Source organism: Eucalyptus grandis, chromosome 10, assembly GCF_016545825.1.
Source record: "Eucalyptus grandis isolate ANBG69807.140 chromosome 10, ASM1654582v1, whole genome shotgun sequence".
Classification (NCBI taxonomy): Eukaryota; Viridiplantae; Streptophyta; class Magnoliopsida; order Myrtales; family Myrtaceae; genus Eucalyptus; species Eucalyptus grandis.
Window position 1 is genome coordinate 2,263,443 of NC_052621.1, and position 60,948 is coordinate 2,324,390.

Genomic DNA, 60,948 nt, shown 5'->3' on the forward strand with positions numbered 1-60,948 from the left:
GAAAATCAGCAATTCTTATTAAATTATCTCGAGAGTTGGACAAATGAGAAAGACATCGTAGTCCACATATTTTTATGTTCTGTCTACCTTACTCTAACTCCATAGTCCACATATATTAAATTATCTCAAACGCTTTCTGTTTTTAGTCTTTCGATTTGACATATGATTTGTTTGTTTCCTCTAGTTTTTGACTTATGGTTTGTACTAATGCTATTTCATAATACTCTCATTATTCTTAGCTTGCAAATTTCGATGCCGAGAAACGAATTGTGATATGGCAAACCAAATTAGAGGCGACGGCAGAAGATGAATTTAAAGTGGGGTGGGGTCAAATATTTCGTACAAGGGACAAAAGATATGGTTAATCCATGTGCTAAAAAGCAATGGCAGCCGCAGTTACGGATATCAGTGTCGACTTTTCATCTTACTTATGCTTCGATCCGTTCCATACCCTTAACAAGTAAATGGCACAAAATCAAAGATGGTAACATGATCATGTCCTTATCGATGGCCCAAGCGGAATCTGGCATGTCCTTTTGGACTTCGAACTGAGGCGTCTGCCTGTCGGGGGCTTGTACTTGACCCTCTTGTGTGGCCTCACGATGAAGATTCAGAGTAGAGTTGTTGTCAAAGAAGAAGGGAAGATGGACTTGCCATTCAACTCAAATCAATGATTTAGGTTTTCCTTCTCCGATCATTTGTCCCGGTTGGTTTTGAATCACGTGACTAATCATATGCCTTGGCACTCTTATAATCGAACTCCTTATTTTGGAATTAGGGAAAATGACACAAATAATTTCTGAATTTTGACCTAATATGCAATGTGGTCCTTATACTTTTAATATGTTCGATGTAATTAATAAACTTTAGTACAATGTGCGACGTCATCTCTGAACTTTTAATTTATTTAATGTGGCATCTAAACTTTTAGTATATATTCAATTTAGTTCATAAATTATATGAAAATGTTCACTATTATCCTTAATCTTAAATTAATGGAACAACAACATTACAAATTTTCATAAAATTCATTTATTACTGATGGTTTTATGTGATGGGCTTAAAGCCCGTCCGCCCATGTTGGGCCTAAAAGCCCGGCCCATAATATTATGGCCCATGGATGGAGGGATACGATGAAGGGGTACGTTTCTATTTTGGAGGTGACGTATATAAGGGAGGAAAGAGAGGGAGAACGCACCTGTTGGCATAACGAACGTACGTTCCTCTCCCTCTCTCCCTCCAAAAGAAAAAGTGCACAAACGGCGACGCCATCTTCCCTCCAAGGCCAATCGACGTCATCAGATCGAACTGTATCGATTTCTCTTCCTCTTATTGGTGTTGGTGTTTAATTTGTGGCTAACAATGTACGCTCGATTCCGTGGTGTGCTTTAGGATCGGTGATACATATGAATTTCCCGGGTTTCATCTTCCGCATTCGTTTTAGGGGTTCGATTTAGTGTCGCATCCGGTTTTTGGGAATCCGACATTCCCAACATTGGTATCAGAGCCCTAGTTCATGTTTTCCCGACCCCTTTCATGATTTTTGATTGATTTTTCGCGGAATTATTCGGCCGAAACCGATCGGGGCGAAAAATCCCAAGACTCGAACACTATTCATCCACTTTTTCGAGTTTCTGTAAGTCAAAATCGATTTTTGAAGGCATAGGGTGAAAGAGCTCGTCGAGATGAGTCCGTCGACGGGTCGACCGCCGCCGGGAAACGCCGCACGCGCCCACATGAGCGGCCAAAGGCCGCTGCGCGTGGGCGCCACGCGCCTGAAGCGCTGGCTCGACCAACACGTGCACCACACGCGCCGGTGGCGAACCGGCACATGCGCGACGCGGTTGGCCGGCAAACCGGCACGCGCCGGTCGACGAACCGACGCATGCTGACGTCACCGTGACGTCACCCAACAGTCGGTAACCGCTGGGATGACGTCATCGATGACATCATCGCCGACGACCGTTGGTCGGCCGGTCACCAACCAGCAACCCAACCCGACCCGACATGCGCGGAAGCCTGGCACGTGCCGCGCATGCGCCGACTGACGTCTGCATGATGTCAGCCCGCGCACGCACACGGGGCACGTGCCGGTCGGTTCGTTCGACCCGGCCCGACCAGGCCAACCAGTCCGACCCGCCGCCCGTCAATCCGACCCGTCGACCCGTTGACATGTTGACCACCGTTGACCATTGACCGACGACCGTTGACCATTGACCAAAAAAAATTGTTTCTTTTTAATTATGTCTGTGTGGGTTAGAGGTAATCCATTTTTTATTCTGCATTTGTTGCATGAATCATGGAAAATTATGTATTTTCCATTTTGTTTATTGTGGATTACAAGTGATCCAGTTTTTTTTGTTTTGCATTTGTTGCAGGAACTATGATGCGTTATGCACGAATACCTGCATTCCCAAGAATGGACGAAGGAAGAGCAAGACTTAAAAGGCTGATGAAAGAGTTAGCTGATTATCGGTGGCATGATAGTGATTTAGTATCACACGTGGTCAGGGTCAATAAGATGATACAGGAAATCATCTGGAATGGTTATCTTATACCGGATTTTGAGAAGGTGCCGGCTATGATGAACACTCTTCCACCTGAATGGAAAACAGTGTTAGATCGGCTATGGGAGTCAACGTGGTCTCGGGTTATAGGAGGCTAGTGGTAGCTTTTGTAAGAGAGTACTATAGGATTGAGTTAACCAAAACTTTAACCCTTAGATTGATCGCCATATGGCGCAGAGTTAATGCGCCTTGGAGGCGACGTGAAAGCTCTCCAAAAGTTTTTTTATGGTTGGCAAATGTGCCTTCAAATTTCTCAGATATTTTGACTAATAGATTAGAAGAGACATTCCCTATTTATTTCTTAGATTAGTTTGAGATGTTTTTGGATGTAAATATCTTTTTCTATGTTGATATTTTCCTCTGTGTATATTACTTAGTGTAATGGATAATTGTATTATGTAAAAGCATTATTATTCTATTGGATGTCAAATTATTTGCTTTCTGTTATTGTTGACTGATGTGGGTAGTTCATAGAAGTTTTTTGTAACTTCATAGAATTTATTTTACATAAGACAAATAATAATTTTAAGTTAGGATTTTTGGAGGATGATTGGAAACATAGTGACCTTTTGATTCTGAAACCTTACTTAAAATTATTCATTGATATGATGGGTCTGTGCAAAGTGGATGCATAAATAATAGGCATTAATTATTCGTGCAAATATGTCTGATGTGTTCAAATCAATGGTTTCAACAACTAAGAACGTAATTGCTGATATGAATAGCAACAATTGTGAAATATTGAATATGGAGATTCAATATATGCTGGAAAAACAAGAAGCACTAGAAGCTCTTGACCATGTTATGGAAGATCTTGAGGATACCGTGCGCCACCTTGAGCTAGTAGAGGACCGCATAATGTCATTTGAGCCAAAATAGATATTTGCAATTCAGGTTCTAGCTCAGAAAGGGCTTTGAGCTCTAAGCGCAAGCGTATTGATTCGTTCAATATGTGGGAATGCAAAGGATCAAGTCTTTATTGCAAGAAATCAAGAGTTAACCAACATAAGAGAGGAAAACGTCCTCAAGTGAAGAAAATGTCAAATGTGAGGTGTTACAATTGTGACAAGAAAGGTCACTATGCTCGCAACTGTTGTGAGCCGAAAAAGGTAAACACCTCTTGAACATTTGAGAACTTTGCTTATGTGTCAAGTTCTGCATTATTGGCTGAATCCAATCCTTTGTGGATGTAGATTCAAGAGCGACAGACCATGTAGCGAAGGATAGAGGATCATTCGTGGAATTACGACGATACCAACTGAAACTAAATGGAACTATGTGGGATATAACTCCAGAGATGAAGTTAAAGGGATTGGCACCTACCAATTGAACATGCGTGGTGGACGGACCTTGTTCCTACATGATGCTCTATATGCTCCGGAGATTCGTCGAAATTAAGTGTTTGTTTTGGTGTTGGTTAAGCTTGATTTTAATATGAACTTCCATAATAAATGTGTAGATTTGTATTTGAATACAAATTACTATACTTGTGGTTATTTTCTGGATGGTTTCATTGTATTAGATATTGACTATGTTAATGCAAATGTTTGTTATTCCCTTCTCACATCTCCTAATTCATATGATAATGATGTGAATGTATGGCATGCTAGAGTTGGTCATATTGGCCAATAACTTATGAATAGACTTGCCAAAAAGGGCTTGTTGGGCAACATTGAAAAAGTCGATTTGCCCATATATGAGCAATGCCTAGTAGGGAAAACGATAAGGAAACCATTTGAAAAATGTAAAAGAGCTGAATTTCCTCTGCATTTAATCCATTCTGACGTTTGTGGTGCAATGAAAGTGAAAGGAATGCATGGGGTTGTTTATTTCATCACTTTTATAGATGATTATACTTGATTCGAATATGTCTATTTGATTTCTCATAAATCTGAAGCATTAAGTTTTTTCAAAGGGTTTATGAACCTGGTAGAAAATCAATTAGACAAGAAAATAAAAATATTAAGATCCGATCGAGGTCGAAAATATTTATCTGATGAGTTCAGAAAATTATGTGGTGAAAAAGGAATAGAAAAACAGTTGTCTATTCCATATACTTCTCAACAAAATGGTGTTGCAGAGAGAAGAAACAGAACCCTACTGGAAATGGTTAGATCCATGATGGCGCATGTTAACTTACATATCACTTTTTGGAGTGATGCGTTGTTAACTGCTGCTTATATACTTAACCGGGTACCTTCCAAATTAGTTACTTCCACTCCATATGAGTTATGGACAGGTAGAAAACCGGACTTAAGTTTTCTTAAGCCATGGGTCTGTGCTGCCTATACTCATGAGTCCTCTCACAAGTTTGGGAAATTGGGTCCTAAAAGAAAGAAGAGTATTTTAATGAAATACTCCGAACACTCGAAAGAGCATGTGTTCATAGGTGAGCAGGAAAGTGGGAGTATAACTGAATTTAAATCACGGGATGTCACATTCTTAGTGGATGAATTTTCTAAGAATGGCAAAATAGGGAAAGATTACTCCCTATTTGAAACCTTGGATCAAGATAATGATATTAGTGGAGTTCGTCCAAGTGGGAGTAATATAAGAAGTGATGAATTGAATTCAACTCATTCTCAATTACAACCACACGATGAGAAAACATCATCATTATCTAATCCAAATAAGAGCATAATGGGGAATGATGTGCTAAGTGTACAATCTCCCATATGGCGAACAAGTCGCCAAAGTATTCCCTGTCGACGTTTTGACATTGAAGGAGAAACTTCTATGATTGCTCCACAAGATGAGGATGAGCCAAGAAATATTAATGATGCTCTAAATTGCCCTAGTAAGGAAAAATGGATTTATGCAATGAAAGAGGAAATGAAGTCAATGAAGTCAAACCAAGTTTGGAACTGGTTGATCTTTCAAAATGACGCAAAGCTATTGGGAACAAGTGGATTCTCAAAATAAAGCGAAAATCTGATGACTCGATAGAAAGGCATAAGGCTCACCTTGTGGTGAAGGGGTATAATCAACAGGAATGAATTGATTATGAAGATACATTTTCTCCTGTAGTGAGATTTACCTCGATTCGCATTATTCTGGTAATAGTGGCTAGTATGGATCTTGAGTTACATCAAATGGATGTAAAGACTGCTTTCATCAATGGAGAATTAGAGGAAGAAATATATATGGAACAACCTGGTGGTTTTATTAAAGAATGCCAAGAAGAAAATGTATGTCGACTTTTGAGATCGATATATGGCCTTAAGCAGTCGTCAAAGGCAATGGTATATACGTTTTCATAATGCCATAATGGCATATGATTTTACAATGATAGATGAGGATCATTGTGTATATATCAAAAGATCTAAAGATCAACTTGTGATCATATCATTATATGTTGATGGTATACTAATTGCCGAAAGCAATATGGAGTTTGTTAATACTATCAAGAGTTGGTTGTCTTCTAACTTTGAGATGAATGATATGGGATTGTAAATCCATAGACACTCCTATTGCAAAAGGTGAATGATTGAGCCATAGACTGTGTCCAAGGACTCCACAAGAGAATGAACAAATGAAACATGTTCCTTATGCTAGTGCTGTTGGGAGCTTGATGTACGCTATGATGTGTACAAGACCACATATGTTTTGCAATTAGAATGGTGAGTAAATACCAATCCAACCTGTGTCCAGCACATTGGAAGGCCGTTAAGAGAATACCGAGGTATCTAAAGGGACTGCTGATTATACGCTGAGTTATTAAGGAAATGATCTGCGACTCTAAGGCTATTCTGATGCTGATTAAGGAGGAGATTTAGATGAAAGAAAATCTACCTCTAGATTTGTTTTTCTTACTGAATAATGGCACAATATGTTGGAGCAGTAAGAAACAAAAGTGTATAGCCTTGTCCACGATGGAAACTGAGTTCGTGGCATTATCAGCAGCAATATAAAAAGATGTTTGGCTTAAGAGATTATTTGATCATTTAGGTGTTATTAGAAGTGCTGCAGATTCATTGTTGGTTAACTGTGATAGCCAAGCAGCTACAGCGTACACCAAAACCAAACAAATAGATACCGAGTATAACTTTGTCAAAAATATGGTTGCACGAAAGGATGTGAACTTACAGTACATATATATGCATAGAATGGTAGCAGATCCTATGACAAAACCAATACCTAGAAACGTGTTTTGTGGCCATATGAAATCTCTAGGATTCCGTAGAGTCTGATGTACTGGATTTTAATTTCCCTGAAGTGTTCACATCTGATGAATTTATGTTTTTTTCATCATTAATGCCTATGAATCTTTGTTTGATCTTTATGCATCTTAATGCTCAGTGCATTACTTTAAGTTGAGAAAGTATGTCGAACAAATATAAGATTAGCCCACTCACACGGGTAATCGCATATATTTACTATGTGATAAATAGATATGAGACTGTTTTTAAGCTTATTATCTAGGTGATAATCGAGAACTCAAGCTTAAAATATGTATGTCGCATTAATTGAGTGTTGCATTAATGCTCAGTGCATTACTTTAAGTTGAGAAAGTATGTCGGACAGATATAAGATTAGCCCACTCACACGGGTAATCGCATATATTTACTATGTGATAAATAGATATGAGACTGTTTTTAAGCTTATTATCTAAGTGATAATCGAGAGCTCAAGCTTAAAATACGTATGTCGCATTAATTGAGTGTTAAGATGATGACATAATACTTACTATGTCCGAAAGTAAAATAACCTACATATTTTACTTTATCTGTCTATGATGCCAGATGTGAATTCTAATGAATTTTGTGAAAGAGTAGATACGTGAACTCAAGTTAGACATTGGGTATATCTGAACTATCATATGTACGGTATTGAATGTGTAGACATACACTCCATGGGAAATGAGTTAATACTGTAATACGTATTTCATACTACGTATGCATGAAACGACCAATAAGAGTGGCAAAAGTTTTGATCTCAACTTTTGTATCGTGTGAGACTCTTGAGGAAAAGAGTTCCTCAATTTTTAGTCCCCTCATGACTCTTACTTATTCTCAAGATTTCTATTTAGTGTTTGCTATCTTAGGATGTTGCTAATGGTCATGAGTTGATTCGATCTAATGGGACATTTCTAGAAAAGCAAGCTGAACTGAAATTGAGAGTTTGAAGGGAAGAGGAAGATCGAATTTGGAGAATCACATTATAGTTTTGTATTCACTGGTTAACCAATTATGACTGTCTTTGGGATAATCATAATTGTGAATACAATATATATATCATTGTTTAAAAGAGATCAAGAGAGATATAAATGTGATCGATCGATCTAGGGTATTGCATACTAAATTTACTCAGAGTGTGATGCCCATTATGAGCTGCTGTATATTCCTAATAGATGTATGGCAACGAGCTCTCAAAGTATGCTGGTCGCACGGATTATTCACCGGTATGAATGTTGAAGAGAGGTAAAGAGAATCATATTCGGTCCACCATGTGCGAGTGGGAGATGATGGTTTTATGTGATGGGCTTAAGGCTCGTCCGCCCATATTGGGCCTAAAAGCCCGGCCCATAATATTAGGGCCCATGGATGGAGGGATACGATGAAGGGGTAAGTTTCTATTTTGGAGGTGATGTATATAAGGGAGGAAAGAGAGGGAGAACACACCTGTTGGCATAACGAACGTACGTTCCTCTCCCTCTCTCCCTCCAAAAGAAAAAGTGCACAAACGGCGACACCATCTTCCCTCCAAGGCCAATCGATGTCATCGGATCGAACTGTATTGGTTTCTCTTCCTCTTATCGGCGTTGGTGTTTAATCTGTGGCTAGCAATGTACGCTCGATTCCGTGGTGTGCTTTAGGATCGGTGATACATGTGAATTTCCCGGGCTTCGTCTTCCGCATTCGTTTTAGGGGTTCGATTTAGTGTCGAATCCGATTTTTGGGAATCCGACATTCCCAACAATTACATTGAACATATACTAAAAGTCTAGATATTACAATGAACCGATTAAAAGTTCGAGAACTAACATCACACATTGAGTCGAAATTCAAAGATTATCTGTGTCATTATCTTTTGAAATTACTACAATTATTGTGTTATAATACTATTAAATCATTTAAGTAGGACATCACGGTATATGTCAACACATGTTTTTGAGTCTGCCGGATGGGACAAATCCCATATAGTGTGCATTTTCACTTGCGATGTTGATATTGCATAATGGTGACAACATCGATGAGTAAGTATTAACTGTAGGAAAAGGAGCGGTCTAGAAGAATCAACGATCGGGACTTCGAAATTATGTCGTTAAATTAGGCAATCATTTTTTTTCCAAACGTTAAGCAGGCGGCCATAATAAGTGAATCGCTCAATATGATTCAAAAGGTTGTTCAAAAGCTGCATTCGTTAAATGAAGCCGAGTAAGATCACGGGCTTCATTTAAATAAGTATATCAACACTTTGTTAGGGCAATAAAAGTGAATGTGGACACGAAGATTCATATTAAAATGACTCGAGAAAGAAGGAAAAAGGAGGAACGACAAGAAGGGGGAACAAATAAAATAAAGTGAAGTAGACACATTATACATAATTAAAAGAAACCAAGATTTCCTTTGGAAGTATATTACATTCGACCTCGAGCACTCAAGAGCTAGAGATATTATAAAGAAAAAGAAAGACATATCCCATGTCAATAAAGAACCAACATCGAGGTTGATTGCTGAAAAAAGGATGCATGTTTTTTGTCTTCTTGTGCGACTTTCCATATGACGACTTCTCCCTTTGTCACCTATTTTCAACTCCCTTTGACACTTGCTTAACCTCCCCAATCACTTCCTCACAATTCCATGTATAAGAGATGAAATTGGTCACGTCAATATGAGCACGTGAACTTGAAAACAAGCTACTGAGATTACCTTTGGCATGTCAACATACAACCGTAGCTAACCCCAATAAGGGAAACGACGACTTGAGATTATTAAGATGATTATTCCACCATTGACGATATATTAGGCTAACCCAATGACTGAACAGATGATTTGAGATGGTAGAATGTCCTATTGATCATTTACCTAGGGTTCTCCAACCGGCTTTAAGCATAGAAGCAATGATCGTTTTCGGGGTTTCCATGGGAGATGCAAACAGGCACTGATCCCAGGTCGCACTTTGGAGTTTTGACACCGGTCAAACATCTTTTACCAACCCATGCAATACTTTTCTGTTTTTTAACCATGGCTGCACGTAATAGCGACAGAACGTTCTGCTTTCAATTTCTCTGTTCTGACTTTTCTCTAACACGTTGATATTTTAAAGTGGAATGATTATTGCCTTAATAATTTCTTTTGACATGCTGACATTTTAACCATATATGTTTCACCAACATCTAATTAAATGGATAGTGGATGCTGCACTGTGTCTTGATTCAAACTAAGTATTTCGTTTCTCACCACCCGTTCTCTTGTTGTCAAATCACTCGAACACCACCATCTCTCTTTTGAAACGTCTTATGATCTCATCCTCTGTGTTTTTCCTGTACTTTGGAAGACTAGTAACATTGTCTGCATTTGAAATCCTAGGGTTCTTCGACTGCTCTCTAATCTCTCACCATTGTGCTCGGCTTGCTGATATAATAATGCAACTCCAATGTCTTGGCTTGTCCAGATGTTTGGGTCAAAATTCAAAAAGCGTACGTACATAATGCTGATAAATAAGTCCATGATAAGCTGACATTTTCCAATGGAGTAGATCGAAAGTTGCTTTGCACATGGTCATGCACATAATATTTCACCCATCCAATAGGAGGATTCTACTGTTCCTTTTCTAAAAATAACATATACTTTTTATACATGGTGGTAAATTTCTAGAGCAGTTTATCAGAAATAGAAACCATTGATCAAAAAAAGTTAGCGGTCATATGATTTTTCATTGGTAACCTTATTCATTTTCTCTTATTAATTTGAAAATTAATTTTGAATTAGCAAATCTCATTTAGGAATATTGCCCTGCCTTATCAGGAATGCGTCTCTCAAAGCATGTATGTGTGGAATTGTAGCAATTTCTTTTTGTATCATCTCTAATTTACCATCTTTTTTATTTGAGTTACCACTTTTTTTGTCTTACTTGCCAACATTTTAAATTTAGCAACTCTTTAAATTATCAATCTCAATTAAAGTGATTACCCATTTTTTTTTCCGATTAAGTTATCGACAAATTTCGCAATTTACCAACTCTTATTTAAGTTAGTTATCAATGTTTATTTGATTATTGAAAATAAATGTCTCTCTTATCTTTGACCAAAAAAGGCTTCTCTTATCATTTACTAATTAGTTTTTATTTACATTTCTTACCAACAAATTAAATGTACTGACTATTATGTGAAAGTATCAAATTCATTGGTGTGACTTACAAATATTTTTTCAGCCACATTACTAACTAGTTTTAGGTGATCAGCTTTCATGTGAACTATTTACCATAGTTCTGAATATAGCAACCAATAGGGGGCGAATTGGTTGACACAAAACCAAGTGTGATTTTTCAAATTCTTTTCGCGCAGGTACAGATTTCGAAACTTTTACAAGTTGTAGATTTTGAATTTTCGGCACAGCTGTGGAAGCACAACGATGAAAGCAACAATCTTTAACCAAATAAATGCGATTAACAGAAGAGATACGTACAAAAGATATCAAGATAGGATTTATTGTGATTCGGCTTTCCCTCCACTTATTCCACTCTTCTAGCTCTTGCAGTCCAATCAGGCTTTATCTACTGGCATCAACCAGTACGACAAATTGCTCTCCTGCAAGAACCTGTTTCTCCTGCAATTCAGCTTCTGCAATACTAGTTCCTATGCCGTTGCCCCCACAGCAGGATTAACCATTTCTTTCTGCCGATGCCCCCACAACGATGCTAGAGTTCTCACGCCACGATTGGCCCCATAGCTCATTTACAGATCCCTTTGTCAAGCACGTTAGGTGAAATCACAATTCAATGTGTTTGCTGAACAAACTACTTCTGCAAACACGTATGATGATAACTCTTGTGTTTCTCTCACTCTCCCAAGTGCATACAAAAGAGTAACGGGTATTCATAGAAGATCTACAAATAAATGTTCAAATAATAATTGCAAGTTTGAGCTCTCAAGAACGAATGTGTATTCACACATTTGTATAAGCAGTGAAGCTTGAATTGATGTTCATTGTATGAATCCCGAGTTTCCTTTCATAATATTGTTTCTAATCCATGAAATCAGCTATCAAAAATATCTTCCAATCTATCTAGCTGACCCGCCTGTGGAGAATCTTCTACATGTGAAAATTTAACTTATGATCTTTGATCAGCAATCGACTCAGTAAATAATGAACATCTTCACGAAAGTTAGACCTGCTACGATAAATGATATATCAAGATTACATCCACGAGCCGGGTCTTGAAAGTTCATATCTCCACTAGCTTGATTTATAGATGGGAACCCTGATATGAAAGGAGCTTGATTTGTTTGAGATGATGGTAGAAACATGAATGGCTCTCCTATGTTGACTTACAAATGCTTCCACACTAGACAAAAAGCTAATCTGGAATCTTTGAGTCGGAATATCTAATCTCTTCTTCTTGTAATTTTCTGTGACCTAAAACTAATCTACTTAGGTACCGACGCAGAACAGCATCGGGCGACGGACGATGAAAAGGATCATCACAACGAATTCTTTAAGAAAAAATAATGAATTTTGCTTCTTTGTTTGTACTACATCAACTGAGCACTTTCTTCCACTGCCTCCCACGTGAATAAAGTATAGCTAGAAGAAGATGTCGGGATCTGCATGTTGACTTGTGACATAGAAAAATGTCCCTGCCTTTTCCTCGAAAGTTCCCTACAATTCAAATGATTTGCAAATCTTGTTCACTATGAAGCTAGAAAAACGAGCTAGGAAAAACTTCTAGCTTGCTTAAGAATTGTTAATAAGGAGGAATGTGAAATTTTAATTTTCATAATATAAAATGCCAAATAAGATATCAGTATCGCCAATTTATTAAATATTTAGTGACCACATTTTAAACGAATAACACATCAATCCAATATATTTATCTCTCAAGACTTAATATGAGTAACAAAGCTATGTTAGTTCGGACGGTGACACGTCGGTATCCGGGTTCACATCGTTAATGGTTGGGTTTAGCGATATATAATCTAGTTAATACCTAAATAGTTTTTCTCATTGTTTTTCTTTATGGACTATGAGTTTTTAGTTTGACAATGTCAAAACCCTACTTTTCTCGGGACCCCACCTAAGGATTTTGTATTTACTTAGCTCGCTTTTGTGGAGATAAGAGGGGAGAGCGGGGGTAGGGGCCATCTTCTTTGTCTTTCGGGAATTGACAGTTCGAGTCCTGAATACATCATCTCCTTGCCATTTTTACTCCCGGGCGGGATTCATGGAAGTAGGGGCCTTTCTCGACGATGCGTACTTCGAAGCTTTTGCTCGAGTGGTGGAGACATGGCACCAATTTCTTGTCTCTCCGATATTGACAGTTCCAGTCTCGAATCCATCCTCTATCTTTGCTATTTATATTTAATGGAGACTGATGGATGTAGGGGCCTTTCCTAATTTGCTCGAATGGGGAGATCGCACCATCTCCTTTCCTTCGCTCGACTTTGTGGGTCGCGGAGTGGAGGAGGACTTTCATTATCAGAGATAGAATAGCACCACCAATGTCTCCTCATGGATAATCTACACATTTTCCCTTCCTCTTTGTGGTGGCACGTTCATTAGCTTAGCCTCTTCTTAATTGCAATTATGGATTTCGAAATCATTTTCGTCCTTGACTGATTGCACGTAATGAGAAACAATCGTCATGCTACGAGATTGGATTTGGAGATAATCATCCAAAAAGTCCTAAACTTATTATACAACAAACAATTCAGTCATTAACATTTCAATTGCGATAATATAATTGTAAACATTTGGAAAATTTGCCAATCTCTAACATTGCCGTCGGTTGTCTAACATGATATGACCGACACTAACGTGGATAATTTTTGAATTATTTTCTTAATTTTCCCTTTATTTCCTTTCTTTTCTTGGCTTTTCTTTTCCTTTTAATTATGACCAATGACCAGCCATAGGTGATGGCTAGTGAGGACAGCCCTCGCCCTTGCCAAATTTGGCCAAGAGGTGGCTATTGAGGGCTGCCTCACAAAATCCAACAAGGCTAGCCCTTGTTGCTTATGGTCAGTCACCAGCCATTGCCGAGACTGGCTAACGGCAAAAGGAAAAGCAAAAAAAGGAAAAAAAAAATAGAAAGATTACTTATGTTAATACATGTTACATTACATAGAATAGATGGTATTAATGCTGACTAGATTACCACATTAATGATTTTCAATTGAAATTAATTGTAAAAACCACATTGATATACTTGAAATGTTTAAGACTACATTTGACCATCATACAATAGATTTAGGCCTCTTTGATTAGTGAGGTCAAGTTTTGTAATTTCGTAAATTGTAACCCACAAGGAAGGTATTTATGCATAAAGACCCCCATAAATTTATGGAAACACACTACTTAATCCTTCGAAATCACAAGTTTTATGGCAGTTTGCACTCATAAAAAGAACTTCTTACCCTGAAATTTTCAGCTAAATTCTCTGCAGTCTCCAAACACCAAGGGCTTCTTCTATGCATGCGTCGACATCGTGTACCAAATATTTTTGGACTATTCAGTTTACTTGGGTACACTAAGATCAGCTCTGAATAATAACTTCATAAATAAATTTTCCCAACCACCACCCACATAGACTACGATTTGCTCTGAAACCACCACCGAACCATTTGCCGCTATTCACACGCGTCGAATTGCATATGCACATATAGACAGACCGTACAAACACTATGGTTATTTATTTACGTACTTTTAGTACTTGACTTCAGAAATTTGTTTTATGCTTTTACCAATTTATATAAGGTAGACCGCCCGTATAAAACAATCTTTATATAAGCAGCCGTGAAATTGGAAATTCTCACCTATTAATGGAATAAACACACCGACACACGCATCGGTGCCTAAAGGCCGCTCATGTAGCCTCGATTTTTACACCATCGGTGCACTATTCGAAAATTATCCATGTGTTTATGTTAGTATGCTAGACAAAAACTAGTTACTGAGTGTTGCGACCCCCTTTTCCATGCATTTGTGGGGAATCAAAACCATCTTTTAGGCGCTTTTTTCTGATTTTTTGGAAAATGTAAATCATTTTGGGATTTTTCTGATTTTTTATAATTATATTATATTAAAAGAAACAAGTACTTGACACGCCAACTGGCCCCGTGTGACTGAACCGGCGTCCCATCCCCTCTTTTCTGTGAAGGCCTACTTAACATTGAAGACGACTATCGCGACCTCTCTCTTCAAAATTTAGGTGTCAACAACGATGTCCCCTCCGTCCGGATTTTTTGTCGGATCTCGTGCTTGAGCGACATCAATGGCGCTCGCGAGAATTTAGGTATCAACATTGAGAGGCTCTTATATTTTAGGATCTGTCTAATTGCTTGCTTGCTTTCTTCTCACATGCTATATCGTTGACACACCTCTGCCCTTGATTTCGCTTGTTTCATGGACAACAAAGTTAGTGAAAGTTGTGCTCTGAACTTTCTCCCCCCTTTCATCGCGGTAATTTCGTAAATTTGTCAACATCGAGTAACGTAAGTGGAATGTGAAAAGGACAGCTGCACCGTTTAATATCAGCTGTGGATCCTGCTGGTAATTATGCGTATGAACAGTTGACCACAGACTAGTTAGTGAGAAGATCAAGTAAAGATACACTTCTTCATATTATATCTCGATATATCATATGCTAAGACACCACGTCATGCCCGAGAATGCTCTCTCTCTTGAGAGGGTGGTCGTGGGTTACATTGCCTGAAGAGGCGGGGGACAAGTTAAGGAAGTGGGTGAGGTTGTTCGGTAGGAGGAACGGCGACGACGACCTGTCGTCATCGGGGACGTCCATCATGCGCGGGAGCTGCATCACCGCCGAGTCTTGCTGCATTTGGAAGCACATGATCTCCGCTTGGGCCACCGCGAGCTGCGTCTGCAGCTGGGACACCTGGTTCTGCAAGTAGGAGATGGCGCCCACGCACCCGTAGACCGGGTCCCGGACCCTCGCGCTCGCTTCATACACCAGGCTGCTCACCGCGTCGGCTCTCTGACAAACCGGAAGCTCCTGCTTTTTTTTGTCACGACGGATCAAAACGGAAATCTTCGTTACATAACGCAAGAATTGATCCGAGACAAGTTAAGGTTCGTTCGAGGTCATGTCAAGCTGTCAACGCCTGCTCATTTTTCATCACCGGCCCAAAACAGAAAGGGGCATGTCGATAGTTGCATGTTGTCAAGTGTTAGTTACAGAAAAGGAGACTTTCCACCCTGACAAATTTCGAAGCTTTTTGTAGTCCTACTGTTTCTGACAGCAGCACATGTCCCTAGATGTCTATGGCAAATACTATTCTGTAGCTGCATAATTGTTCGTTGTCATGTCATGAAACTCACGGCAAAAGCTAAAGAACTCGTGCTCCTAGAGAGCAAAGTGCAACAAGATGATGAGAGAGCGAGAGAGAGAAAGAGAGAGACCTGCAACATCTTGCTAATGTTGCTAGCACCAAAGACCTTGTGAACGATGGCGAACTTGTGGGGGTCGTCGGAAGGGAAGTAAGGAGCGAAGATGCAGTCCTTCGCGCACCGGCGCCTCAGCAACTTGCACGACGCGCACGGCGAGTGCCCGCCCATTTTTTTCCTCTGTTTCCTTATCTCTTCTATTTTCGAAGAAGAAGAAGAAGAAGATGGATAGGTAGGCAGGCAGACAGACAGATCTTGGAGAGTAGTTGTTGCTCCTGAAGATGGAAGGGAGCGAGCTAGTGGTGTGTGGAGAGATCTGCCTCTTTGCTTAGAAGAGGCACACGCGTTGACACACACGGTCTTTGTTAATTCGGGAAGAAGGCAGAGGAAGAGCGACATACATTTATAGAGAAAAGAAATGCCCGAGGCCGAAAAGATTGCATGTGGGAGAGCCTAAACTTCCACAGGTTGATGTTGAAAATGATGTGAGTGAATGACTGCTTGTGGTGCACATGACATCATTATTATATTTTATGCACGAAGTGAGGTCGGACTCGAGAGTACCATAATAATGCCATTCTTTCTTTAGACCTCCTTGAAACCACCAGAAGATCCAAAATAACATTACTCAGCTCGATGTTTCCATTCTCAATTATGATAGATCTAATACACATAGGATGAATCAACTTTTGCAGCATCTTGATCTCGCGTGCCCTTGTTCTCTTTCCCTTCACAACCCCTCAACTTTTTAAACCTTTTTGAAATCGCCGTCAGATTCACAGGAAATTACTCAACTCGATACATCCATATTCGGCTCTCATGCTTATATACACATAGAATGAATTAACTTTCGTATCGCTGCTCCCAACTGTTTTAATCTTCTCGAAATCATCGGAAAATTTACAAGAAATTACCAAACTCGATACATTTATACCTAGTTATAATACCTCTCTCCCCCAACCCAACTCTTCCGTGTGACATCTATCATTTCTTGTGGAGTGATGACGGAAAAAAGACTGGAAAATGTAGAAGGAAAATTTGGCTCTTGGGAGGATTGGAAGAAAAAGGTCTTGTGACAAAACATCATAGGCTTGAACGCGGCCGCATGGCTACGCCAAAAGACAAACCTAAGCCGTCGCCTACGATCTTCCTCGGCCGGGGAACATCGTCGCAAATAGCCGCTGTCCCAGATAATTTTAATTTATTAGGAATGATCTTGTCTTGTTAGGGAAAGAAAGAGAATAGTAAAAAAAAAAAAAAAAAAAAGGAGGAGAAAAAACTCGACTTCGAGTTTGAGGAAAAGAGTCTGAACTGGGAAGTGGCTCCCGGCGCAAGTTCGGCCTCCCTCCGGAGGCTACCCCGACACGTGTCGCCCGTGAACGGCTACCTTTGACTGATGCCTCGGCTAGCGAGAGCTGTGATTGGTTGGTCTTATTTATTTTTTATTTTTTTACTTCTTTTTCTTTTTTTTTCTTTTTTTGCTCCTTTTGTTTCGTTTTCTCGTCTTTTTGTTTTGGCTCCTATTTTGTCCCGTGGTTTCCACGTCCCTCTCCTCAATTCTTCCGTCGGGCATCTTCTATCGGATCGAAGGGCATGTTTGTCTGAGTGAAAAAAACAAAATTACGATTTAATTTTTTGGACTTTCTTGTATTTCATTTTGCAAAAATTATTTACAGTTAAAGAAAGTATACAAATTTAAAATCAAGAAAACAAATTCTCTAACCTTAAAAAGGAGAAAATATTTTCCTGAAAAATAATTTTTCAGAAAATAATTTTTTTTATTATGAAATTTTACCTAAATCAAGTACACTCAAAGTATTAGAAGCTCTAGATCGTTCCTACTTAGTTAATTTCTCGAAAATGGATACTAAACCCATCAAGATGAGGAGTTTCAATCATTGGATTCCACAAAAAAGGAATTTCTAAATGTTTATCTAGAATTTTGCCAACCATGGATTGAAACAGCGTTCTCTAACGGACAAATAAATAGATGTTTATATATAAATGAGGCCTTCGAAAACTATAGAACAAGCTAAATCGGGCCTAGGGTTAAGAAACAAAACGGAAATGAATAATGTTATAAAAGAAGTCTAGGGACAATATAGCAGTGCACAAACACAAGCTTGCTAACCGGCTCTTAAAGATTTCATGACTCAATCCTAATCGAAATTTACAATACAAAGGCTTTTGGCGCATTTTTCGAATATGCTGGATTTTTTTTTCATCCCTTTCCTTACCTTTGGCTAAATAATACACACCTGTGGATATTCAATTAGATATTGATATTAACTTTTTTTCTTAGCAAGATTAGCATTTATAATTCAGGAGATGATAGCTCGTGCTGTTGTCAAAGGGTTTGTCAAAGATTGGATCCCGATATTGCACAAGTTGTATGATTAGTTGGTGATGATGACCATAGTGCAAGTGGATGGGACTTAATATGCATGAAGAGTTCTGAATCTTGCTCTGATGCCATTTATGTCGGACTTCGATTTGGATATTTGGGGGATTGAAATTCCAAGTGGCAAATACCTAAACCCACATTCTAATAGTTTAATTTGGTTCGGATTTTTAGGAAATCTGAACCGTTGACACAATTGAGAAATCCAAACCATTGACACAGTTGAGTTTAAGTAGTGGGCAAGTGATACAAAAGCTTCAATCTACAACCAGCCACTTAATTAAGATAATGCTTTTCTAGCCAAATTATAATGTCTTGATAGATACCAAGAAAAGAAACTGATTAAGGCATTGATTAGACCTGACAGGATGTTTTGAGAACATTTGAAATATAGTATTCAAAACAACGAAAATGTCATACTCACTTCTTCTTTTTTCTTCAAAATTCTTTCTTTTTTTTTTTTAAAGGTTAACAGCTGCATCTTACAAAACCCCCCAGACCTAGCTGGAAACCCTGGGGATTTATGGTCTTTCACATGACTCCAAGCTTGTCTTGTAGTCTTGCAAGAGGAAACAGCATCTTGGGACTTGGGCGTGTGTTTGTCCAAATCAACCTAACTATGTAGTAGCTCTCTTAATCAATCTCCTTTTCTTGTGAAACACTCTCATCTAAACAAAACCAAATCAACCCGTGTTGAGACTGTGGCATCTTTCGAATAATTAAGGTGATATCGTAACTTCTCAATAATCGAGCAAACATAATTTAAGGTACTATGCTGTGTATTGACACCGTATGCATGAACCGAGCAAAATTAGCTTCGTTAATTCTCCCTCCGCAAGTGAGAACAACTGCCTCCGCGCCGATTGAATCGATTTTACAGACCAATCTCAACAAGCAAGCGTTTCTCTTTCGAAATGCCAATCACGAACCATGCGCGGCATGGGTTTGTGTTCGGTCCATTGCTTGAAAGTGACCAATTCGGCCCAATCAATGGTCCAAGGCCTTGCTGAAATGGGCCGGTGCTGATGCTGATCCAGGCCCATTTTAGCTTTAGTGAATGAAGAAGTGGATAGGCAAATCCCCTCTATTTACTATGCATTATTCTATACTCAAAACGGAGATTACAATAAGATAATGCGCGATGAGAGAATAAGCATTGGAACTTCTTACCCTTCTTAGGTAGGTGAATCATGTTTGATCCTAGCATACCTTTCTTTGCCCAAAAAAATGGGTCATCTCACGTGATATAATTTCTATCGATTGTTGTTATATATAAATTCGCCCTTCAATTAGGTGGGAACCAGTCTTGGAATTTCATTGACAATTCATGTACTAAAAAAGAAAGGCAGTTATCTATTTTTCTCATGTGTTGCGATATTTTATGATCAAAGCGTGCTTGATGTGGCCAAACATCGCATTCATAAAAGCATATTTCGATTTTTCGCCATCCAAACAAGTGTACACCATGATTTCATTTTCAGGCTTTTGTCTTTTATTAACCCTTTTTCTCTTAAATAACTTTTCTTCACCGACACAATTTGGCTCTTCTTTAATTTGTCACAACTCAAATCGTTTCGAAACATAGCAAATAATTATATATAAAGTTTTACTTATTTCATGGAATATAAATAATTTTAAATATATATATATAATCCATCGTTTATATCAATTAGAAAAATGAATGAAACATGAAATCTTTTCATCATTCACAAAAATATCAAGTAAAAATTGTTGTCGATAATGAAAACACTTTTGATTTACTAATTATTTCACGTGATTACAAGCAATCACTTTTGAAAAAACGTGTTTTGAATGTATAAGTGATCCTTAGATTTTGAGGGAAAAAAAAAAGAATCTAAATGATTTCTTCTGGTATTCAAAAAAAAAAATCGAAAAAGAGGATAAAAAGTTTGCTCCATCCATTAAAAGAATAAAATGAAAACGAAAAAGAAGAAAAGGCACAACGGAAATGATCTTTTTGATTGGACCACCTATGATTTAGATTTGGCCCCCCAAAAAATTCGGATATTTCTACTAGAAACCGCTCGCTGGCCACGAGCTCGCCACGCGCCCATCCCTGTCACGCAATCCCGTCCGTCCACCTCCCCATCCATCCAACGGCCCAAGACCCCTCTCTTCCCCTATATCTCTATCTTCTCCTCCCCACCAAGAACCACCACAGGCCATTTTCTTTCTCTCGAAGCTCCTGCTTCTCCATTTCTCTCCCCTCGAAAAGCTCCCAGCTTTCGCCGCCTCCACCGTCGATTCTCGGCCCCTTCTGATTCTCCGACCATGCTGCTCCGCGCCGCCCCTGCTTTTTCGCTCCTCGGCCCCGCCGGCGACAGCCTCTCCCCGCCGCCGTCGTCTTCCCCTGCGGGGGCGAATCCGGCGGCGCTTCGGTTCTCGAGCGGCGGGCACGGAGGCTCCCTGGTGGTCTGCGCGAGCAAGGAGTCGAACAGCCGGCCGCTCACCGGCGTCGTGTTCCAGCCCTTCGAGGAGGTGAAGAAGGAGCTCGATCTGGTGCCCACCGTGCCTCAGGCCTCGCTGGCGCGCCACAAGTTCGTGGACGAGTGCGAGGCCGCCATCAATGAACAGATCAAGTATGTTTCTTTTTTAACATATGAACTTGTGGGGGGTTTAATCTGGCTTTTGTTCATGGTGGGTTCTTGTCGTTTCCGACCGTTCGGCCTTGACGCCCTGTTTTTCGTGTGCCGTTTCAGTGTGGAGTACAATGTCTCGTACGTTTACCATTCCATGTATGCCTACTTTGATCGGGATAACGTTGCGCTCAAGGGACTTGCCAAGTAAATCTCTTTCCGCCCTCCAATGATTTAAGCATCTAATTTGGAATTTGACCGCATGGATTCCTTCTGATTCATAATGTGATATTATCATTGATTAGATTTTTCAAGGAGTCGAGCGAGGAAGAGAGAGAGCATGCTGAGAAGCTGATGGAATATCAGGTATTGAGAAGTTTTTAACTTTAAACGCTTCTTTACTTGGTTATGCGGTTTGGATAATGTGGACTTTATGATTGTATGGAATAACATTAGAAAGATTAATTTTTTGGGGTTGCTTTTTCCAATGGTCTAATTGTACAGAACAAGCGAGGTGGAAAGGTAAAGCTGCAATCCATTCTGATGCCCCTTTCCGATTATGATCATGTGGAGAAGGGCGATGCACTTTACGGTGAGTTTGATGGCCCTCTTCCATTTTCGATGGTGTGAACTATGATGTCGGATGATCATCTTGTTTTATAGATTTTTTTTGTGATAATTCTTGATTTTTATGTGTATGCATTTGAACATCATTTTCTCTTGGATTTGCTGCAGTAAAATTTTGTGTATGGATTTGACTTGTGGGAATTGGGCCGTTATTTTTGCAATTTTTCAAGCAAGTCGCAATAAATTCGAAAAAAAGAAGTGGCATTGCCTGCATAGATACCCATTACTTGACAGCATTTATACAATTTGACTTGCTTGCCTTGTGAAATGAAGGGCCACTAATGTATGAGAATCCTCCAACTTCTTTGCCAAATTCATGTAATTTTTTCACTGCGAATGTTAATAGCTAGAAAGCGGCAACTTATAATTAATGCCTAGACATCCCTTCATATGTGCACTTCTTTTCTGAGAAACATACATTGCAACGGGAATGGCTACACATTGATGTAATGCTTATTTTTCCAATGGCAAAGTCTTTTTATCAAATTGTTTTGGTATCCTTGCTCATCGCCTTTAGTTTGCTTCTGGCGCAAATTGATTGCCATATGTACCTGACCAAATTCATTTTTTTGATTCAGCAATGGAGCTCGCATTGTCTCTGGAGAAGCTAAATAATGAAAAGCTTCTGAATTTACACAGTGTACGACCCTTGATTTTGTTGGCATTTTATAAGCTCATAAATCCAGGATGACTTTTGCTTTCAATTGGCTAACAAAAATTTCACCTTCGTGTGTATTTTTCTTTTACAAACAGGTGGCTGAGGGTAACCATGACGTGCAATTGACAGATTTTGTTGAAAGTGAATTCTTGGCTGAGCAGGTGAGAACAAATTTCCAAATTCCCTCCACATCTAAGTTCTGAACGCATTTGTTATTTCAGACAATGGATTTACTAATTTTGCCCCATCTTATGTTTACTGGAAGGTGGAAGCCATCAAAAAGATCTCAGAATATGTTGCTCAACTTAGAAGAGTGGGCAAAGGACACGGTACAATCTCAGATACTGCTTTTTATTTCTCATCAAGTCATTTTGGTCCCCATCTTCTCCTGTCCCAGTTTGACTGATGTTCTCCGAAATTGGGAATTTTCAGGAGTTTGGCACTTCGACCAGATGCTCCTACGTGAGGAAGAAGCAGTGGCATGATGAGGTTGCTTTCTCGATGCAGGCTCGGAAAATGTTGATGCAGGGTCCTTTCGTACTCATCGATCTTCAGTTGACATTTTTGGGTGGTTTTACGAGTCGTATGATGTCTCAGATAGTGCTCGTGTTAAAGACAGTTGCAGTGCAGCTTTTCTTATGAAACAGTTGATCCGAATAAAAGAATTTTTTTGTGGTTCTTTGTCCATCTCTGACAAGATTTTCAGCGTGGATTTAGTACAAGCCTTAAAGACATGATAACGACTTACAAAGACACGTGAGGTTGCGATTTCCCTTTAGATTGGAGGATGCAGAGTGTGGGTTTTCGGTGCTGTTGGGTGTCATTCGTAGCCTTTTCAATTTGAGGGACCATGACATGTTGGTGGCTGGCAGTGTACCTGGAATATCATGGTTCAAGAATCCCGACATGGTTATTCCACATGTCCTTGTTGGGTATTATGCATCATGGGGCCAACGTCGCGTTGCTGTTCTTTGCCTTGTGGCTGTGGATGTTGATCATGTCACCAGATTGCGATTCCGTGGATGAGAGCATAGGATGTCGCTGTTCGTTACCTTCTGCGTCATACTACTTCAGAATTTTTTCACGGTTGCTCTCTAACCAGGCATAATCGACCCGTTTCCTAAAGCCATAGCTCGAGTTGGTCTATCAAAATCGGAATTCCAATCGGAATTCCTAACGTGGATTCTTCGCCTACATAGACACGTAATTTGGAAATGGCTATGGAAGATTTAAACGGAATCTCAAACATTTTGATTTTGTTTTATTTCTTGCATGAATAATTCCTCATAGGAGGTACGATTTATAGTTTTTGTACAAGTAAGGAATTTTATTACAAAAGGAAATACTGATAACGCAAATTGACCCAGTCATGGTAATTGATCCAGCTGCTGATTCTTTTCCATTTTAAGCTTCTTTCCTTGATTAAGTCATCTTCCTTTCAATTTTGATCCTAAAAAACTTCATTCTCTGTCTCTGATTTCATTTTAAGCTTCCTTTGATTCTTACTTCTATCCCGAGAAATCATCATCACTTCAATTTTGGCCTGAAAATCTTCATTCTCTGTGTCAGATTCTTGCTTTTCATTTTGGATATGTATCTTGACCGTGAGATGGTCTTTCCATTCTAAATATATGGTGAAGCAGCAATTGTCCCATGTGCACTGCCATCATCTTCCAGTGAAATAACAGCCAACAGGACTTAAAGAATACTCGCGTTGCTGCTTTTGCGCATTGCATGAACCGCTGGTGAAACGTGCTGATCCCTGATCGCATGCTTCTACTTCTCAAATAACTAGTTTTGCTAACCAGCTTTAACTGGTCGCTGATAATATGAAAGGCCCAAAGGCCACAGCAATTAAGCCTGTCATCTCCGCAAGATAGTTCCTTTTTTAGTCGCGCATTCGCTAAGTCGACCGTTCATGTAGAGAAACTACGTAAGATTGCACAATCGAGCAGATCAGCCGGCCTTTGAGTGAACAGTCGAACGGGCTAATCGCAAGTCGTGCAAACGAAGAGTCACGATGCGCCCAAGAAGCTGAACAAGCAATCGGTCCACTAAAGGCACTCTAAGGAGCCCGGAGATATTGGGCCACCAACGGAAATTTTGTCTATTTATAGGTTTTTTTAGGCGCCATCAGCAAAAAGCCCGTCTAGCTCAGTTGGTAGAGCGCAAGGCTCTTAACCTTGTGGTCGTGGGTTCGAGCCCCACGGTGGGCGGTTCTCCTTTTTCTTTTGCAGCCCGCTTTTTTTTTTTTTTTTTTTTCCCTTTTCCTCCTCTGTTTTTCATGTTTTAGTCAAGAGTAAAAGGAGTTCGGTCTACAATGGCAGCCGGCTGCTGGCACGGTGGTGATGATAGAGGTCAAGAGCATTGATTACGTGCGGGTCTATTTGTCCCTCCTGGAGTACGACGATGTCGAGGGCGTGATCCCACTCTCTGAGCTCTCCTGCCTCCACATCGAGCCCGCCCATGGTCCTCACCATCGACAGTGACAAGGGCTACATTGACCTCAGCAAGCACCACGTCTCCGAGCGGGATGTCCTCGCCCTGCGAGGAGGAGCGGTACGACAAGAGCAAACTCATCCATTCCGTCATGCGCTGCATGGCCGAGACGCTCTACCTTGATCTTGAGGTTAATTTTTCGGGCCTTTCTATTATTTTCTCCCCTTCTTTGAGTTTAGAACTCGGGAAGCCATTGGTAGCATGTTTAACTTATGAATATAATTCTCTTGTGTTTAGCTAGTCGATTGAATTATAATCATCCCGAAAGGCTTTAATTTATATACACAAACCAGACTAAAAGTACGCATTCAACTTATGCAAAACCTAGGGAGGACACGACAGTGCGGAATAACGAACAATGGTCACGACAAGCACCCACGAGAGAACCACGAATTATCTCCGACAAGCTTGCCGTCGGCGGCTTCCGCCCTCCTCAAGTAGCAGATGAATTCATCTGCGTAGTTGTAGCTCTGCTTCGTCTCGGCCGTGCCGGAGAGGACGTCGTGATCCTTCACCTCCATCCAGCCCCTGGAATCCTGCGAGTTGCGAACCGAGCCCGATTGATCCCCGTAGGACCACCTCTCCAACTGCGAGTGCGAGACGTTGGTCACGAGCACGTATGTGTCCTTCTTAGACCCCGGGAGAGTCGAGGTGATCACGCGAAGCGGGTAGCTCCTCTTGACGAAGGTGCGGGCGACCGGGACGCCGGCTTCGTTCTCGGTCGTGACCTCTCTCTTCGCCTTCATCTTCTGCTTCATGAGCTTGTAGGTTCCGTTGCCGGTGAAGCTGATCGAGTTCTTGACTTTGTAGCCCGTCGACACTATCGTGGTGAAGTTCCCGGCGCTCGACTTGACCCACCCGACGAACCGCTCCTTCCTCTTCGCCTTCACCTTGAACGATCCGTCCAGCTGCCGGAACTCCGATTCGCGCTCCACATGGTGCACGGTAGGGGCGATCGCCGCGGACTTGGCTTGAACCCTCTTGGAGCCGTGATCCAGCCACAGGTGCAGGTTCGCGTTGACGAGCCAATACGAGATCCCGTTCGCGACCCCGATCGCGAATTCGTGCGGCTTGCAATCCAAAAGCGTCCCGAGGAAGGGCGTCAGCTCGATGTCGTAGGACGGGAGGATGAACGCGCCGATCGCGACGATGGGCTCCCAGAACAGGGGATTGATGCCGCCGGTGAACACGACCGGGAACGGGACCTCGGAGCCGACCAAGGTCCCGTCGATCATCACCAGGACCTCCCGGTAAGCTCCGTTGCCGCGGCCGGTCGTCAGGTTGTTCTCCCGGAGGTACGAATCGGGAGGGTTGGAGTACCAGAACTCGTCGTTCCCGTGGAACGACACGCACAGCTCGAGCACCGCGCGCACCGTGTTCGCCGGGATGATGATTTTCTTCGATCGCAGGTCCAACCCCCTCTCGATCCAGTACCAAGAGCCTCTATCTCCGTCGTCCGACACGGACAAGATCAGATCGGCCGGCGGCGGATTGTAATCCCACGCCGCCGCTCCGAGAGTAGCTGAATTGACGCTATTTCCACCCAATTCCTCCGATCCGAGCCCCAATTTCGAGATCGAGGAGAGCTGACTCGCCGGAACCCTCGGTCCAGCGCCGCTTCCCACGGAAGAGTAGAACAGGAGAGTGACGTTGACGTGGTAGATTCCGGTGAACTCGTCGTTGACGATGTTCTCCAGCATCATGGAGACCTCGATGCCGGAGCGGGACAGGAGGGAGGAGTAGCGGGTGACGTCCTTGCGGACCTTCCAGAAGACGCCGTCGTCGTTGGGCTCGGCGGTGCTGGTGCGGAGGAGCTCGACGCCGCCGAGCCAGAGGGCGGCGATGCGGTCGTACTGGTCGCCGCGGGAGGAGGCGGAGAGCTCGAGGGCGACGGAGGACCAGGGCGGGGAGGGGCAGAGGGAGGAGGGCGGGGGCGGGGAGTAGGGGGCGGTGAAGGGAGGGGAGCCGAGGGTGTCGGCGAAGGAGTGGGTGACGATGCGGTGGGTGCACGCCGGCGGGAGGAGGGTGTAGGGGAGGGGCCGGGTCAGCTCGACGTACTGCTGCGGCGAGCGGGAGCGGGAGCGGGAGTGGGAGGCCGGCTTGTGGAAGCGGTCCGGGAAGGCCGCGGCGGCCGCGGCGAGGAGGAGGAGGAAGAGGACGGCGGTGGTGGTGGCCGGCGGCATCGTGGTTTGACTTACTTTTCTTTTACGGGACGTCGTCGTCGATTTAGTAAATGGGACGGGACGATGAAGGAAGGTGACTCCGTACGGACAGGCTTCAATAAGAAGGATGAGCTCGAGTTGAGATTTTTGTTGCCATGATGATACAGTGGCGTTTACTTTGTCAACATCTCAAATCAAGATACATCGCTCCCACTCTGATTCCATTTTGCTATTTTCCCGACCACAAGCAACACGTCACAGTCTCTTGCGCCGAAGCACACCACTTCATAGATATTAGTGCACACTCCGTATTGATAAAGACTTTGGACATCTAGAGTCCCTTGAAAAAAAAATGTGGGGTGTTTAGTGCAGAGATCAAGGACACTGATGCAGACCTCACATGGTCAAATCTAAGAAAACTTTGAAGTTATTAGCTGGGAATTCACAAGGAAGGTCAGGGATGCCGGCTGAGGGTCAGGCAATGCTAGGCTGCTAGCTGAGGACTGGGCAACATCGGCCAAGGCTTCATGGAGCCAGCTTTGAGCTTGAGATGGAGAGATCTCAAGATGTAGAGCTAGGTAAAGGGAGGGTGACGGTATGCTAGGTGAATGGAGGGGGGAATACGACCATCCTCTCCGGGGTTGCCAAAGTTGCCTAGGCCGCTCGAGGTCGTGCAACTCTTGGCGTTGCCACACTTGAGTTCTGTTGGCTGGGTCCACCTTCATGTGGGCCCAGCCAGCATTAAATAAAAAAAAAACAAAAGAAAAGAAAAAGAATAAAAAGAAGTGGAGTTGTCGTACGTGGGGTGTGCGTCCAAAGAGAGGAGAGAGAAAAACCAGAAAAGAAAACTGCAGCAAAGGAGAAAGAGAAGAGAGGAAGAGTGCTGCAACTTTGCGGCTTTGATTCGAAGGCCAAATATTGTCGGAATCGGCTCAAATTTCAGTATGTTGTTCGTGAGACCGAGGGCTACGAGTTGATGGTTTTTGTTCGTTGAGAACCGTCTCCAAATTCTCCAGTCGCGGTTAAGGTTTTCTTGCTCCAAACTTGTTTATCTACCTATGTGGTGAGAAGAAGATGATTGTAACGTTGATGTTGAGGCTAATGCGTGCGACTGTGGTAGAGAAAATACTTTGTGTATCCTGCTATTCTTGGTGATTAGTGGATGTTTTGGGCGGTCCGTGGTTTTTCCCGCACGGGTTTTCCACGTTAAATCTTTTGGTGTCGTTATTTGCTTTGTCTACTTATCATTTCGGCATTATATTTGCATTTTGTGAGGCTATATATTGCTGGTTGTTGCTGGGGGTTAAGAAAATTTTAGTTGATTTAGCTTCGGGGGAGAAATTGATCCTGGATTGCATTTGGTCGTGGTGAATTGTTGTACCCGGGTTCTCCCCAACAAGTGGTATCAGAGCACGGTTGAATTTTAGTGTTAAATGGAAGAAACCAGAAGACCATGTTTAAGTTAAATGCCTCGAATTATTCTATTTGGAAGCCTCGGATGGAAGATGTGTTATATTGCAAAGACTTATTTGATCCTATTGAGGGTGATAAAGCCAAAGGAGATAAGGAAGACAAAGAATAGGAGAGAATGAATCGAAAACGCTTGGGTTTATCCGACAATGGATTGATGATAGTGTTTTTCATCATGTTGCTCAAGAAACGAGGCGGACACTTTGTGGAAGAAATTACAAGATCTTTATGAGAGAAAAACTCCACAAAATAAAGCTCTTCTAGTTAAGCGACTTGTGAATTTGAGATACAAGGAGGGGAGTAACATGGCGGAACACTTGAGTGAATTTCAAGATGTTGTAAATCAATTGACAAATCTTGAGATTGATCTTGGTGATGAATTGCAGTCATGCTTATTACTTGGTACTCTTCCTGATAGTTGGGACACATTAGTTGTGGCATTAAATAACTCGGCTCCTTTTGGTGTGCTTTCTATGAGCATGGTTAAAGAAAGCTTGTTCAATGAAGAAACAAGAAGAAAAGGCTTGAATTATGCCTCTACATCGGATGCTCTTGTTATAGAAAACAGGGGGAGAAGTCAATCAAGAAGGTTTCAAAGAAATGATACCCGAGGCAAGTCAAGAGGAAGGTCGAAATCAAGACCGAGGAGGAGTGTTAAGTGTTATGATTGCGGTAAAATGGGACATTATGCAAAAGAGTGTTGGTTGCCAAAGAGAGATAGATTCCATGATAGAAATGGAGATCAAAAGAAAGAAGAGAAACAAGCTACAACGGCGGTTGCATCCGATGGCGATATTGTGTTTGTATGTGATGACGGATATGTGAATTTTACATGCCAAGACTCTATGTGGGTTGTTGATTCCGCGGCTTCTTTTCATGTCACCTCACGGCATGATTACTTTGCTTCTTATCGCAGCGGCGACTTTGGTTGCATAAGGATGGGAAATAATGATGTTTCCAAGGTTATTGGCATAGGAGATGTTTATTTGAAAACCGATGTCGGATGTAATTTGCTTTTGAAAAATGTGAGACATGTTTCGGATATTAGACTTCACTTGATCTCTACGGGTGCCTTGGATGATGATGGTTATTGTAATTCATTCTTTGATGGCAAATGGAAGTTGACTAAAGGTTCCATGGTAGTGGCAAAGGGTAAGAAGACAATCTCTCTCTACACCATGCAAGCTGACTTGATTAAAGAAGAGGTAAATGCAGTGGTGGATTCCTTGGTTGATTTATGGCATATGAGGTTAGGTCATCTTAGCAAGAAATGACTTGATACTCTTGCTAGAAAGAACCTTTTACCTTTGAAAGAGAAAAATCTAAAGGAATGCACTCATTGTCTGACTGGTAAGCAACATAGATTCTCATTTCAGAGTTCCTCTCCACACAGGAAATTAAATGTACTTGATTTAGTTCACACTATATTTGTTGCATGGATGCTAGAACTCTTGGAGGTGCATTATACTTTGTGACATTTATTGATGACTGTTCTAGAAAAGTGTGGGCTATTTCTTTGAAATCTAAAGATCAGGTGCTTGAGGCTTTCAAGCAATTTCATGTCAATGTGGAAAGAGAAACCGGGAAGAAGTCAAATGTGTTCGGGCGACAACAATGGTGAATATAGAGGCCCATTTGAACACTATTGTAGGGATTATGGTATCAAGCTTGAGAAGACTGTTCCAAAAACACCACAAAGATAATGGAGTGGCAGAGAGAATGAACCGGACAATTAATGATCGGATTTGGTGTATGCTTTCTCATGCGAAGTTGCCTAAGTCATTTTGGGGTGAAGCGATGAGAACAACAGTAGACTTGATAAATCTTTCTCCATCGGTTCCTCTTAAGGGGGATGTTCCGCAAAGAGTTTGGAGTGGCAAAGATGTTTCCTACAGCCATCTAAAAGTGTTCGGTTGTCGGGCATTTGTGCATGTTCCAAGAGATGAAAGATCCAAGCTTGATGACAAGTCTAAACAGTGTATCTTCTTAGGTTATGGACATGAAGAGTTTGGCTACGGTTATGGGATCCAGTTGCAAAGAAAGTCATTAGAAGTCGAGATGTGGTGTTTTGTGAGTATCAAACTATTGAAGACATTGACAAGGTGGAGAGACCAAAGAATACAGCTCAACGTTCAGTTAGTTTCAGCCCAAATCCTTCTAATGTTGATAGAAATCATGGAGGAGAAGTGCAAGGAAGTCATGAAGATGGTGAGTCCTCACATAATATTGATTCTTCAGTTGATACAGGTGAAATAGCTGAGGAAAAGCAATCTATCATACCTCAAGTTAGAAGATCTGAAAGAGAGCGTAAGCCTTCTCAAAAATATTTGCCACATGAGTATGTGTTACTCACTGATGCAGGGGAGCCAGAAACTTATGAAGATGCTATATCATGTGAAAGAAAGAATGAGTGGCATGAAGCCATGCAAGAGGAGCTTAAATCCTTGCATGAGAACCACACATTTGAATTGGTGAGGTTGCCTCAGGGTAAGAGAACACTCACAAATAAGTGGGTGTATAAGTTGAAGACGGAAGAAAATAGTTTACAACCACGATACAAGGCTAGACTTGTTGTGAAGGGCTTTCATCAAAAGAATGGCATAGACTTTGAAGAGATTTTTTCACCGGTTGTAAAGATGTCTTCTATTCGAGTTGTTCTTGGGTTGGCCGCCGCTTAAATTTAGAAATTGAACAACTTGATGTAAAGACGGCTTTTCTTCATGGAGACCTAGAAGAGGAGATATATATGGAGCAACCAGAGGGTTTTGAAGTTGAAGGCAAGGAGCACCTTGTATGTAGATTGAAGAAAAGCTTATATGGTCTCAAGCAAGCGCCTAGGCAATGGTATATGAAGTTTGAGTCATTCATGGAAGAACAATGATACGGTAAGACTAATTCCGATTCTTGTGTTTTTATGAAAAGATTCTCAGATAATGATTTTCTTATTCTCCTACTTTATGTGGATGATATGTTGATTGTTGGGCATGATGCCAAGAAAATCAAGAGTTTGAAAAATGAGTTGAATAAAGCTTTTGCAATTAAAGACCTAGGCTCGGCTAAGCAAATCTTAGGCATGAGAATTACTCGTGATAGGAAGAATAAGAAATTGTGGTTATCTCAAGAAAAGTATATTGAGAAGGTGCTTGAAAGATTCAACATGAGCACATGTAAACCGGTGAGTACTCCACTTGCAGGCCATTTCAAGTTGAGTTGTAATGAGTGTCCTTCAAGTGAGAAAGAGAAGGTTGAGATGATGAAAATTCCTTATGCATCAGTCGTGGGTAGTTTGATGTACGCCATGGTTTGTACAAGACCGGATATTGCTCATGCAGTTGGTGTTGTGAGTAGATTTCTCTCTAATCCAGGTAAGGAACATTGGGCCGCTGTTAAATGGATTTTGAGATATCTTAGAGGCACTTCTATACTTTGCTTGTGCTATGGAAATGCAAACCCGAGTTGAGTGGCTTCTCGGATGCGGACTATGCCGGTGATGTTGATTCCCGAAAATCCACATCGGGTTTTATAATAATCTTTGCAGGGGGAGCTGTTTCATGGCAATCGAGATTGCAAAAATGTACCGCTTTGTCTACAACTGAAGCGGAGTATATTGCTATTACCGAAGGAGGTAAAGAACTTTTGTGGATGCAAAAATTCCTACAAGAGTTGGGCTTGAAGCAAGAGAAGTTTGTTCTATATTGCGATAGCATGAGTGCCATCCATCTTAGCAAGAATCCAGTGTTTCATTCAAGATCGAAGCATGTTGATGTGAAGTATCATTGGATCCGAGAAAAGCTAGAAGAGAAGCTCTTCTTACTTGAGAAAGTTCATACCGACAACAATATGTCCGACATGATTACCAAAGCCTTGCCCGTGATGAAGCTTGATACTTGTAGAAGAAAAGCGGGCATGGCGAATCTTCCCACATGAGGTGGAGGGGGAGATTTGTTGGCTGGGTCCACCTTCATGTGGGGCCCAGCCAGCATTAAATAAATAAATAAAATAAAAGAAAAGAAAAAGAATAAAAAGAAGTGGAGTTGTCGTACGTGGGGTGTGCGTCCAAAGAGAGGAGAGAGAAAAACCAGGAAAGAAAACTGCAGCAGAGGAGAAAGAGAAGAGAGGAAGAGTGCTGCAACTTTGCGGCTTTGATTCGAAGGCCAAATATTGTCGAAATCGGCTCAAATTTCAGTATGTTGTTCGTGAGACCGAGGACTACGAGTTGATGGTTTTTGTTCGTCGAGAACCGTCTCCAAATTCTCCAGTCGCGGTTAAGGTTTTCTTTTCGCTCCAAACTCGTTTTATCTACCATGTGGTGAAGAAGATGATTGTAACGTTGATGTTGAGGCTACTCTGTGTGTGGCTAGAGAAGAATACTTTGTGTATCCCGCTATTCTTGGTAATTAGTGGATGTTTTTGGGCGGTCCGTAGTTTTTCCCGCATCGGGTTTTCCACGTTAAATCTTTGGTGTCGTTATTTGCTTTGTCTACTTATCATTTCGGCGTTATATTTGCATTTTGTGAGGCTATATATTGCTGGTTGTTGCTGGGGGTTAAGAAAATTTTAGTTGATTTAGCTACGGGGGAGAAATTGATCCTGGATTGCATTTGGCCGTGGTGAATTGTTGTACCTGGGTTCTCCCCAACAAGTTCCTAATTGACAATAGACATTGACAAAACAAATATCTTTCTCTCTTTCTTTCTTTCCTTCTTTCTTTCTTTTTTTCTTGAATTTCAAAGTTACACTTTGACCCAAACGACATTTGTTATGGGCAAATATCCCTTGACTCAAAGATCATTGGGGAAATGGCTTTCTATCCTCAAAGTTGAATCAAAAGGCAGCCTTGATCCACAACGTAGACATATAAGAAGTTTTAACGGCCTATGTATCCTTAATATTAGAAAAGGAAAAGAAAAATCTTACCATTTTGTTCCGTCCATATTCTTTTAGTATACTTTAGTTGCTTTTATTTGTTTAACTTTCCTCTGTCGCATGACGACATAAAGTTTACCAAAATGATTACGCTTCTTTTCGCAAGAGCTATTCCTTTGCTACTCCATTGATGTAGAAGCAGTACAAACAATTTCTGAAGAAACGGCCCCTCTCCTCAAAAGCATCTCCTCAATCTCTTGGTATCCCAGGATCCTAGCCATATACAGCGGGGTCGTCCCGCTCTCGCTCGCGGCATTCACATTCGCGCCCTCGTCAATCAATGCCTCCGCCGTCTCGATGCTGCCGCACTCCACTGCCAAATGCAAGGGGGTGTGGCCTTCGTTGTCCCGGCACTCGACGTCCGACCCAAAATCGAGGAGCAAGACCACGGCTTCCTTGTGGCCTTTGATGGCCGCCGCGTGGAGCGGTGCGAGACCGTACTGGTCGCAGTAATCCGTGGCCGCGCCGCCGCGCAACAGCGACGATAGTCCCGCCATGTCTCCATGTCTCGCCGCCATTAAAACCGCTTCTCCCTGCCTTTGAACTTCTTGTTCCTACAAAGACGAGACGAGATGGAGTTATAAGATATCGTACGAATATAAGGCAATGAATTAGATTGATTACATTCTCCCACTTATTGAATTGTTTCTTATTATTATAGATTCTATTATTAAATGTGCCAAATATTCAATTTCAAGGTATAAAATAAATGCCAAGTAAATGCAAGCTTTTTTATAGTCCATCATATGAAATAGGCATGTAACACGTTACCATGCAAATTCTACAGTCGGATAATTCTACCTGTTGTCCCTTATCATGATGAACCAATCGAGTGGCTGAACGGCCACGATCATCTTTGGCTATTTCCCCGTTCTGACTAGGCAGATCCAACGGCCCAGACTCCACCAGCGAGTCAACTTGAAGCCCCGCTTCCGCGAGCAAACTGACCATTCTCGCCGAGTTCTCCGACGCCACCGCGGCGCGGAGCAGCGACGCCGCATCCTCGAGCGGCAGCTCGGCGACGATCCCCTTCTGCCGCTTGATCAAGCTCCTCACGGCGCCGACATCCCCGCGGTCCACCGCGTGCCGGAGGAGCAGCCGGCCCCCGAAGGCGACCTTGAGCTTCACGTCCCGAGTCGGCCGCGACGACAGCCACGAGCCGACCGAGTCGGGGGCCGGTCCGGGGCCGAGCTCCGCGGCCCTGACGAGGAAGCGGTCGGCGGGGGAGCGGGGGAAGGAGGAGGGGAGGTGGGACTGCGGCTTGAGGACGATCTGGAGGGCGAGGGAGGACGAGGGAGGGATGATCCCGCTCGGCGGGTTGACGAGGAACTTGTGAGGGGAGGAGGTCTGGACCTTGAAGGCGACGGGGGCGGCGGCGGAGAGGGACGTGAGGAGGACGGTGGCGCGGCACTTGCGGCGGAGCGCGAAGTCGATGACGACCTCGTGGGCCGACACGTCGACCAGGTTGTCTTCTAACATCGACGTCGCACGGAAGAATGGGAAGGGAAGGCGCGATTGAGGAAGGACGGAACGGCGAGGAAGTGCGACACTTGTGCGTTACGAAAGCTGAACGATGAAGGTGTCGGATATGACAATGCGGGGGCCGGCTTGGCGTCCTTTGTGGGGCGGACGGCACGTGAAATTGTCTTGTCTTACTGTGGGGAGGGGAGCCGGGGTGATTCCTGGAATGGCGAATTCTTTTTCTTGTCTTCTTATATTGATTTTTGATGGGTGGAATGTCGATTTTTGATTGGTGCAAATGGATTTCGAAGAGATGATGTGGGACTTAGGGAGATGGAAAGAAGGGCAAAGGTGATTTTTGGCTGGCGAGGAGGGGAATCTGTAAAAGGAGTTGAGCTTAATGCGGGGAAAAGATATGGTAAAGTGTCAATGTGGGTGCTTTTAGGAAACTCGAGTCGATAACGTGCGATACCCTAAATTACCGTTCCATCGAATGCTGCGTTGACAATTGTGGCGTGATTACAACAACTCAAATAATACTTCTCCTTCATGCATCTACTCAAGATATCTGCTTTGGAATTACTTAAATCAAGTCATTTATGACATTCTAGTTTGGTGACATCACCTCTATTATTTAACACTAGTTTCACCTCAATGTCATCATTTTTTAACATTGGTTCGTGTAATTCTTCTGAGTACATCCCTCCTTTGATCATAGGAAACCACTATAGGTATCCAAGTTTTAAAAAGAAAGCTTCAACTCATTATTGCAAAAGAGAGGGAATCCCACATCACTTTCCACTCTTTTGAAGTAAAGGTAATTAAAACTTTGATTGTTCAAGCCTTTTATGCAAGGTAAGCGAAAAACTCTAGGGGTCAAATTAGATTAATTTTCTGACGAATTTACTAATCTCAACTATGCTGTCATTATTTACTTGGGAAATGCAGAGAGATAAGTGTGTTATTACTACTTACATAAGTGATTAATGGAAAAAGCCTGGCAATTGTATTTTCGGTAATGGATTGCATAAGATGATGTTATGTACCAAATGTTGATTTTTGAGAATGGGTATACAAAAAATTATAATGGGTGTGGATTCCATTTTTGTTACAAGGAAGATCATAAGATTATAGTATTGTTATATACACTGTTGATATATGATTGTATGTGGAAAGTATTAGTGGTGACGATGCACCGTGTATCATGATATTCTAGAAGTGTTTAGATGTCTCAAGAGTCGAGATGTCTCTTGTGCTAAAATGCTTCAAGAGTGTAGGGTTACCCACAGAATGTTCGGGATGCTTCAAGAGGTGAAATGTCTTGTGTGTTGGACCTTGAGAGTGTTTGGAATGTTTTGTTAGTTAGATGATTTGTCATAACATGTATCCATGCATATGTATTAATGAAAAACTATGTGATAATCATGCATCGAGTTGAATGAGTTGAGTCTTGTTTTGAGTTGAAGTGAATGATCTTATGCTACATTGTTCAACGGTTTTCATTGGTACTTCATGATAGGAAAGATCTACTCATTCAATTGCCATATTAAATTCATATTATTCTATATATATGTCAGGTTAAGTGATTAGATGACCTATTATTTTAGACTTAAAGAGTTCATTCACTAAGCTTGGGTTCACACTAATAAATTTTTACATATATATAATTGTGTGTGTGTGTTTTCGAAGTTCGGAATTTAGCATCATTTGGGCTCGTGTTTTTGAAGAAGAACATCATAGGACTGGAGCAAAGTGTGAAGCAAAAGTAAGGATATATTTCTATTCATAAGGTTTGATGTACATTAATTGAAGTTAAATTAGTTATTCGTTGGAAAAATGAAGTAAAACTAAATTGTTTATTCAATCGAGGTTTAAATTTTATGGAAATTCAAGTTATGACATAATGCATTTTCTTGCAAAGCTGGTTTACGTGCACCTTGTTCGTTCTTATCTCACTAAATTGATCCTGAAAATTATATTCATGTGACATCGTCATCTCATTGACTTGTAACAACCTTTTCATTTCCCCATTTTGGCATGCTGTGGTTGGGAAGTTCTTGCTCTTATGGCTTTTAATATTGCAAATTATGCTTGTCTCTGGGGTTTTATTCTGAATTAAAATTACACTTTAAAAAGCGCAGAACACAGAATTTATGATGATGTCATATCTATACATACTTATGATTCTTTTATTTGTTTGTATGTGACCGTGTTCTTTCAAGAAGTTTTAGAAAGTAACCTTTCAAAACGGTTTTACCTGTTTGAATTTTGCTAATAGCACGTAAATTACTCTACATCATCATTGTTTTATACATGTAAAAGCCCTATACTTACTCGATTCATTAGGATCGAAAAACGGGTCGGATCTTCACGTCTGTGTCCCGAATTAGAATAAGCGATGAAAGTTCGAGAAAGTATATTCTCTGAACAGACGTGAGATTCAACATCGGAGTTGAGAAAAGAGGTCACGAGACGACACCGCACCCCGCACTCATGAACAGCTCGACTACACATGCGACCAAATTGTAAACTGATCGAAACAGGGAAATCTGCCTCACGTGCTTTGACTCGGTCGCATTAGGACGCCCTCTTTTTTCTCTCTGACAATCCAGCACAGTGATTGTTCTAGGGTTTCGCGAAGCAATTTGGATTAAAAAGAGATCCTATTGCAACAGGGGAAAATCATTATTGTCTACCAAACCGGGTTAGCCAGATCGGGCCGGATTAATCTCCTTGGTTATTATATAAATTTCACCTAGGCTCCGTATATGGATCTCAAGAAATTGATGATTGTGATAGCACAACCTAAATCTGAGTAATGATTTCTCTAATTCCATCATCAGAAAAGGCACCTATTCATTGAAAAATCATGAAATAAAATCGGCTATTATTTTGAATGATTCGAATTATTGCTTGTGTATCATTAAGCCTTTGATTCTCTATTTGAATATTTCATAAACAAAGCGAAAGTTGTAAGTCAAATGTTAAAAGCAAAAATAATGTCAAGCCAATCTTTCAACCATGACAAATTTAATTGATGATCGACCTCCATCTCACTAGTGAATCAATGACCATTGATTTCTCTTTATAACAATTTTTCAAAATTTTGATTTTTTTCTCCTTTTTTTTAGCTCGAAACAAAATAGGATAAAATGGTCATATCTTAATGGCAAAAGTATTCACCCTTTTGTTGTATATTACAATTTTCTCATTATATTATGTATCATTATCAATTGAATCTTCTTTGCAACGAACACTTTAATATAATGACAAAAGGTGCACAACCTACAATATTTTGCTTTATTTAATATTATTGGCTTTGCAATCCCTTGTGTCGGTTGCTAGTAGGATATACAAGATTTCCTTTTGCCAAGTCTAGCTAACACATGTTTCATGATAAGCCCGATCATGGACCTATCCCACCGGACCCACACCGGAGCCAACAAAATTCAAAGGCATGACCGTTGAGCCCTTCCAATTAAGAAATGTTCTTCTTGGCCTAGAGTCCGCCCCTAAGTCACTTGATTGAGTTGTTTCATGAATGAGTCGATGCACACATGCCCTTCTAAATAAGAAATTTCCCTCTTGGCTTATAGACCATCCCTAGGATGCTTGATTGAGTCATTTTACAAAGGGAAAATGACACCAAAAGTCTTCAAATTTTAACCTAATATGAATTTGATCCCTGAAATTTTAATTTATTCAATATAATATATGTTGTTCCTAAACTTTTGGTATATATTCAAATTGGTCCATGAATTATACGGAAATGTTCAAATGTGCTAAACTTTCCCAACAAGGACACATAAATTTCTTGTGATCCTAAGAAATCAGACATTTTAGAATTCGACCATAAAAAAGGAAAAGACTACTTTCTTTTTTCCAATCCAAAACAAAACGGGCCTGACAGGCTCAGGCGAAGAACGTTCAAACCCCACTCCCCGAATTGAAGACCCAGGCCTGGGTGGACGGACGGTTACCCTCGGGAAGTAACCTGGAAAGGAATCTCTAGGCAGCGTCCGCTGGGGGGAGAATATTAATGTTCCAACCCCGCCTTTGTTAAATTCATTTAATCACCCCCTCCTTAATCTCACTTGCCGCAAATTACACTCCCCCTTCTTTATACTTCCCCCTTAGTCCTACCATCACTATCCTCTCCCACTCCTCGCTCCTCCCTCGAGACCCGACCCGAAGAATCGCCACCGCACGCGACATTCATGTGGCCGCCGTCGTGGTTGAGCTCGCCCCGAACCCGGAGGATCGCCACCGCGCCCCGCTCCCCGAGCTGCCGCAGCTTCTCCTGCTCCTCCTTCAAGGACGTCCAGTCCCTCCTCTCCGACGACCAGCCCCCCCCCGGATCCGGGGATCCGGGTCCGCTCCCCGCAGCCCCTCCGTCTTCCACCGGGTCCGGGTCTCCGCCTCCGTCCTCCGCGCCTGGGCCCACGCCCACCGCGGCGGCGGCGGCGGCGGCGTCGGCGACGCCAAGCAGCCCAGCGTCCCCGATCTGACCGTCGTCCTCTACTTCACCAGCCTCCGGGTCGTCCGCAAGACCTTCGAGGACTGCAGGTAGTAAAGAGCTGCTAGTTTTCACTGCTGCGGAATTGCAGCCGCCACTGATTTACACGTTAAATCGGGTTGCTAATGCCAAATTTCATGCTTTTCTAGTAAGATTGAAAGCTGCTCGTTTCGATTTCGGCTTGCATTTATGAAGTAGATCAGTTCGTGAGCTCAAGCTTACCAATTTAGGCGCTCCGTTGTCGAAGCACCGAATGTCGTTCTCGCTACGTGCTGATTAACCTGACCCGTCCGAACTGCAGGGCGGTGCGGTCGATCCTCCGCGGGTTCCGCGTCCGGATCGACGAGCGAGATCTGTCCATGGACGCGTCCTACCTGGGGGAGCTGCAGGGGATCGTGGGGCGCAAGAAGGTGAGCCTCCCCTGCGTCTTCGTCGGCGGGAGGCTCGTGGGGGCTGGAGGAGGTGAGGCAGCTCCACGAGAGCGGCGAGCTCAAGCGGATGATCGCGGGCCTGCCGGCGGCGGCGGCGGCGGCGGCGGCGGCGGCGGGGGTGCGACGCCTGCGGGGGGCTGAGGTTCGGGGTGTGCGAGGAGTGCAGCGGGAGCCACAAGATCTACAGCGAGAAGGCCGGGTTCAGGACCTGCCAAACTTGCAATGCGAACGGCCTCGTCAGGTGCCCCTCCTGCTCGTCCCCGTGCTTGCGAAGCTTCAAGACATAGCCATTAAAGGTTGCATTTTTATCTTTCTTGGTTGTTCCTTTCTTTCTTCTCTGCGTTGCTTTCCAGTGGCTTGAGTTTCTGTAGAGATGAGTGCTTTTTTTGGGTCTTTTCTTTTTATTGGGTAAGAAGGGAAAAAGAGCTTAAGTTGTAATTATTGAAAGCTTTTTTTCGAGATGACGTTTAATAGAGATGGGACTCGTTTGAAGTTTCGGATGAATGGAGAGTCAATCAAATCAAATCAATCGACGTCTGATCTTTTGGTGTTCTGGTCTTTTTTGTTGCAATCGTGTGTCCGAAATGGTAAAGTGAGTTGAGTTGGCTCGGTCAGTGGTGACCAAGAAGCAAAGTGCGTTCATCAGCTGCCCAAATTGCACTGTCCAAATGAAACCAAACTGAAATTTTCGAATTTTCGGCATTTGGGTCTCCATCCAATTCGGGTAGTAAGTTAGGAAAACTACAGTTTTGAAACTCGAGTCCGTCCTGCTCGTGTGCACCTCGATCAAAATCTGGGTTTCCATTTTGTCTCGCCGCCATTCCTCCAGTCCTCGCGCTATGTCATCGCGGTGAAGCTGGTCCTTGATCTCGTCAGCGAGGCCTTGCTTGCGTTCTGGCACATCGTGTTCCGGACCAGAGCGAAGGAGAGCAAAAGCAGAACCTGCTCAACTCCGCTCGGCAACTCAACGTTAAATGACCGAAGCACTCCTGGTTCTTCTACTTCCACTTATAATGCTTTTCTCCGGCCCACGTCGTTCGTCTTCAACGGCTTTGAATCCGCCTCACAATACTCAGCCTTCGACGGGCCATCTCTGATCGCCCCGAACAGAGCTCTCCAGCTCGCCAACACCTCCGACAATCTCTCCGGCCGCGCCTTTTACAAGACCCCATTTCACATGCTCGACCCTGAGAATGCCTCCGCAGCACTCTTTAGCCGCCACCTTCATCTTCCCTGGCGGCGCCCAGGGGCCACGGCCTCACATTCGTGATCTCTCCAACCACCAACTTCTCCGACGACAGGTACCTCGGCCTCTTCAACCCAGCAACAACGACAACTCGACAACAACGTGTTCACCATTGAGTTCCACACCGTCCCAACTTTCGCTCGAGAGCGGCGAGCGAATCCAAGCATGGATCGAGTATGACAGGGGGCCGAGAAAGTAGCGAACCTCAGCCTCCGGAATCCAGGCGTGCTGCTCTTGTCCAAAGCTCTCGACTCGTCGCGGTTGGTAAAACAGTCCACGTTCGTGGGCTTCTCTGCATCAACCGAGAAACTCGCCAGCGCTCACTAGATCCTTGGGTTGGCGCTTCGAGATGGGTCACACTCGGACTCAACCGCTTGTTCTTTGTTGGGCCCATGTCGAATTTTAACGCACACATAAATATTAGACCTACATTGCTTAATTTTTTCTTTAATCAAATGAAATTTGGATCAGTATCATCGTAGCTATTCTCAGGATCTGATTCGCAATCAAGGAAGAAATGCGAATTTACTAAATCTTTCTCATGACATTATTTTTTTTCTTTTTCTTTTTTTTTTGCTTGTGATTATCTATGTTTCGATGTTAAATTTACTTTAGAGTTATTTGTTTCTATAATATATATATATATATATATATATATATTTTTTTCTATTTCATATTTATGGAATTTCAAGACTTTCCTATTTTAATTTTTTAAGGAATTGGTTTCCTTAAAAATACTTGAGGTAGAGAAGCCACCATTCTTATTCTCGCGTTGTAATTACCTCCTCTTTTTCCATAATTTTTATCCATAATTTTTATCGATCTAAAGTCAATTAATGTAAATGTCATTTTATTTAGCTATTTCATGCATAATTTACATTTATTTAATTTTCGTCTTTTTAATCTCTGCATTGGGGAATGTGATAACAATTTAATTTCAAAAAATCTTTCAAGAGAGATTTTCTTCATTTTATTCGGTCATCTCACTACAAATAATTGATAAGAAAGAGCTCGGTAAGAATTAAAATAAATGTTCCTAGAGATTTGATTGTGTTAAAAAGTTATTGATGCTTAGACTGCTTTAGACTTTTATTTATGATTAATCCATAAATTTTTTAATAAAACGGAAAAGAATTAGATTTTTTAAAAGAGTCTCCCTTTGATAAAGCTCTCTCTCATATAAACAACGGTAGAATGTAAAAAGAAAATAGTGTGACCCATGGATCCCCTAAACATTGAAAAAAAAAAAAAACCAAAAAGAGAGGGAGAAAGTGAAAATAAATTTAGAGTCCATCATTTTAAAAATTAATTAAATGATTAGGGGTAATTTTCTTTCTTTATACTAAATGGGTGGTTTTAGAAAAATAAGGAGGAGATTTGATTAATATTAGTAAAAATCTGATTAATATGATTAATTTTTTACCACAAAGATAAAAAATTGATATATTTACGATAAATTTATCCAAATTAATTTTTTGACTATAAAAAATTTATACATTTGTGATTAATTTATTTTCATTTAATTTCAGTTAAATTAATTGATATATCTGTGATAAACGGATGGTAAAATCTGGTATAATTTGATGATAAAATTTAACGGAAACTTATGGATGGTAAATTTGTATGTATTAATCTAAGGTTTTTTGTGGTATTAATCTTTTATTATGATTTTATTCGTTCCGGTCCTTTTGTTTTTTTCTTTTACCTTTTTGACCCCACCTCCGCGCGCACGACACTAGGACTTGGGTTAGCTCGAGGTCAGTCGCCCGAAGAAAACAAAATCACCACCTACCTCCGCCGCTCCTCCGCCGCATTCCGCCTCGAGCTCCGCTCCCAAATGGCGAATCCCGACTCCGACTCACCGGACTCCGCCTCCCAAGCCCCTAACGATGCGTATCGTCCCGAACGTCCGGTCGAAGAAGAAGATGAAGAAGACGAGATGGACGAATCTGACGACGACGGCGGCGGCGACGAGGACGACGAGCTCGAGCGCCGCGCGCCGCCGCCGCCGCCCCGGTCGCAGGAGGACCGGTTGCGGGCGCACAGGGCGAGGCTCAACAACCTCTCGCAGAAGCTCTCGTCGGAGAGCGTCCCGATCCGGGTGCACGACGTCCTGATCAAGGGCAACGCGAAGACTAGGGATTGGGTTATCGAGGCCGAGCTGGAGGACCTGAAGAAGGCGGCGTCGCTGCAGGAGCTGCTGCAGGCCGCGAGCGTCGCGAATTTCAGGCTCCAGCAGCTGGGGATCTTCCAGTCCGTCAACATCGTGCTCGATTCGGGGCCCAAGGAGTTGCCCGGCACCGCGAACGTGGTCGTCAACGTCGTCGAGGCCGCGAACCCGCTGTCCGGCGAAATTGGTTACTATACTAAGCCGGAGGTGATCTTTACTTTTCGCTTTTGGTTTTGGTTTCGGTTTCGCATTTTGTCTGTAAATGTGTCGGAATGTCTGGCCGGAGCGGTCGGCTTTTGTGTTCTCTGCCGTAATCAATGGGATTGTGCTCACTGGTGCGAGCTCGGATTAACCTGATCGAAGCTTCAAAATGTGTTAGGATTTCTCGTCATCCCCGAGCGCTGTTGTTCTGTTTATTGGACTGGTGTTTATCGATTTCTCGTTGTGGGGAGAGTGAAGGTCATGGATTTCTGGACATAGCAGGTGAAGTCAGCCACCTACTCGTTAGCATTTTCGCACACTGCTGTGCTGTTGTATTGAAGTCGTGGGGAGATTGGGTTGGCTTGGATATCTTTTAGCTCTTTTTTTTTCCTTCTCTAGGAGGAGGTTGTTCAACAATTGACAGACAGGAACTTTATAAAATTTGTGACTATATTAGTGTCAATGCACATTGCAATGATGCAATTTCCGAATTTTTGCTGATGCCGAACTGGGTTTATCGGGTTACCTTCCAGTTCTGTGTGGTGTATTATGATGAAAATATCAATGCAGCTTTCTTACTTATGCCACGCTGCTGCATTCCTCTTAGTTGTGAGTTTGATATAGCTTGAACAAATTTGCTAGCTACTGTCTGAATATACTTTAGGATTGAGCTGACTTAGATGGCCTAATCAGATAATTTTCTTTTTCTGGACAGTTTTCATTGTAGAGATACGTACAGTAGTAATTCTTTGATCCTTTAGGTTTAGGTATGTTCCCCTAAAATTACTGGTTTTTCTGGGCCATCCTAAGGTCACTGGCCGAATTATAAAAGTTGAGCAAAATTGCCATTGATGGACTGTTCCCATCGTTAACTCAAGCTGTTCCAGTCTCTCTCTTTCTTTAACTCTAAGCAACAATAAAGCATTCTCCTTCTTTTGAGTAACTGCAAGAACCGACACCTCTCTCTTCATTAGCTTTACTCTACTCTGACTGCTAAATTGAACTTCTGATTTAGACAGTTCAAGTGTGTGCAGACTGGAATTTTTGTTGTGTCCAAACTTTTTCTCAAGGATAATTATCTCAACTGTGTAATTCTCTTGTATATTACGATTGCTTGTCATCATCCATGTGAAATTCATTTCCTGCAAGCATCTATTTGAATGGAAAGACCGATGCTTGTTGCTACTTGGATGCCTTTAATGCACTGTGCGACATGACACATGCTTTCAACTATGCTTTGGCGCTTACTGCTCACTCTTTTCTTTCCAGCTTATTAGTCCCGTGCTGGTTGAATGCTCAAATGAGGAAGAAATATATTGAGTGGATATTTAATAATATTTTCTCTTGCTTCTTTACCTTGATTCTCGAGATTCATCATCACAGTTGAATAATTGTGACCTGCTGAACTGTTGGCCTGTGGCTCATTCTTGTCTAATGATGCTTTTATAGGCTAGATCTTCAACGCTTGAAGGAGTTTTGAAACTCAAAAACTTGCTTGGATATGGTGACCTTTGGGATGGTTCTTTTGCATATGGATGGAATCAAACATCCGAGCTAAGTGCTGGTGTCTATATCCCTAGAATAAAAAGCTTGTTAGCTCCTTTGAGTGCACGAGTATTCTTGGTATCCCAGGACTGGTTGAAGTACTCTTCATACAATGAACAATCATTAGGGCTTTCCCTTGGCCTAGTTTCAACAAGGAATCATGACTTGGCTTACAACTTGACATGGCGTACATTGACAGATCCTTCCCAGATGTCGGCTGGATCAATAAGGAGGCAGCTGGGACATGGTTTAATCTCTTCCTTAAAATACTCTTTCAGGTTTGACAGGAGAAACTCACCCATCAGACCAACACGAGGATATGCTTTTCTTTCTACTAGTCAAATTGGTGGCCTTACACCTGATCCCCGAAGTGCACGTTTTATCCGCCAGGTCAGCATTCTCCCATATTTCTCATTTTTGATGTCTCTTGATTTGAGATGCATCAACTAAAGCATTTGATGGTCTATGATCTTTCTTGACAAGACTATACATGGAATGTGCCTAAAAGTACCTACTTTGTTGTACTGCCAAATATTTGAGTTGTGGTCCAGTTGCTGTGGTTGACTGCGAATTGTTGTCATTTGTCCGTTAAAGAGCCCAAATCATTTCTTAGTGGAAGTCTGGTTGGGGATTTGGGAATAATTATCTGAGCCATCTTATCTGAGTTTGTTGTGTGCTCAATACAATTGAACTGCAGCTTAATCCTGGACCTTTTTTGACCTCTTGAGAAATTGAAATGTTGCTTTCTGGAACATCTCCATTCTAGACAAGCTATAACAAGAGGAGAAATGAAATGCAGTATTATATGCTAAAACCTCCTGCATTTCAAAGTTATACATTATATAAAACTTAGGAAGTTTGGCCCTCAAGTTGATCAATCTCATTGTTAGTTAAGCTCAGTCTCCATGCTTGATAAGACTTCTTGGCTTCTAGTTGAGAATGATATTGTGGAGGTGACAAAATTCTGTGGATCTCTCGAGTCTCATATGCTTTTGCAAGATATACAATATTAGATGAAGACTCATGTCTATGGAGAGATTTGTCATGAATCTCTTGAACTATGTTTTGCTTTCCTGCAAAATATTGGAAAACAGAAAATATGCTAAAAATTATGGAAAGAGTCCTAAATGACTCCACATGTCAATCGCACATCACATAAAGTCAAATTTTCATTGGCACAAAGAAAAGGAAAAATTAAGAAGTAACTAATAAAAGTTATTCCGACCATACCAAGTTCTAACTGATCCTCATGGTTAACTCAATTTGTGCATAATTATAGGGTCCCTCATAGTTGTGCGACATCGGCAGATTCTTGGGAGTTGCTCTTAGGATTTCATTGTTCAGGTCCTTCGTTTGTCGTGTCAATTTTTGCATGAAAATCTTCATCTCTTGCTCTCTGATCTAACATATTGGAATCTGGTGATGGTGGTGCCCTTGCTATTCATCTTGGGTTTATCTAGTTTATGGGATTTTAGGTTTTCAGGTCTTGTGAGATCTCCTTAATGTCTCGCTCTGTGGTAGGGGATGCTTACTTAGCATTGTCTGATCCCAAAAGGATAAAATATATTTGTAAGAGGGTCAATTTGAGGAAGGGAGGGACGGAGGTGCAATGACTGTTTACTCTCTTTTGTGTCCATGCAATTATCGTCGACTAGTTTTCTTTCCTATGAATGGATTAAGGATTAATCCTTTTCTTATATGAGGCCTAAAACTGATGCAGGAAGTGAGAAATGCACCAAGTGATAATCTCTGTAAACCTAAAACAAGAGATACGTAATTTTTTTGTTTATGATGCCGTTGCTCTATTTGAGTTAGTGCTAATTGTTACTCATCCACTCCTCTGGATTTAACCTTGGTACTCAAATGATCAAGGTATTGTATAAAGAATGACTATGTCTTTATTCCCTTATGTTACTTAAAAAACCTCATTTCTTTTTTTTACAGGAGCTCGATCTTCGTTATGCTTTGCCTCTGGGATTTTATCATGCTGCTATCAACGTTGGAATCTCTAGTGGAGTTATCTTTCCCTGGGGATGTGGATTTCTGCAAAAGCCTTCACCGTTGCCAGAAAGATTCTTCATGGGTGGCAATACCTCTCCATTTTACTCTTTAGGAGGTCCTACTTCACTTTTAGGGTTTCGGACTAGGGGTATGGGCCCCACTGAACCAAGAAGGCAAACTGGCAATGATGATCTTGAAAGGGATTATGTTGGTGGTGACCTTGCTCTTACCACTTTTGCTGACCTTTCTTTTGATCTTCCATTCAGTTGGTGCCAAAAGAGTGGAATCTATGGACATGTGTTCGCATGTGCTGGAAACCTAGCCAAGTTGACACAGAATGAGTTTCGGAACTTTTCCTTTCAGAATTTCCTAAAATCCTGCAGAAGCTCTGTTGGAGCTGGAATTGTTGTGCCCACGAGTATCGTGCGAGTGGAGGTCAGTCTGTTCTTTTACTGGTACCTCAAGAATAATAAATTGAGAATTTCTAGACATTTTATCCATACATTTCTCTTCATGGGTGGTCTTGGGTTACACATGATTGTCCTTGGACAGTGCTTAATAGCAAATCTAGAAAAGAAAATGATAGACCATTTTTTTTAGCAATATGCTTCAGGATTTTGTTGGTTCTATGAAAATGAGGGTTCCATGCTCCCAGAGCATTATTCGTAATGAATCTCTGGGAGAAAGCATTCAATACATATTGATCTCATGCATTGGACAGCTGAGATGCTTTGCTGAAGCACCTGAAAAAAACCGAAAACCCAAAATGAGGGTGATTTAGCTAGACGGTGTTAGATCACGTCTCAAATTCTCAATTGCACATGCTAATCATTCTAGTTTAGAGTTTGCTCACTTTTTCTTTCCTTTTTTCTCTTTCTTGTTTTTGCAGGTTAACTACTGCTATGTGTTGAAGCAATATGAGTTTGATCGAGGGAAGACTGGGCTACGAGTTAGCTTTTCTTCTACATGATTAAATTTGCACTTCTTTCCTGATGTATGAGTGTCTACATAGCAGAAAAGAAGTAAAACCCATCATTCAGGTATTTGAACAATTTGTTCCTCTGAAAATGGTGCTGCTTTATATGCATTGCAGTTTTCGGCATTGTTCATCATTTTTGTAATTTCAAAACAAAAGTGAGAAATTGGACCAGCAGTATTCGTGACCTTTGAATGGAGGAAGAATAAGTCAGATGCTTCTTGTGCTTTACTAGATGTTGCTCATGTTGAGTGGAGGATCAATTTCAAGTGTTATCACATTTGACCATCATCTTTAAACGTCTTCCATTTACTGAACTTTCTTCTCAATGTTTCAGATAGCCATCAAGGATTGTCATTTGTTTTTTCTTCCTTCGCTTGGGTTTGGGAGGTAGTTCAACTTATTGGAAAATCATATGAATTTGTTGAGAACGTATATTAACTCCCTGTCTTCTCCGGATGGAAAGAAGATGATACGGCTATATTAGACTAGCGCTTGAAATGTTTTTCTTACTAATATTTTTAAAATTAAAAAAGAAATATCCATATTCCTAGCGGGTGATAAAGAGTGGCCATCTTACAGAGAAATCCTATATATGCATACTGACTGGTAACTGGTCAGTCTTGCGGGCCATAGAAACATGCTTTGGAGCGGAGGCAAAATATGCTTTTGGGTGATTAGTCATGGACTCTTCAAGTATCTTTGGAGCAAGACATACTTGCACATGTCTTGCCGTGAGTGATGTTCTTTAGATGGTGTCCCTTTAATTAAATACCTAATTTTCAAAGCCCTTTTGGTATGATTTGTATTCGATTTGGATTCGATCAAACTCGGGATGCTTTGTAGGGGAGGAGCTTGATCATATCCATAACTTGATGGCTCTTTTGGTTACCCGTGCTTCATTGATGCTTTTTCCCTGCAAATGCTTGTGGTTGCTTGGTGAAGTGGCGATAAGACTTCAAAGAACCATCGTCTTGGTGTTTTCTTCAGATTGGACGATTCTGAGGAACGCCAATAATTGATTGATGTAAAAATTGAAGTGTCTAAAGAAGGTACATCCGAGGGAACTGTTGTTTATTCTGTGATGTGAAGCTTTGTTTAAACGTTTGAAAGTGTCCAAGTGATGTAAGGAGAAAAAGGATCAAGAAACATGCATGATTGTGAATGTGATGATGATGATGATGATGATGTGGAGATTGATTGGATGCGTCATGTAACATGGGGGGCATGCCAGATGCATCATGCATGATAAGATAATGATGGTTAGGTGAATGGAGAAAGAGACAGACATCCTCATTCTCAAGGGGGATTCGGATCCGCATTAATAGGGTTCACGTAATTTCATGCAGCATTAACAATACTTTTCATGACACACTCGTAGATATTATAAAACCCCGAAAAATACACACACAGCAAGAGAAAACAACAAAGAGGCTCCGGTAGGAGTTGACTTTACAGACTGGTTCCTTGATGTGAATCTCTCTACCTCAGTCCACATCTCTTTTTTTAATTGGATTCACAGGCTAGATTGCCCAGAAGCCAGTCCATTTTACTCAGGAAAGGCTTCCACTGTCGATGTGCTGTGTGTGTGTGTGTGTGTCTCTCTCTTTTGCATCTAATTTTTTTTTTTTTTTCAGTTGAGTTTCTAACAGGGCTCGATCAATTTAGATCTGAAATTTATTAAGTCGAAAAATTGAGCCTGGGGCTGTTCTTGCAACGTAATTTAGCCGGTTCGATTGATAGCTTTTGAGTTTACATCCTGAAATGCAATTAAATAGGTGACGGAAAATAGCTTCGATATCCTTTTTAGGGCGAGAAGAAGAAATATTTCTTCGAAGGAGACGTTTACTTGAACGGCCTGGTCCATCTCTCGGGATGCCCGTGTGGGGAGGTTGCGCTCTCTTTTCATGTTTCACCTGTAAATAAACAGTCGGCACATGAATTCATGAACAGCAGCAGCGATGTCGACACACGTTCGAGGAATTTTCAATGCATGGCCACCATCAACTTCCTCTTTCTCGAGGTTTGGGGATGGGCAGTGCCAACTCGAAAGCTGTTCGCACGGGTCAATTCCGGTCATGTGCATGGAGTTTCAATCCGATTCGATTGGTCACGATCATCTCCGAGCCTCGTTTTCCTCCATTCCCTTTTCGAACCGCGAGTGGTGGTCGAGCCGGGACGAGGGTCGTACGTGATCGTGAGGGTGCTTTCACCGTGGCCTTTTGGCACGCACGGGATCGAGTGAACTATTCATGTGGCCATTCCTAACAGAGCGTCACGGCTCTTCTTTTAACTGGACTCTATGGTCCAAGAAATTCGTAGAAAAATGGTTTGTTCACGAACTTCCGAGGAGTTGTCGCGGAAGATATGAAAAATATTTGCTTTTACCTTGGATAGGACTACGAACAAAAAAAAAAAAAAAAAAACTCAGATAGGACCTATCTAGCTTCTAGTTCCTCCGGATGTGATTGACTATTGTGAAGTCACAAAATGTCTGTCCAAGAAAAAATTGTTCAATAAAACTATACGATTAGCTAAGTAGACCTTATAAAATCGTCAAGAGAGCATGAACTCGGAGATAATTTATCGTCCAAAGGTGGAGCTATTACCCACGACACCATTATAATCACTCTTTTCATAATGTGAATTTGATTGGGATTCCTATAAAAAAAATCCTAAACTTATTGTACATATGTTAATTCAATTCTAAACTTTTCAATTTGCTAATTTAGTCATCAACATTTTAATAATTGCCAATGTAGTCATTTCGATTAATTTCTGATCGAAAATCACCGATGTAGTTGTTTGATTACCACTAGCCGTCTTATGTGAAATGCCTGGCACTAATGTAAACAATTTTTGGAAATTATTTTATAATTTTATATTTTTTCCTTTTCTTTTCTTGTTTTTTCCTTTATCCTATTTTCCTCTTATGGTCGCCAACCACAAGTGAGGACTGGGACGCCCTTGCCGGCCTTTGACGAGGGTTGGCATTATCGAATTTGGTGAGGGTTGCCATCCTTGTTAGCCCCCGTGAGGCTTGGTAACCAACGAAGAAAAATAGGAAAAAGAAAAGGAAAATGCAAAAAGTTAAATAAATTGCAAAAATTGCTCACATCAATGCCGACTATGCTAAGTCGGACGGTTGGCGTCCATGTCGGAGATTGCTAAACAAAATTGGCCAAAATGATGACATTGACAAATTCTCAAAATATTTAGAGTTAAACTGGTCAAATTGAATAGTTTAGAACCAAATTGATATTCGTATAATAAATTTAGCAATTTTTTTTTTTGGTAATTTTTCTCTAGTTTGTTTAGATACACCTATGAAGCATCCTAAAATTCTCGCATTGTGACTCTTGTAATGGCTTCAATTAGGTTTCTTTTCAACATGGGTTTCGGTGCACTGACAAGCGTTTAAAATGTGGTTTCAATTTTCCTTTTTTTTTTTTTTTTTTTGCTTTTGCTTGTGTGGTCCAGTTATCAGTAAACCAGCTGTTATCTTGACCAATATGAATAGACCTGAGGGAGGGTCGTTTAGGTAGAGCCAAATTAGCTTTTTAAGACAAGGAAGTCAAACAATTAAATCAGTTGGATTTTGGCCATATATATACATACAAAGACTTCCAGTGCTGCATTTAATATGGCTAAGATACATCCTTTGTACTGACCCAATTGTCTGTTGACTCCAATTGTCTGTTGATCCCAATTGTCTGTTGTCCTAATGTGGGTTCCACTAGGTGAGAAGATTGTTATATATGTGTCAAATTTCGAGGCCAAATCGAAGACTAACGTCCAGGAAAAGCCATGTTTTTGTGCAATGGGACATGTATTGGAGAGAAAACTGCCAATTGAGTTTTGGTTTTACATGAGCTTGGCAACTATTTCCCCATTCGTCAACTGTATATCTCCCAAAGTGAGCAGGAAAGTCGTTGAATTCTGATAGCCCTATCAAAAATTTGACAAGTAAAGAAATTTCTAATGAAGATAATCCATTATGTCAATAACTCATTATTATTGGATATCGTGTGAATGCAATGCTTATTGTGTTTTGAGAATTCCCAAAATTAATGACCTCCGATGACTTGTTTGACACGTCAGAGTGAAAAGGGATGAAATTCTAACGTTGAAACTTTCCATTCTCATTTAAGTATTTGGTACACTCGTTGAAATGAAACAAGCATCCCAACAGAAATGTTGGTCTAATAGGTAGAAAAATAAACAAGCATTCCACGGGAAATGAAATGCATGTTCCTAGCTATATCGTTTTCTTTGACATAGTATTTTTATTTAAGTTTTTGGATTGGATTTCTTAACATGATATCAGAGTCAGATTTTATCTCGGTTTTATTCTAGAAGTGCGTCCGCTCAATTTTCAAATTTCAAATGTCATTCCTTATATGGCTTACATGTGAGAGAGGATATTGAAATATCCCACATTGTTTGATATGGGGTTTGTATATTCTTGCTATTCATATTTTCTTTCTCCACTTATCAAATTAAGATTTTGGATTGGATTTTCTAATAAAATAAGACTAGTGCAAAAGGGCAATTTCTATATATTTCTCCGCGCCTTTCAATGAAACTTACGTGATAGACTTTATTAGATAATTATCTAAAGTAAATATTAATTAAGGATATGCACCATTATAGGAAATACATGCACCATCAAGAGAGATATGATAACTAATGAAAACATCCTATTTATCTATGGCGATTTTCAAGAACACTCCTAACTATTCCTCCTCTCATGTTCTTTTTTTCTTTTCCTCTCTCGATACAACATTCATCGACATTAGACAAATTGCTATTCTCCCACGCCGAATCCGGGCAAGCAGGCCGGCACAACATTCGCGTATACGTAGGATCCGAAAACGACCCGTTTCATTCCGTCGTTCTTTCCATTTTATCCATTTCTCCATTTCATCTGCATACACTCTTTCGTTTCTATGGCAACAAGCATGGAGTTTTAAGCCATGGTCGGTCAAAGATGCCTCTCCTCTCTCTCAGTTCTGGCCCGATCAGAGAGGAGAGATCACCGCGATGCGCGGTTGCCGGGGCCCCGCCCGGGAGGCGCCCCATTTGACATCAATCCCATTGGCCGTGTCACTGATCTGACGCACTCGTTTTTTCAAGGTCAAAATAGATTCAAGCGACCGCCGAATAAAAAATAAGAAAAACAAAAGGGTTGTTTCCATGTTCCTTAGGTTCGATCTCTGACGATGATGCATTGACTGAAGTGGGGATGTCCGGTCTGTCGTGTCATTGAACAGTTGATTGCGGATCACAGGCTCCTCGGACTTTAACAGCGCCTTCCATGCGACGTGACTAGAGGCTACCGCGATCCAGCCAGGACGAAAGCTACCACTTGCAGACTTGCCCCCATACGGTGAAGAAAACCCTCGCATTTTCTATGGCGCATGTGCTCTTTTCTCCCTTTCTTCGGGCCAGTAACTGACTCCATAATATTCGAAACGTATTCACGGGTCGGGTTGTAATCGTTTAGACTCGGGCTTGCTAGCGATTGGTTTCGATGGGTCCTTCGTCCGATCGAAGTTGAGCTAATTACCGATAGCATAGTACTTGTGAGCGCCATCATCGAATAGCTTTGCATGTGAACGGGATTAAGGGAATTCACAAGGAATTACTTCTCCACATGTCCTAAGCTTCTCCGACCAAGAAAAATACCTGGCTTGGGATTTGCTCTCCCGACCCTTCTACCTCGAGTTCTTCTGTTCAAAATTCTCGGCAATCGTAATCACGTCAAAAAGTCACTGGGAGGGTTTGTTTGTGAATCATTAGAAAATAAGCTCGACAATGCAATTTATCTAGCTCGATCTCAAAAATTCAAAGTGAAATAGACATGAAAGTGACTATTCTAGGTTAGATAATCAACCCCTGTAAGCTCACCACCGAAGTATATTTGCTAGTTGCTACTACGTACGAAAATCAACTGCTTTTTATAATTATTTTTAAGTGTGGCTAGTTAACCCCCTTTGGACTCCATCGCCATCGATTCCAACTTTAATTTTTCTTTGGACATCAACATCAAGCGACTCTGCTAACAACTCCGTTTGAAGCACACCATGCTGGAACGCTCAATTCCCTTAATCCACATCATGATCATGCGTAGTTATATAATTATACATGTGGTGGAGATGATTTTGGACGAGAAGGTTGGAAGGAGAGATTCCAATTAACTACCACTGCCACCAAATTAAGGATATTCGTGACGTTGCTGGATGCCGCTTAGAGATGGAGAATGTAATTGGGCAATGATGATGAGGCTTGAACTTTAATATGGTCCCTCTAAAAAAGAAAGAATAAACGTAATCAATTGCGGATGCGAATTTGTCTACTGAGCAATCTGAAATGACTCATTGCTTAGCCTTTGGTTCTCTCTTGTCTGGTTACTCGATTTGATTTCGCCAAGTCCTACTTTTCATCAGTAAGTTTCGGTAAATTATATACCTCAAGGATTAAGGCTCCTCCATTCGTTTAGTGGAAAATGAATGATTTGAATAATATATTTTTTAAAATGATCACTTGTTTCACCTCAAAAAACGAATGAACGAAATATATTTTTATTGTTTACGAAAATCTTTAGATATAAATAGTTGTCAATGATGAAAGTATTTTTCATTAACTAATTAATTCATTTTTTTTTCTTTTAAGAAGTGTTTCAAAATCATTCATTTTTTGCAAAATAACAATTAGGACCCAAGTATCCCATCACTTTTCGACTAAGTTGTCTCTGCTGTGCGGCACTCCTGTTTGAAATTCGCGAAATATACAAATCTAGGAAATTTCGTCGCACTTTCCTTTTTAGCGAAACAAATGGGAATGGTTGCCTGATACTCTCAGAATGTCACGAGCCCGAGTATCGCGAACTTGTTAAGAGGTGTTAAACCAGACGAAAGAAGATGAGCGACGCCATAGTCAATCGATGAAAAAGGGGCCACTGCTGACTATCGTCGCCCCAGAAGTTTTTCTACACGTGAAACCTCCGAAAGGTCGTAGCCAAAAAGGGGATGGAGTAATGGACGGGTCGTCGTTTGTGCCAGAAAAAGAACGAAGATGATTGCCGAGATTACAAGTTATATGGCCGCAAGCGATGAAGAACGCTTCCTCGCGCATGCTGGCAAGGAGGAGTCTTTCAGATATGACAAATCCGTGATTCTCGACGAGAATGCGGGCAAAAGCTTAGTAGGACCGTGCCAAGATAACCCTCTTCGGCTTAGGCCTAATGATCACGGAATTCGGTCCTCTTGAACACTTGATTGGCAATTTCTTTCCTTTTTGAATGATTGTCGCCAATTTATCCCGATCTTCTCGAAAGGGATTGGCTAGCATAACGGCACTGTTGTGCTCAGATTCTTCTGAGCACAGCTCTTGGATAATGTAAACTGGGCAACCTGTAAACTAAAAGGGGAAGCAATGGGGTTATTGTTTAATGGACAACAGGCTTAGAAGAAGACTGGGATTATTTTGGCGAAACGATTCTGAGTGAATGAATTTCAAACGAAAAGTAATTTATGAAGGATTGAAATGCAACTATTAGAACAGTGGATGTTATTTTCCGGTCAAAAGAAAAATTGGTGGATATCCTCCAAAAGAAAAAAGAAAAAAAGAAAAATGGTTATCTAGTATGAACTTCCTATTGATTTACGATTTTGTGATTGATTAACACATACAGCCGTGGAGAAAGGTTAAGTCTCCGCTTCTTTTAATTGCAAACAACTAAGAAGTATATGTCGATGTTGATTTTTTGTGGGTCAAACTAAGAAGTATATGTTGATGTTGATTTTTTGTGGGTATCTGAATATATACGTGTATATATATATATATATATCTCGAATACTTTATTTATTTATTTATTTATTTTAATCTTATATTTCTAATCTCGTATAACTGGATGGAGTTTGTAGAATGCACTTAGTCTCGAAGCTAATATTTCAAGTATTTTTTCATCTTTGAAATTTAATAGATCTTTCTTTATGACATTACCAATTTTTGGCTAAGATATTGCTATGAAATATTTTGGAACTATGAAGTATTGAAATTAATGGAGCGTGAAGGATTCACCTCTATATTTTCTTTCAAATATACCTTTATTTGAGAGAAAAAGAGAGAGTTGATTAACGTGAGGGAACAAAAAGCGATATATGTGCAAAATTCAAAACTAAGTACAAAAATCTCAACATGTATGCACTGAAATTGTGTGAGATTCTCTTCCTTTGCCCTTGATACAGTTACAAAACTAATTAAAAGCTTTTTCTCATTACGAATGAAATTGGACTAATCAGAAATATTTAGCACAAAACATTTTTACAAGTATTTTTTATGAATAATCTAGAGAGATAAGAAAAGCAAGAGTTTATTACATGAATTCATTCCAAAAACATGAGCTGATTTTAATACGGTAAAAAAGGTTACACAAACCTATAGATGCATTGGCATGTACTTCCAAATATCACTTTATCATATGCCTTGCTGAATGTGTTGGGCTAGAAATGGCATGTGAAGTTCTTCCATTTTATGCGTTCATAAACAAAAAAAAGAAACAAAAAGTATTGTTGCATGGACTCTTTCATAGGAAAATAGAGAAACTAAGTTCTTTTCTCATGCATGTGTCTCCACCACTCATCATGCATGGACTCATTCATACATAAATGCATCCAAAACTTGCACCACTCAAGCCGATCGGACAAAAAAGAAAAGAAAAGCTATTTATTTAATCAAATCAGAAAGACCGAGAGAGAGAGAGAGAGAGAGAGAGAGAGAGAGAGGGAGAGTGGTATATTCTTCCACATGTCAAAGACTAGGGTTCATTTGTCATACATTTTCTCTCTACCCATTTCTGCAAATTCTCATCTCTCTCTCTCTCTCTCTCTCTCTCTCTCTCTCTCTCTCTCTGTGTGTTCTAAGAAAGGAATATATCTCCTTTTCGAGTTTCTTGCCTGAGGTAATAGAGAATGAATAAGACCCATCGAGTCATCTCCTGAACACAAACCCAAAAGGCCCCTCAAAAAGAGAAATGAAAAAGATGAGGAGCGGTGAGAGTACTCAGCTCACCATCTCAAGCCCATGTAACAAGAACAGGAAGGAACAAGATGAAGATTCTTATGAAGAAGAAGAAGAAGAAGAGGAAGAGGTGGAGATGTTCAAAGATGGCCGAAGAAGCTCGAGCAACAGCACGGTCGACGAGAGCGGGAAGAACGACGGCAGTAAGGTCAAAGCTGGTGGATCTGTGCGCAAATACGTACGTTCGAAGATGCCTCGGCTTCGATGGACACCTGATCTCCATCTTTGCTTTCTTCATGCTGTTGAAAGACTTGGAGGACATGAGAGTGAGCACTTTTGTAGTTTCATTTTTTTCGTTTGCGTCTATTTTTCTTGGTCATGGAAGAAGAATTGTAATTATTATTTGGTTGGCTCAGGAGCAACTCCTAAGTTGGTTCTTCAATTGATGAACGTCAAGGGCCTTAGCATCGCCCATGTGAAGAGCCATCTTCAGGTAATTAATTTCAGCTGGATCTTTTAATTTTTCTTCTTTTTCACGTTAAAGTACTGGATCAACTACCATCAATTTTCCTGTAATTAAGGTCGTGAGTTTTCATGTTTTCGTGTCTTCAGATGTATAGGAGCAAGAAGACAGACGACCCCAATCAAGGTGATTGTTCAATTTTCTTGATTGCTGTAACAAAACGTTAGGGTTTGCAATTGTTTATGGTCTGAAGAGATGAATCTAACAAAACCTCTTTTTGGTCCCTTTCTCTCCGACAGCTATAAAGGACCACGGTTTTTTTGGTGATGGCGGCGATCATCATGTTTACAATCTCAGCCAACTTCCCCTCCTACAAACATTCAACCACAGGCCTTCTTCTTTAAGGTACTAATTAATTTTGCAAGTAATAAGTACTCCCTTCAATAAGTATTTTCTTTTAGGAACAAGAATTTCTTGAGAAATTTTATGTTCCGATCAAAGCCTCCTTCTGTTAAACTGTGAAGGTTCATGGATGCTTCTTGGAGAGGCATGCACAACCCTAATCAGCTCCCAGGTTCACCAGTGTTTGAAAGATTCAAGATTAGACATATTGTAGCTTCTGCAGCGGGAGATATTAATTGTGGGATCAACAAAAGATTTGGACCGCCTAATCGTGATCCTATCCATGTGGGTCATCCATCTTTTGATGGAGAAGCTGCTACGACCACTACCGCAGCTACCTGCGACCATTATCGAGAAGATCACTCCAAATCATCAACACTTCATAAATCTTGGCAAAAAATAAGCCAAGCTCAAGTTGCAACACCCAGCTCAACGGCAAAGGAACCTGATCTCCTAAGGACGATCGAAGACATCAGAAGACGAGAACAAGCGACCAGAGCATGTTTGTTCGACGATGCGTGCGGGCTGTCATCAGTTCAAGAAGAGAGATCAAGAAGCGTCTTGAAAAGGAAGGGTTTGGACCAAAATGCCGTCGTGGACTTGGACTTGTCGCTGAGAGTGGCGAGACCCAAGAAGGAATATATGGAAAATGGCAACAATGCGGTCGACAGCGATTTGTCTCTTTCTCTGTCTCCTTCTTCACGTTCATTGTTCTCGAAGCTCAGCAGATTGAAGGAGGATAACGGTGATGGTGGCGGGGATTTGAAGAAGCAGGATGCGAGTACTCTAGATCTGACTTTGTGAATGAGACAATATCTGAGTGAGATCTTGAGCTACTCGTCTCTAGTATTCTTTATCAGTACTGGGACATCCATGAATAGGGCAGTATCTTCATGTAGGAACCCCACAGAAGGTAATTACCGTTTTCATGTCATCTTGTCTCGTCTGTTATTCTTGCTCGGCTGTGTTTTATCTTGATCTTAATGGTCCCCCGGAGATTAAACAATAAAGCCTTTCTGACATAAAATTATCACATATACCTTGGGCGTCGCGGGGTGTCTAAGAAAGGAGAACCGACCAAGAAAAAATGAATAAAAATTCATCACAATGAGCTGAACTGGAGTACGTTAAACTGAGATCTGATCTTGCCTGCAGTTGCTTCTTGAACTGCGTAGAGACACAAGGGTTTTCTATCGTGTTAGTTTCTGCAAATCTGTCAGTGTAAAAGACAGCATCTCACTTTTCCTGGAACCTAAATTTGTCTTTTTTTTTTTTTTTTTCCTTTTGTTTTTGCTCATTTTCTTTGCCATTTTTTGTCATCATTTCATGGTGTTTAACCAGCATACATGCCCTCATGTGAGCCACAGCTATGTGCTTTCTTTCTACCCAAAAGAGAAACTCTGCTTACTACTTAGGTAGATTAGATATATTTAATGACAGAAACAGGAAGTGAATTAGGAGAAATTTTTATCGAAATTAGTAGTCTTCTATGAACTTGAGATACTATTACTTAGCTTGAGAAGCATTTTAAAGAGTTAGCATTCTGTATATCTACATGCTACGTGAAAAATCGCCTAGACAAATATGCATGTGTGAGTTTTGATTAACTTTTTTATGCACACACGTCGAAATATCATCAGACTTGATACTTATTTATGACAGTGCGTGTATACTACAATAACTCTTTTCAAATCACTTTTTTAAGTTGTCGAACTTTAAGAAATAACTTAACATTACTAAAACAAACAAACTTTATTCGATCATCAATTGTTAGAGATTACCAGAAGCTTTCTTTTATCTGTTTAATCTACTGCTGCTAGTTTAAACAAAACAAACACTAGTAGAAACTACTTTTATAAGGATATGATAATCATGTAGATTTTTTTTTTTTTTTAGAACTATAGGCATAGGTATATTTAAATGAATCGACTAAGTGGGTACACAAAATAACATGACATGATGTGATAAGGCTTTTCAATAAGTGGATCATATTTAACATCTAATAAATGGCTATGAGGGAAAAACTATCACATTTTCATAGTGGTGACATTAACATAACGATGAAAATCAATTTATGGACTATACATATTGTAAGGATAATCGTTTCTGTCTTTTTTATGAGTGTGACTTCAACCTAGATAAATCAAAAAAGATAATTTGCAAATAATAGAGTACTTTGTTATTAATCTTTTTTTGTATAATGAGTCAGGTAGTGTCCAAATCGGTTTTCGCGCATGTTGAGTGATCCGCTTTTCCGGACAATCTTAATACTAGATAGTTGCCTTTCCCTGCACAATGCATGTTTGAGATGCATCAAATAGCACTTCTCCAATCGCATCTGTTGGTGATTGAATTGGTTTTTGAACTATGGTTTTCCTCAGTTTCTATTTTCTTCATTAGCTTCTCTTTTCCTATTGCCAGGCAAATCTCCAAATGGGAGAGAAAATGTTTGGCGGATTTCCGTCAAACCAAGCACTTCATTAAGTTTTGCCTTCTTTCTGTTGTCCCCTCGCGACTTTATCCGAACTGAAAACGTTCTCCCCAATCTGCGTGTAATTACATATGCAAATCTCCTTCGCGCAATCCCAATGTTGCCGCGGTCGATTTGGGAATCAGTGAATTTGTAGTTTAAGGACCGGATGTTGTCTAATCCAAATCCCATCAGTTCCATATAGTATATGTTTTGGATCAAGGCTATCCATATAAGGAAAAATGCATAAATTTAATTGATTTATGAGACTTGTAGGATGTTTCATAAGCTTCTCAGTTATTGGGCTGTCCATGCCCATGGTTCATGATTATCAAAAGAAAATGAATGAAATCCTCTTTGTGCACACACAAGGCCGAGTCATTAATCTTTCGTAGACGCTATGATATCACCTCATTTCACACAACACTAAAAGCAATACCTTGTAATGTTTATGTTGAAAATAAATTCACCAAAATACCGTTTACATAGTGCTTAAGCATACAAAAAATTCCTTGCCTATACATAATCACCATTGTTCTCACACGACATCGGTGAGAGAAGGATCTT

The 60,948-nt window shown here is 41.0% G+C and overlaps 7 protein-coding genes and 1 non-coding gene across 10 annotated transcripts; 5 read left to right on the top strand and 3 right to left on the bottom strand.

The window, feature by feature from the left end:
- Positions 1-15,320: 15,320 nt before the first annotated feature.
- Positions 15,321-16,494, bottom strand: LOC104421045 (LOB domain-containing protein 12). Its single transcript, XM_010032871.3, has 2 exons — positions 16,151-16,494; positions 15,321-15,743 (listed from the first exon to the last, which is right to left on the bottom strand). The coding sequence occupies exons 1-2, from the start codon at positions 16,304-16,306 to the stop codon at positions 15,375-15,377; spliced, it is 525 nt and encodes a 174-aa protein (XP_010031173.1). The 5' UTR covers positions 16,307-16,494; the 3' UTR covers positions 15,321-15,374.
- Positions 16,495-20,714: 4,220 nt separating this feature from the next.
- LOC104421046 (ferritin-3, chloroplastic) lies at positions 20,715-23,105 on the top strand. The gene is made up of 8 exons (XM_010032872.3): positions 20,715-21,136; positions 21,257-21,340; positions 21,439-21,499; positions 21,638-21,725; positions 22,339-22,400; positions 22,514-22,579; positions 22,684-22,747; positions 22,851-23,105. The coding sequence occupies exons 1-8, from the start codon at positions 20,829-20,831 to the stop codon at positions 22,901-22,903; spliced, it is 786 nt and encodes a 261-aa protein (XP_010031174.1). The 5' UTR covers positions 20,715-20,828; the 3' UTR covers positions 22,904-23,105.
- A 1,456-nt stretch (positions 23,106-24,561) lies between these two features.
- TRNAK-CUU lies at positions 24,562-24,634 on the top strand. The gene has a single exon. It is a non-coding gene; the product is annotated as a tRNA-Lys (tRNA).
- A 496-nt stretch (positions 24,635-25,130) lies between these two features.
- Positions 25,131-27,439, bottom strand: LOC104421047 (peptide-N4-(N-acetyl-beta-glucosaminyl)asparagine amidase A). Its single transcript, XM_010032874.3, has one exon. The coding sequence runs from the start codon at positions 27,098-27,100 to the stop codon at positions 25,280-25,282; it is 1,821 nt and encodes a 606-aa protein (XP_010031176.2). The 5' UTR covers positions 27,101-27,439; the 3' UTR covers positions 25,131-25,279.
- A 5,972-nt stretch (positions 27,440-33,411) lies between these two features.
- Positions 33,412-35,169, bottom strand: LOC104421048 (protein VAPYRIN). Its single transcript, XM_010032875.3, has 2 exons — positions 34,277-35,169; positions 33,412-34,029 (listed from the first exon to the last, which is right to left on the bottom strand). Exons 1-2 carry the CDS (start codon positions 34,952-34,954, stop codon positions 33,595-33,597), a joined length of 1,113 nt encoding a protein of 370 aa, XP_010031177.2. The 5' UTR covers positions 34,955-35,169; the 3' UTR covers positions 33,412-33,594.
- A 3,845-nt stretch (positions 35,170-39,014) lies between these two features.
- On the top strand, positions 39,015-40,436 carry LOC104421049 (uncharacterized protein At3g28850; the record flags this gene model as incomplete). The annotated part of the gene is given in 4 exon segments (XM_010032876.3): positions 39,015-39,502; positions 39,754-39,906; positions 39,908-39,986; positions 39,988-40,436. Coding segments are annotated over 4 exon segments (903 nt in total), but the record flags the coding sequence as incomplete, so codon positions are not given.
- A 2,424-nt stretch (positions 40,437-42,860) lies between these two features.
- On the top strand, positions 42,861-49,218 carry LOC104421050. Of its 2 annotated transcripts, XR_005547091.1 has the most exons (5): positions 42,861-43,506; positions 44,950-45,435; positions 46,990-47,481; positions 47,936-48,086; positions 48,869-49,218. XR_005547091.1 is itself a non-coding variant. In XM_010032877.3 (4 exons), the coding sequence occupies exons 1-4, from the start codon at positions 42,967-42,969 to the stop codon at positions 48,014-48,016; spliced, it is 1,599 nt and encodes a 532-aa protein (XP_010031179.2). In that variant the 5' UTR covers positions 42,861-42,966; the 3' UTR covers positions 48,017-48,339. The 2 variants fall into 2 exon arrangements, 1 of the variants encoding a protein (XP_010031179.2); XM_010032877.3 differs by lacking the exon at positions 48,869-49,218 and having other exon boundaries at positions 47,936-48,339.
- Positions 49,219-56,821: 7,603 nt separating this feature from the next.
- Positions 56,822-60,514, top strand: LOC104421051 (myb family transcription factor EFM). Of its 2 annotated transcripts, XR_001981646.2 has the most exons (6): positions 56,822-57,372; positions 57,463-57,539; positions 57,659-57,695; positions 57,809-57,914; positions 58,034-58,824; positions 60,333-60,514. XR_001981646.2 is itself a non-coding variant. In XM_010032878.3 (5 exons), exons 1-5 carry the CDS (start codon positions 57,060-57,062, stop codon positions 58,713-58,715), a joined length of 1,215 nt encoding a protein of 404 aa, XP_010031180.2. In that variant the 5' UTR covers positions 56,822-57,059; the 3' UTR covers positions 58,716-58,843. The 2 variants fall into 2 exon arrangements, 1 of the variants encoding a protein (XP_010031180.2); XM_010032878.3 differs by lacking the exon at positions 60,333-60,514 and having other exon boundaries at positions 58,034-58,843.
- Positions 60,515-60,948: the final 434 nt, after the last annotated feature.

Bases quoted from the DNA above. Each gene is read 5' to 3' on its own strand.
- LOC104421045 (XM_010032871.3), bottom strand. From the start codon at position 16,306: ATGGGCGGGCACTCGCCGTGCGCGTCGTGCAAGTTGCTGAGGCGCCGG. The intron at 15,744-16,150 runs GTCTCTCTCTTT...AAAAAAAAGCAG, and splicing joins ACATTAGCAAGATGTTGCAG to GAGCTTCCGGTTTGTCAGAG.
- LOC104421046 (XM_010032872.3), top strand. From the start codon at position 20,829: ATGCTGCTCCGCGCCGCCCCTGCTTTTTCGCTCCTCGGCCCCGCCGGC. The intron at 21,341-21,438 runs GTAAATCTCTTT...ATCATTGATTAG, and splicing joins GCGCTCAAGGGACTTGCCAA to ATTTTTCAAGGAGTCGAGCG. The intron at 21,726-22,338 runs GTGAGTTTGATG...TTTTTGATTCAG, and splicing joins GAAGGGCGATGCACTTTACG to CAATGGAGCTCGCATTGTCT.
- LOC104421047 (XM_010032874.3), bottom strand. From the start codon at position 27,100: ATGCCGCCGGCCACCACCACCGCCGTCCTCTTCCTCCTCCTCCTCGCC.
- LOC104421048 (XM_010032875.3), bottom strand. From the start codon at position 34,954: ATGTTAGAAGACAACCTGGTCGACGTGTCGGCCCACGAGGTCGTCATC. The intron at 34,030-34,276 runs GTAGAATTATCC...TCGTCTTTGTAG, and splicing joins ATCATGATAAGGGACAACAG to GAACAAGAAGTTCAAAGGCA.
- LOC104421050 (XM_010032877.3), top strand. From the start codon at position 42,967: ATGGCGAATCCCGACTCCGACTCACCGGACTCCGCCTCCCAAGCCCCT. The intron at 45,436-46,989 runs GTCAGCATTCTC...TTTTTTTTACAG, and splicing joins GTGCACGTTTTATCCGCCAG to GAGCTCGATCTTCGTTATGC. The intron at 47,482-47,935 runs GTCAGTCTGTTC...TTGTTTTTGCAG, and splicing joins CGAGTATCGTGCGAGTGGAG to GTTAACTACTGCTATGTGTT.
- LOC104421051 (XM_010032878.3), top strand. From the start codon at position 57,060: ATGAAAAAGATGAGGAGCGGTGAGAGTACTCAGCTCACCATCTCAAGC. The intron at 57,540-57,658 runs GTAATTAATTTC...TCGTGTCTTCAG, and splicing joins ATGTGAAGAGCCATCTTCAG to ATGTATAGGAGCAAGAAGAC. The intron at 57,696-57,808 runs GTGATTGTTCAA...TCTCTCCGACAG, and splicing joins GACAGACGACCCCAATCAAG to CTATAAAGGACCACGGTTTT.